Genomic DNA, 72,089 nt, shown 5'->3' with positions numbered 1-72,089 from the left:
AACTCTGAAGACCAACAAACTGCAAAGCTCAGAAATCTGCCAGATGGTCCAAGCAGAGCGAGTGCATTGCTCCTGCACTTTTAGTAATTAGCATTGAAATAGTGGGATTTGGAATGGATTTGAAGATGGCCTCTTGGGTTCCAAATCTTATAAAGAAAAAAATAGATGTATTATTAATAAATCATTGTTGTAAGCATTGTACTCCATAGTAACATGCATTTTCACCCTTGAGGACTTTTTGAGAGACCTCAATAGTTACCCAAATCTTAGGCACTAAACAATGACTGTATTGTGAAGATTTCCCTTTCTCTAAGAAGAGTGGTAGGTTCCTCCTCTTAGTGACTCAACTGCTGCTGTGTTATACTCCACAGCCCCCATACATTTGATGGGAATGGAATTTAATTACTTTGATTCAATTTATTTATTTTATTTTATTTTATTTTATTTTATTTTATTTTATTTTATTTTATTTTATTTTATTTTATTCAGTTACTCATACATATTTTTACAGGGCTATGTTTCTCACTCTTGCAACCAGAAAACCAGTTCTGAGGGTGGGAAACAAAGGTGAGAACTCGACTATAGACAGCTGCCAGAACTTCAGCTTGCTTTGAACAGGATCGAAGGAACAAGCAGCTGATGGTCTCTTCTAGTTGTGGACAGTACCAATGATGCTATTAATGAGATCTACAGAAAGGACAATGAAGCAAGGAAGGGGAATGAGCTAGAGATTAGTCTAATTCCGCCTTCTCTGTCACAATGTTCATCAGCTGAAGGGCAATAAAGCTTGAAATCAGATTTTACAAACAGACCTGATCAAAATCCCAGGACTTATGTTTGTAGCCTGTTAGAAATCCATCTTAGAACCTCACAATCTGCCTCTCTAGACATTTTTGGGAGCGTGCTTACATCTCCTGGGAGGTACTGTCGGTGACAGGAGGAACGAGGAGGAAGGAAACACAGGATAAGCAGCAGGTTTCTCTTTCCAGAAGTTTCAGTGTCTGCGTTCTTTACACATAAACGCACATGTAGGGGCTGTTTTGGTAAGTGTTTTGGTAAGAAATGGCATACAGACTTTTGGTGCGTACTGTACCAGTCTTTGAAGTCAAGGCGGGGTTTGTCCCATTATTTCGAAGGGCTATAAAGTACAGGTTAAAATTAGTTCAGGAGTGGAGATAAGCTGCATTTTTAAAAGTGCAGGGATTTCTACCAGTCTTTTATCAGATGAGTGTTGGAGATATGGTCTAGTTATTGATAGTTGTCACCTGCTTTTGAAACAGTGTTGGGAATTCATATAATATTGCCTCAGAATAAAGAGGAGACATTTATAGTGGCCCAAAGAACAGAAATGGCTGATGTAAAGAACTAGTTTTCGTTCTCTTTACTTCAAAGGGATATCTCAGAATGTATTTTTGGTTTCAAATTAAAGTATCCTGTAATGGAAAGCCACCTGAGATGGTAGCCTGAAGCTATCAGCAAAAGACTGACATTTAATTACTATCTTCAGCTCTGCCATGGTGTCATTTCAAGGACATACCTGCATGATCAAAAACTGCTGAAATGAAAAATTGCCAAATGCTATAATGATTCAATGAATCAACAGTCCAACTCTTGAATTACATGTTTCTAAATAACTGCACAATTATAGTGATTAATAATACAGATAATTCAGTGTGCAGGACAATCTTGCTTTTGAAACTTATGCTTCAATGTGCAAAACAAATTAGAATTCATGATGACTATGAAGTTCTGTACTAGTAACTAGAAAATCCAGCTTGATTTATCACTTCCTAGTTACACACAGTCTCAATGTAAACTTAATTGTTTAGAAAGGGGTTGAACAAGGCTCATCCCAAACTTCACCTATCATGGTCACACCAGTACACAGAAAGCGGAACTGGAGGCAAAACTATTATGGATTTCCTCAAAACCAGCTTCCTATTTTAATACAAAAACCAAAACAAACTAACCATGGCAGTTTTTCTAAGCTAACATCAGCTGAGGGGTATGTATGCGTACCCCTGTTCCCCAGGTCATTTTTGTTTTCTGGCTCTTAGGGACAGTTTAATTGATCATTGTGTCTGACTCATAACAGTCCATTCTTATCAGTATAATAATGTTTAGCAACATCCTTGAATCTCTCCCCTAGATCATATAATATGTAAGGGCTTGAAGGCATTATTGATACTTGAGCAACAGAAAGAGTCCTCAGTCTTTTCCTTTCAAAAAGAAACCTTTAAGGCAATTGGAAATCTTCATATTCCAGGTCTAAGGGCTCAAAATGTCAGTAAATAAGGATAGTGCATTTATTTTTTTGCTATTTGAGCACTATGCAGTTTTGCTTTCGGGTGAACTGCAAGTGTAAAATAACGTTGCACTGAAATAAAAGAATATTATACTTGACACAGAAAGAGTAACCACTCATCAGCAAATGATGCCTCATGCATTGGAGAGCATGTGGTGGGAAAATCAGAAGATGCAATGTGAATATAAGCAATAGCATGAACTGCAGCATATTCACGACTCAGATCTCAGAGGAACTCTGACCTGTGACACTCGCCTTGGGAGCCACCAAACCACTCAGTGAACAGTGCAGATGCTCAGCTTGCTCTGTGCAAAGCAGCTCGGGACTGAAAGTAGCAGAGTAGCATTTGTCCTCATGCCCATTTAAAGTCCTGGGCCATCCTACTTTATAAACATGTGCCCTATTTATCAGGTTGCTTGGGTGGTGGTGCTGTTACTAGTTCTCTTTCAAACTGTGTTTTGAAGGAGACGAGCAAGCCAGATTTGTTTTTTGAAACAAATATCTGTCCAAATAAGGGTTCAATCCTGAGCAGAAGAAACATGTAAATTTAAAAAAGTTATCTAATTGTGTACTATCGTTTCTTCTCTGATGGTCACATGGCTAAATCTGATCTTCAACCTGCAGGATGCATGGACTCTTCACCCTTCCTTTTGTTATTGTTGTTGTTGCTTGTCCCCATTGGTAAGAACAATACCATTGATTAAGGCAGAAGAGCTTCCTCCTTCTCTTCCATTTTCCCCATTCCTGTCTCCAATGAACTCTTGTAGGATTTGGGGTACTTTTTTTCAGTGTTGAATCTGTAAGATCTGCTTTCTTCAAAACCTTTAAGAGAAAAAGTGTAGTTAGCACATTCTACTTTGTGCTCCTTTGTGGTAATATGATAATTAAATACCATCTCAATACACTTCAGTCACTAAAAGTCAGTGGCTGCAAAGAGATAATTTTGCCTTTCTTGCTAGAAATTGCTGTGAGTATTTGTTTCTTTTAACATGATCATACTTGTTGCTTTATTGCCAGGTAATGTATCTCTACTGAGCTGTACAAATGGATGCATGTGCATATTTTAACTTCTTATTAATACCAGAAGAGCAGGTCACGGGGTTCGTACAGTCTGATGAGAGTCCCAGATCAAGCCTCTACTTGTCTCCCCTCAGGAGTTATACACTAGGAGTTGCGAGAAGCAGCAGAAAGTGCAAGGCCATTAATCACAGGGAGCAGGCAGACTGGCAGATATGCAGTGTCTTTATTCTCACACCTGTACCCTGCAGTCAATCAAAATTGTTTGGCTGAATCAAGTAGTGATATCAATGCATCTGTCTTCTCCATTTTGGCATGGCTTCAGTAGGCTCCATTTCAGAGCATAGATTTCTGTTGGGAGTTACTATGGAAAAACAAATATAAAGAACTATTGAAATTAAGGCCAAAGCAAGAGCCAAAAGTACTTTAGGTTTCCCCTTCCTGCAAGACTGGATTTCATCCACCTGACAGAAGGCTTCCATGCTTAGAGTTCTGTGGCTGTTTTGTCTTTTACTCCATAGTTCTCCCACTGTGATGATTGGGAACATGGAAGTAATCTTCAGAAAAACTGTACTCTTTAAAATCAGTTGCAAATACACTCAGGGTCTTGGCTAGAGGCAAGGATAAAAAATCTATTAGTTTCTTACTCTGAGCTTAGATACTGCCAGCACAGTAGAATCAAGCTCTTCCAACACAGAAAATGAAGTTACTTAGCGTGTGTGATTGAAGCAATGTCATGTTGGCTGAAATGACCTGAAAAATCTCAATAAAGGACCATATTCTTACATTATCACTATAGAGAGCAGAGCTTTAAGCAGGAGCAGTTCCACAGAGGACTTCAGGTATGAAGATACAGGAACTACTGAGCACCTGAAGGAAATCCAAACTTGATGTAAGAGAGCAACAGCATTTATAATTCATAATCTGTCTAGTAAAATGAAAAATATTTTACCATGCTTTTTGATTTTTCCCAAATAGTCTGTTTTATTTATCTATTCATCTTCTCAAATTGTTCATTAGACAAATTTCAGATGCGTATTTAAGCTTTGTTTGTATGCTCTCAGCCGCAGAAGGTTTTGTTGGGAAATGGAAGGTTTTGTTTAAATTTTGGAGTTTGCTACTTGAAATTTGTGACTGAGCACTTTCACTTGAATTCATCCCATCTAACGTCAGCCACTTCTCTAAGACCAAGGCCTCTTCAAAGTGTGGCTCAGCACACCTGAGGTTTTCAGCTTTCACCGGCTATGCAGAACTTGGCCAGGGAAGCGTCCAAGCATACAAGTTAGACTGGGGTAATAAATCTGGAACCTGGCGATACGTCATTCTCTGGGTGGTGTTACCATTATCAAAGATTTTCACTGAAGTACATTCTGTTTATCTGAAGAAACACTGTGTTATTGGTCCTATTAAATGTACGTGTTTTCTAGAGGCCGAAAGTCACTGCTAAGCAAATCTTCATACAAAACAAAACTTCATCTTAGTAGCTGACCTTGCTTTAAAGTCGCAAAAGATCATGGCATTGCACGGTACTGTAAATACATGAAAGACCTGCTAAAAAAAGACAAAATACTGATCATTGAGAAATTTAATTGTTCTGACATTCCTTCTGAAAACGCTAATGGGATTAGTAATGCAGAATATGTATTTTTCCATAGCTTATAAAACAAAGCAACTAGGTAAAATGGCATCATCAAGGGTGAGTATTAGGGGATCTTTTTATTACAATGAATGGAGAAGGGCTCATGTCTTTCTAACAGCAATGTCAAATACTATGTCTATTATTTCTTTTGCAGATCAGCCTTGAGTGGCCTGATCTAGTTGAGAGGCGTCCCTGCCCATGACAGGGAGGTTGGATTAGATGATCTCTAAGGTCCCTTCCAGCCTATGCCATTCTGTGATTCTGTGATCCCAGAATAATGTACCTCTAGGTGTTTTGTTCTGCCTGATTTTCAGTTAAGTGGTTCCTGCAAATTACAATATAGTTTCAAAATGATCTTAGTAAATCCCTTGGGAATAACTATTTTAGCACTGTGTAAAAAAGACACTCTCTAATGCTCTATATGTTTCATGTTTGGATAGAAGAATGCATCCTCATCAATTTAAGTAACGTGATCTGTATAAAATCAGATAAATCAGTGACTTAAGTGAAAAATTTTGGCCTAAATAATTGTAAAAGAAATTCATGTTTTTACAGAACCAGAATGGTTACATGTTAGTGTCATAAGTCTTCTTTGAATAACTTTTTGACACGTAGTTCACACAGCTATAGGGGTCTTAGGACAGAAGAGTACCTCCCAGGATAATTTTTCCATCTATGTGGCCTTGTAAAATTATTTCCACTGTGGAAATATCAATATTTTATTCTACCTCCTCTGTCAAAGAACCATCACTTTGACATCCACAGATGACTTTAAATTTTGACATGCTAGATAGTGACACTGACCTCAGTTTATTCTGCATGTAAGTAGATCTCACCTTGCGTAGATGGTCTAAAGAGCTACTTTATTTAGCGTTTTTTATACTTGCATTAGCTATCCTAAATGATTGCTCTTTATGTTGTCATTTTTAGATCATTAAATACTCTCTCTCTAACTGCTGTGCAGACTGACTTACCCTTAATTTTTTTCATAGATCAATCCCTCAAAGCTTGCTAACTCCTTTTTTTTATTCTTTTCCATGCTCCCAACACTGATAGCACATTTTTAGAAATGAGACACTCTGAGCTGTGCAGGAGCATGTCAAGTTTTGGTTCTGCAACTTTTCTTAGACTAGCTCAAACCAGCCTGTACATACTGGGCCAAGTTTGTGAGGCCTCATGTTAACCTTGGTGGCATTTCTTTGTTAGAATGTATGTGACAAGACAGTTTTTTATCACTGCATTGTATTCATTTTCACACTTCAGACAATATTGCATTTTCAGAGGAAATCTGCTGAATGTATCTTCAGTTGGAGTACTGAAGACAGCAAATGAGGAGAAAAGAGGTGTACCTTTGCAAGTGTTTAGTAGAGTCATGGCTTTAGTCCCCCTCTCTGACTGTCAGCAAGACAAAAGAACTGTTTGTTGGCAGCAGCCAGCAATTTTTGCAATAAATGTGTTCAGCTTTCCGTTCTGCTCATCTCTCCAGAATGTTCAATATGCTGTCTCCCAGGCAGCAGTAAGTGTAATAGGGAAAAGTATATGGAAAAAGAAGAGACAGAGGACCACAGAGTGGATGGAGCATTTGGCTGCCTAAAATCCATCTGTATTAAAGCGGGAGAAATACAGGATTTTTGGCGGTGATGGGGTGGTGAGAATAAGGCATACATAATGAGAATTCTTGAAAGGGGTAAAATAGGACAAGCAGAAAAGATGAGTAGAGTTTACAGTGTTACACAGTGTTTTCTCTTTGAAATGAAAAAGTGGCAATGTGATACAGGCAGCTGCAAAAATAGAGGAACATCTGAGCAGTGAGTGAGTGAGAGGTGGGAATAGAGCAAATAGCCTCTGCTCAGAGCAGAGCAGAGGACACTGCAGCGAGAGGAGATGCAGGCAGCAACACAAAATTTCAGGTATGGCCTCAGAGACAGAGGGAGCTGGAGACAATGCACTGCATTATAGGAGAGAAGAGTTTGAGAGGGAGCTTGTGTGATGAAGAACAGAGGGATCTAAGGAGTCCTTGAAAACAGTAACGTTCTTCGCCACTGGTAGATAAGTGTGTAGTCTTCTTTTTATTCTGTCTAACTACCTCCATGTGCATCCTCAGTCATGTGAGGGCATTCTGGCTCTGCTCTAGGAAAGTGTCTAAAAGGTAGTTTAGCTCAGAATAGAAACATTACTATATTTTACCATGCTTTTTGAATTTTCCCAAATAGTCTGTTTTATTTATCTATTCATCTTCTCAAATTGTTTGTTAGACAAACACTATTTGCTAATTCTTTACTGAATTATCTACCATCTGCATACTCATTCCTTTGATGAATTGGATTCCTAAATCATGGAACTGAATTGACAAACTTTTTGGTTTAGAAACAGTTTGGGTTGAACTGTGATTCGTTTATTTCTCACAAAAGCCAATTATAGGCTGATAATTGACCCAGCCCTTTCCAATAAATGTGAACTAATTCACAAAGGAAATCAGTCAGCTAACTTCCCAAAGGTACTTTTTCTTTGTAGGAAAATGAAACGAAAAGATTTATGAGGGTACTCAAAGGACAATGCTGTAATTGACATTTGTAAAAAGTGTAAGTTTCTTCACTTTGCACTTTTACGTCTGAGAACTTGAAGAAGATAATGACTGCAAGTGTTTCACCGCTTTTGCTTTGAATTACCTAGCAAATAATTTGTTTTGAGTTTTGTAGATTACAGAAATCTTGTGGAACCATGGAAGTGCAGGGGAGAAGACTAAGAAATGCAAATTTTTGTTTCAGCTATCAGCTCCATTGTTATGAGCATGGCCTCAGTTGAATTAACAGTAATCACAGATCATCTCAGTGCTGAAAACCTTTAGGATGCAACAGTTCCAGAGGGCTGGAGGTGGTGATGTTAGTCTCCCTGTTTACTGACAAACTAGTCTCCCACTGCTGGATTTGGAATCCAGCCTCAAGCATCATCAGGTCACAATGGAGGGTATCCTGAAAGGTGGCTGGATGCGGACTTTGACCACAGTGTCCTCTCCTGTATGATACGGCCCTCTTGCCAACATGAGACAAAGCTTTCACTCACTCTTCTCCCTTCCTCTGATCCATGAACTCACACTGAGCTCATGTCAGAGCATCTGCTGTGGCACTTTGATGGGGTGACAGAGCAGCATGCTACAAGGAACGTGGAAGACCAATGCTGGCCTCCTCATTCCTTGAGTGCAGAGGAAATTTTAATGTACTGCACATTCCCGTGTTGGCTCAGCTGCCATTCCTTGCTTGGCAATGATTAGGTTTGGGGTGTGGGAAAACCCACGTGCAATAATCACAACTAAACTCCACAGTGAACTAAGAAAATACAAATTTTCAAAATAGTAAATGTTGCTGATGAAAGACTGAGGGTGTGAAGACCCACCAGTTTTCCCCTGGACATAGCTGTGTTGAGTTAGCTTCAGTGAGTCCTGTCAGGAAGGCCCACACATCAGCTAGGCAACTAAAGGCAGTGTTCTTTGGAACTGTAAGTCTTTGTAGTTTTTTCACTTTGTTTATTTTATTTTGATTCCCGTGTTCCTCCTTCTACTCATGTGCTGATTGTGCAATAAACAAGACAGCATCAAAGCATCCAGGTTGCTTACTTAAAGCCAAGGTCTTCCCATCTTAATAGATACAGATCCACAAACACAACTTGACCACTACCGCGGAAAAGAAATATTGTACTTGAGGGAAATAGCTCATGTTCAGCTTACCGTAAACCTGTTTCAAAGGTTAAAATGTTCACTGTTCTGTGTCAGTTTCTAGTTGAAGCATTTTGAATGGTGGGAAGAAATATTTCATTTAGTTCGGTTCTAGTTCAAGAAAACGTCCAACTAAACTTCAACATGAAAATTTAGAGACAGTCTGAGAGAAAATAACCGACTGTTTTTTCCATTAGTGGGAGTTCAGTTCAGCACCCATCTTTTCCTCTGCTACACTTCTCTCCAGATCTCTCTTTTCTTTGACTGAATAGCTGAGTTTCAGCTAATTTCTCATTGTATTGCCTCACAGTTTTTTTATTTGGATCTTCTTTTATCTTCTCACTAGTTTATGGATCACTAGTTCCCTCTGTATTGTTCCTCTGTTCTCAGAGGTATTTGCAATTTCTGTCCATTTGTTTCAAGTGACTTTCATTAAGGTTTTTATTTGTTCTATTCCCTAAATCACTAAGGCTAACTTGCCATATTCCCAACATGTTTCCTCCTGCATTACATTCCTTCCTGTCAAGTCCCTTTGCGTAAAGAGTTTTCCGTTATATGCCAGTGATCTTACACAGAGTGGTTATGAATTAATTTTCAGACATGATTTAAACGATAACAAAGCTAAACAGTTTTCATAGACCCTTTCAGTTTTGCTACCAATTTTCTTAAAAAATGAAAGAATCAAGTTTGCCTGGAGACAGTTCTCCTTTTTAAGTCTTCCTGTTTCCACCAATGATTCATCTCTACGCGTATCCTTTGGCCAGTCACCAGAGAGCTTGAAAACAAAGACTATGGTGTGTTTTTTTAACTCTTGGTTTTATTTTGAGTCAAACCAATATTCTGTCTCTCTGTGTGTATGCGTGTTTGTTGGCCTGAATGCATGATACCACCTGTACCAACTCTGCCCAGAGGGCCAGCTCTCCTGGTGCTCCTGCAGCTGATAATGGCCAATAGCATTTGCCTTGGTTAGAGCACAAGGGCAAGGCCAACATGTAATGTGACTTTCCCATCACACTCTCTCAGCCTCTAGCGACCAACTTGTTAGGGACTTCCTGGGACAGAGCTCTCTTTGGATTGAAAAGTCTCAGTACGATTCTTCTCTCACAGCTTTGTCTGGTTGCTTTTTCAAGCCATGCATTCACAAAAACTCCTGCAGCAAGGAGTTTCAAAATATTAGATATGTATTACACGAATGATATTTCAGCCCAGTTATCTTGGATAGAAGTATACCCAGGTACTCACTTAAAGTAAACTGACAAGTCTTTTCCTTTAATTTTCTGACTGTTTTCTCTGTTTCTTGGCCTTTTTCCCCTTAAAATAACTGCTTTATAAGTACTCCAAGGAGGTAAAAGCCCTGAGGAGAATCAAGCTGAGGAAAGCAATTCAGACAGTTTATGAGGCTGAGACTGCCCAGAACTGAATAGGACTCTAAAAAAATGGAACCCAGACAATTATCCCAAGAGAGTCTATACTCTTGTTCTGTAATGTGGTCAGACAAATATACTAAGGAAGAGTAGATTAAGATATGAAATACGATTAAGCTGCAATGAAATATTTACATTAGTTTTTACTAGAATATGTTTGATTTTCTTCTCTTAAATGGACATTTAATGGACACAGCAGTGAGCCAATGACGAGTCATAAATTACCCATCCCAAGAGGCACACCACACTGGGTCAGATTGAGGGACAGCCTGCCAGTCACAGGACTACCTCCTGTCTCCTCCTGAGCTTGGTGGAAGCAGCAGCTAGTTAGAAAGTTAAAAATATATTGTTGTATTTCCAAGTGAACCAAAATAAGTCACAGAGACCAGCTGCTGCTTCCTTACTTCCCACCTGCTCTGGTACACATGCATATCCTGATCAAACTTCAAGTCTGGCCAAGTCACAAAGGAGTTCTCCTTTTTACTGCCTAATCCCCGTGTGCTTGAACTGCTGCTGTGTTCACCAGAGTTTGGCATCACAGTCAATATTCCCATTAAAGTTTAAATCTCAGAGGACTGAACAATCTCTCCTGATGTAACATTAGCTAGGACTTCTTAATTTATATTGAGTTTTTATCTTGTCTGCAAAGAATGATTAATAATTCACAGAAAACTATACCTGTTTGAAGAGGAAAATCTTTGCTCTTCAAAAAAATTCATGCAAATTATGAAATATTTTTCCATTGCCAATCCTGATACATTTGTGGGTGGGTGGAAGAAAGAAGTGAAGAATAATATTAGAAGTGTAAAAAATGTTTTAATAGTCTAGGAAATAAAAACAAATGAAACTTTATCTACACCATTTGAGTTTCTTCTAAAAATATTATGCCTTGATGTAATTTCTAGTTTCACTGATTACAAGGGCTTTGATCTACTCTAGTTACGGTCTTTTAGAAGAGAATTACAGGAGCCTTGGGGTGGTTTGAAGGTGATGAAAGAGACGCTGTAGAATCCTCCTTTCAAATATTAAGTATACATGGTCCTATCAGATTAGCTATAAAACAAATGTTCAACATTGCACATTTCCCAGCTTTAATTATGCACCTGAACATGCAGATTTTCTGAATGAGAGAATTGGTTTCCTTTTGAGCGAGTACAAAACTTTTTCTGGTAATGAACGGTGCCATGTAGTTGGTATCATAAGTCCTTTATTTGCTGGTTTAAGTGCTGTTTAAGTGCACAAAAATCAAATCATACACCAGGTTCTTTAGCTTGCATAACAAAACCAAATTTTTGATTGATATATCTATTCATTATGCTATCCAGACATACAGCTCTGTAATAATACTGGGTTAACTAGAGGATGGAACCAAACCTGCATAATGAGAGCCAATGATATTTTCCCAAGGACAAAATTGCTATTTTACTAAGGGACTGGAAAGCATCATGATTTTGGTAAAGTGTGTGTATGGGAGACAAAGGCTGGTAAAAACATTGTCTTTATCACCGTTATGATGTTGCCAAGGATTTAGAAATAGTAAACATTTATTTTGTATTTTTTCCAGCAAAAGATAAAGGCTAAAGTTTCATAAACCGGTGCCTGGGTTTCCAAGGACGTTATATGAAGAATATGATCATAAGTTAACTGTAAAGTGAGTGAATGGTAAAGATTAGAAGCTATTTAAATTGATGGGCCATTTTATCCAGAAAGGATACAGAGCAGCCAGAAGTACTCACAAACGTATGGGAAAAATAAGCAAATTTATTGCTTATGCAAACGTTTATTTATTTGGTTCATGGGAAACTGTCAAGGACAAGAAGATGGCTGAAGAATAACATACTACCATTATTTCAAAAAGCCTTGGGATATATCATAAAACTGCAAACAAGATATATGAGAAGCTACACTTATTTTTGGAAAAGCCTGACTTTGAAGCAACTGAACTATGGGTGTGAACTGCAGCAATACATTAACATTCACTTGGTGTCCAATCTGTAAATTAAGTGGAAACTGAATTACGTTCTCTGTGGCACAGTAGTTACAATAAAGAAAAGGAGTACGATAAGCAGACTTGTGTATTCTGTAAGGCACTAAGACCAGGAATTAGTCATCTTACAATGTAAATCAATTAAAGGGTCTGCAGTGTTCAGTTGGGTCCTGATGATTCTTTCTGATGTGAATATTACCTCTTTTCATTCCTGTTGCATACATATAGAGGGATATCAGCTCAAGAAAGGCTTTCAGGAATGAATAAGGGGGAAGAAGAAGATAAGGGGAGTCACAGTTAAATAATTTAATCGTCGAATTTCCAGTTTCTATGACCAACATGTCCATCAGTGTCACACTGTTTACAACTCACATTTGCCAGTTTCTTATGAACACACCTCTCCCACTTCAGTTAAATTACTTACTATATACCAAGGTAGAAACATCTCTTTAAGGCACTCTGAGAAGTGGGAGCAGAGAGCATGAAAACAAGGTATTGTTGGTTTTGCTAGGAGCACAGGAATGGTACTATGAAGTTACCTTCCAATTGGTTATAGTTAAGCTGACATGTTCATCCAGGACCTGCTTCAGACAAAACAACCTTGGGGCATTTGGAACAGAGGCCAGAGAAAAAAATCTTTTTTTTTTTCCCTTATGAATAATCAATATGTTGGCTTTACCTGTAATACTCCACTCACTTCATGTTTTGAAGTAAGGGCTTGAAACATTGTTTAGGAAGAACAACAGCTTTTTCATGAGGGGTGTACTATTTGCTTGCCCAACAAATCTGATGACATCCAACCTATGCTGGGGGAAGCACTCAGAGAAGGACTAAATATTGGACCAGCATTGTGGAAAAGGCAGTGGTTGATCATGTTCTTGCTGTTGGCAACATGGGGCAAGCCTGTGATGGGGATCCTGGATATGGATGAAGCGGGAACGGTTAGGCCATCAAACTGAAGTCAGGATGGGAAGTCTGAGGAGTGCTGGTTGACACTGAATCAAGATGAAGATCCCCAGGACTTGGGTCTGAAACATTCCTCATTTTATGTTTTTATGAAGCATTGATCCTGCATCACTTGGCACTATTCCGCAATGAACTGCACCTTTCTTTAAACCCCAGATGATAGAGCCGGCTTTCTAATAAGTTTTCCATCTGCTTTTCAGTATTTTTATCTAAACCATGTTTCCTTGGCTTGTTGAGGATATCATCCCCATACGTGAGCAATATGAAAAGAGTTTGAATTGCGTGATTATGTTTTCTCTTTTCCAATGATTCCAGTCTATCTTTGCATACCAAATCCTACTTTTGGAATGAATTAGGAATGTGTGATGAAATACGCACATTTTTTGAAGGATCCCTGCTTCATCTGCAGCAAAATCTGAAAGGTGTGTAGAGAGTAGAATAGGAATTGGGGGAAAAGAATGAATAATGGTCTCCTGGCTGAGGATGTTGAAATCCACCCAAGAGACTGGATTCTAAATACACGTGTCAAAAGCTCTCAGTATGATCCTGGGCAGGTCATTCACCCAAACTTCTCACAGGTGTTCTCTGATTGTGTTTGTTATCTACTGATAGGCATCAGTACAGCAGGGCTCATGCTCTTTGATCTGCAGAAGTGTCAAGTACTCACGACTCAGATTGCGAGAAGTTCTATTATTTAAAGGATTCGAAGATTTTGAATTAGACATTTGTTCTAAATCAGCATATATTCCTCAGATTAGACAATTTCTGGTGGGTCAATTTTTATTAAGCAAGCAATTTCAGATTATTTAAACAGAGTAGTTAATCTTTAGATTGTATTATGCAAGAATTCTATCACCTTTTTAAACATTTGAGACACCATAAAAAAACAAACCTCAAATCAGGCATTTGATGCTCTCAAAATTTAATCCTCCTCTCAAGATGAAATTTCAGTGAGTATGAAACAGAACCATGTTTGCAAAAAACACGGTTTAAAAAGAAGGATCTGTTGTTGAAGACAGGATTTCATTTGTATTTCTGTCACTGGTACTATTCACAGTGACAAGTCAGTGGTGTGGGGTCTTGAACACACATTGCTTTATAGTGTTGATGTTCTGAAAAGTTAGGTTCCTGGAGTCTCACACTGGCCGCTTTAAATTAATGGTTATTTTTCACGTTAATGCATCTGTGCCTTGGTTCTCCAGCCAAAAAGTGAGAAGAGTAAACCCTCAGGAGTTCTGTGGAAATATTCAGAGATAAGAGAAACAACTGTAATGGAAGAGCCTAGGAAGAAGCTAATATTTCTGTCTTTTAACAGGATTTGGATGCTGTGCAGTAAATAAAACCCAAGGCCATACTCTGAAAAATGAAAAGAGCCAAGTAGCTCAACAGTAATTAAGCATCAGTTATTCTGTGCTCTGATGCAGCTGAAATGCCACAGACAAAGCAGTATATGATCGTGCACTAAAAGAGTATCATAAACATTAACACCAAGAAACTGAGCTGAGATTTTACAAGGAACCAAATTCTGACTCTTTGCTCTGTAAGAATTTGCAAATTAGGAGGGATTGTAAATTATAAAGCTTAATATTGCTGCCAGAAGAGTAATTACAAGAATTATTTCAATTAGGTTCAGGTTGCTACAAACTCTCCTACAGATAAGTATAAATGATATTGGGAGAAAACAGTCTATATTTATTTATAGTTTGTTTGCTTTTCAAAGCAAATCATTCAAGCTAATTAATGAAACTAGTAAAAAATATGTGCTCTGCTAATGTTTACAGTGCCAGCAGATTTCAGGAGAAGTCTTTCCTGACTGCAAATCCTTATTTATTAATTCTAGGTCCAGCTGTAGACTCAGGAATGCAGTTACAGAATTTCTGATATGCTATAACAGTCCAAATATTTTTATATCATATTGGAAAGAAAGCACTGAATGCTAGCTATTACAAATCCCCATAAGGAATGTTTCATCAGGATTTTAAGTTGTAAACTGTGAGTGGAGCTACTAAAGAACTGTTGAGAACATGCAAGAACTGTTAAATGAAAAGAAAGATACTGTTGTGAAAAGCCTCTCTACCTTCTTAATGAACACAAAGAAATTGTTTTCAGAGAATCTCAAAGGGGACAGCACTCAGATTTTCAATGCCATCCAAACCTAAGAGAGAGAGAGGTTTTTCTTTTCCACTTTTCATCCCTCTTTCTGTAACAACAAAAAAAGTAATATTGAGACTTATGAAGGATTTAAGAATACTCTCACTGGAAAATAATTGTTTTTAGAAACACAATGAAGATTTTAGGAAGCTTTTAGGAGAAGATATATCCATGTTTCAAAAATATTTATTTTAGAACTATAAAAACTTTATTAATGTTATTTTTGTCATTGTTACTATCATTAGTAATACAATGTTAACATTCTCAATACTTATTAAATGAAAATCTGCCTGAATACAGAATATTTATACTCAATTAAGGATTAGCTGGCTATAAGGCATGATTTACGCAGCAGACCTTCAAAAATAAGATAGAGAACACTCTCCTCTTCAGAAGTTTTACGAACTGTTGGTATGTCTGTGGGGACTGTTTATGCTAAAGAATTGCTTTAAGAATTGTGAAAATTCAAACTGCATTTGGAATGACTTATTTATAAAAACAGGCATGTTTCAACTAGCTTGAAATAGAATTTGAAGTTCTGTTAAAAGCTAATTCAACTAAATAAATATCTAAGAAAAAGTAGTGAATACAGGAAAGACCTGAAATTGGAAGGATCTTTCCAGAGCTCCTGCCACAGGGCTCCTGTATCCCTCTGCACGCGCACGGATCGAAGACACTGCTGGCACTGCTGGTGTAGCTGCTATGCCAACAAAAGACAGCAGCAGCTAACACACAAATTCGAGGGAGCCCTGGAGAGAGGTTCTCTCTGTTGTGAAGCTGTGGAAGGAGAAAGGTAAATTATCTTTGGATGAAGTAAGCAAAGCAGAGCACACTTCTTACATTTCACCTTTGGTTCTTTGCTATCTCAGCACACTCCCCTGCCTTTTTCAAGTAAACAAACAAGGCAAAGAAGGAAGCTGCCTGGCAGCATCATGAAATGTTACCTGCTGTTTCACTGTTACTTCTGCAATATAAGGGTATCATCCTAATATAATCACCAAGGTATAAAGAGCCAGAGAAAAATTATGTAAACCCACTGATTGCATTTATCTGTTTCTTCTAATGATCTAAGGAAACACTAAAACGTCATTCTGTTTTAAATAGGAGCAGACTCTCCTGCTGAACAGCAAAATAACTTGGACTGTAACCTTTGGTAGAGGGTTACAGTAAATTCAGTTTGCTGACTCAAAGCACTTCCTCAGACAACTAATCAAATTAATTTAAATACTTCTTTTGACACAATCTATCTTATTTATGATTCTTTTGTTTGAGTTTTATGCATAATACCTGAGAGGGACTGACAGACATTAAATGAACTTCTCTTGACTAACTACAAACTATGTTATTACATTGTGAAACAGAAGCCAGGTCTTCATTTGAATAAAATGTACTTCAACATTGACTAAAATGGAGAAGACTCCTCCCTCTCAGAAGTCACATCACTCTCCAAACTGTGACTTTTAGTGTACCAGGGAAGCCATCAGCAGATGTTTTGTCTCTTTTCTGGTGACAAAGGACTGTAGTTGGTATATCTATATGATTTTGCGTCTTTTTCATTTACGGTCTCACTCCAACATGGCAAAGAGGTAACGTAACTAGAACAGTGAGTCACACTTCTGAGTGGCTTTTGAGGAAAGTAGTGCTTAAGATCCTGTCTGACACTTTCTGTTTCTCCAAACGGTACAGTGAGGTAATTTCTTGATACGGCACTAGGTTAAAACTACCCTTTCTGCTCTGCCAGGCTCTTTTAATGTGATGGGGCTAACAGAAGGACTCAGAGCAGACCAGCTTACTTTTTACTTGATGTGATTAATGTTATAACAAATTTAGCACTGTTAGGTTCTGTGGTGAAAATCCCATTGCATTCCAAGTGTTTCAGAGTTGTTTGTCCTGATGTCCAGTGCTAATTGTTTTTTGACACTCTGTAGGACATTTGAATTCAACCATCTACCATGTAGATTTGTCTGGGAGAGTACTCCAGAGTGCCATGTAGCCTATGCACAGATAGCCTCTTAATTAGCTTCCCTGAAGGTATATTCCCACGTATACCAGCTGGACACGATGTTGTCTATGTAAGCAGGAAGTGTCAAGCTGATTTAAGTGCTTTTTCTCAATATAGAGAGTACCTCAGAACTCACTTTTGCTGCACAGCTGGACCTTTGTTAATAAATATTAAAAAAAAAAAAAAAAAAAAAAAAGAAACTCTGTTTATTTGTAAGAAAAATGTCCAGATTTGTTATTTAAGCTAAAACTTTTCTGGTGCTTTAAAGGCAGGACTTTCCAGGTTGAGCTCGGATCACCTAAACATGCTAGGTGAGTAATACCACTGCCTTTATTCAATGCCACAGTGAAAGACTGACAATGTCAGTTAAAGGACAAGACTATAGTGTGCCAATGTATACGTGAGAGGTGTTACGCTCATGATGAACACAAGAGGCATTTACCGTTTAAGGAGCCAATGTAAGGGTACTAATTGGAAACTCCTCTGCCTAGGCCTAGAGCCTATGAAGAGCTGATAGATACCACAGGTGGCTGTTCAGGACACCTGTAACAGGTTCCTTCACTCGTTTGCCTTTTGGCCTCTCATATTATGTGCTATATGCAGGCATCCTAGCAAGACTAGCCTCCAAAAAGTGTCTTACATGAGCCAGTGTAAAGACCAGTTTCCCTTCTCTTCCTGTCCTTTGTCAATGCCAAGACAAAGAGACTGCTAATTCATGCTGATGAACAGTCAAAAACATGACTTTGAAACACCTGGAGATGAGAGGTTATACAGAGAACAGGAAGAGGATGAGAGCTCTGGGTTTAAATCTGTGTCTTCTGGCAGACGCATAATATCAAGGGAGATAGTAGAAGTAAGAAGTAAAGCTAAGAGTAGATGGAAGGGGCTTATGTTCTCATGCTACCAGACCTCCTACTGAAAAATAAAGTTGAGCCTTTCTGTGGTTAGACTAACAGCTGCTGGTTCCTCAAGGTGGTGTGGGTCAGCTGTGCACCACTGCTGATAGTCATACTTGGCTTGAGGGCAAATTGGGGCACAGATGGAAGGAAAATCTTTGCACAGAAAATACTCTACTTGTAACTAAGCCAACTTGGACTGCTTTATATTGGAGAAGTGACAGAGAAGTTAAATAGTAGCCAAGAATAAAGGCCAGAAACCTCAATGTTGTCCCGCTGACTGTCCAGCCTTTCAGTGATGTAACGGGACAAAACTTCTCTTAGGAATTAGCTCTTTTGCTGCCAGATCTCCTAGTTCCATCCTGTGTACAGCATGAAGCATATGCTGTGGAAACAGAAACAAGAAACGAGTCTGTTTTCTTCACTTTTAGATGCTATTTCCAGTTTTCTTCAGGGGAATGCAGCTGCAGATGTAGGTATACTCAGTAAGAGAACTGGAGAAATGGAGATTTCCCATGTTGTAAGCAATGGAGGGGTCTTGTTTCCCCCTGATCTCTGTAGATGATGAAGCAATAACAGTGTGAGGAACCCAGAAAGAGTCTCTGCTTTATTCTATTTAGCTAGAAGGTTATGGAAGCAAAAACAGACCACCACCACTATTCAGAGGAAATCGCAAAGGACAGAGACTCAAGATGTACAAACCATCAGGGAAATAATACAATGAAATAAGTGACAAAAAAAATTACTTTAAACTAGATCATGATTATTCAAGTTGTTTTAGAAAAAATGTTGGGGAAAAAGAGACCTTTGTTAATATTTGCTTTCCTCCTTTCAATCTCAGAAAGGCTGCTGGACATCCTTCAGCAGACTAGATAAATGTTAGGCAAACCGACTGAACAGTTTATTCTCATTTCATACTTGTGCATCTACTTAAAACAAACTCAGCAGAGCAAACATAAATTCTAATGAAAACAAAGTACAAGTATGGAAATTCTAATTCAGACTTTAATTGTGTTGCATCTTTAACAGCTGTAGTGCGGCTACCACAGAAAGTAATTTACTTCCATTCTCTGAGCTGAATTTCTTTTTCACTCTCAGTTTTACCTTAAAGAATATGACTGTGATTTTATTATTCTGAATGTAGACATTGTCACTTAAGTATTCCCAAATTCTTTTAATTCACCAATCACCGAACAGCTGTTTAAAGAGCAATCTGCTGTCATCATCCAAAGATCTCATGAGACAAGCAGGAAAATTTGGTCTATTTTCACAAACACCACACTGCTGGATGTGCTGCGGTGTGTTGCTCACAGTCTATTTTTGAAGCTATTCTGTTGGTTTTTTTTTTTCACTAAATAATTAAAACATTAATTATATCTGAGAATGAAAAAAGAAATCAGGAAGTTGACTCTCTAAGCTAATGGCAGACAAGAGCATTGAAACAAAAGCCCCATCTTTCTTTCACTTGGCTGGGTTATACACCTTCACAGAGGCACAGGATCGTTGAGATTGGAAAGGGCCCCTGAAGTCAAAGAGTAAGATAGAGTCCTTTGAAGCTATAGATTTATTTTAGGCTATACCTAAACTGCAGAAAATGGGAACGCTTCCCAGCTCCCATATCCTCTTGTCCATTCTACTTGCATCCTGATTCGATGTCAGGGTGAGATTTAGGCATGTGCTTTTTTCCTTCCCCCCTTCCCCTCCCATGCTTGTCATTCATGTGGGAAGAAACTCTCGGTACACAGGCTGACAGGACTCTGGGTCCCCATTTGTGAAGTGAGGATAGTACAACATCACCAAACTGTAATACATAATGAGTTTTCCAAGGATTTAAGCCTTATGAAGGTCTCAGATGAGCAATCACTTCTGCTCAATTCATTTCTTTCACTTCATAGTGAGTAATAAATAGAATAAACATAGTTCAATCTTTAAGCCTCCTCCGTTTCATAACACGGAGCTTTTTATCTTATCTTCTTATGTGGTCTGCTTTTCATCTCATTTCCAAACCTTGGTGCCACTGTACGTACACGCACCAGGAAATGAGGGGAGGGCTGTAAGAGGGGCATTAGTCTCCACTCCGCAGTTGAGGAGGATGTCCTGTGAGTCCGCAACCTGCAGCGTAGGCACAGCCCTGCCCAGCACAACAGGGGCTACCGTGCCCCTGCCTCCCTCAGCATCACTGCAGCAGAAACAGCACAAAGTTTCCTTCTTCCAAAGATAACGTCCTTTCCACAGGCTGCTGATAGTTTCATATATGATACCTTGTAAATCTACACATCACTGGCCGGAATGAAGTCCCAGACGGGAATTCGTTTTGTGGGAAAAGGTTGAAAGAGCTGTGCTCTTTCTCAAGGGAGAGGAAAACATTTCATGCTGAGCTAAAAGCTTGTGTTTGTTATTTTTAGTCAAACTAATAAATCCTTCATGTTGGCAATGATAAAAGCAAGGACATGAGAAAAGAAATACATGGACAAAACCATGTCGTGTTAAGAGGGAACAAATAGGCAGAATCATATCAGAAGAGCCTCTAAGGAAATAAAATACACACACTTTCCTGCGCTTTATTTGAATATTCTTTTTGTTTATTTGATTCGAGTACTGAGCAAAACTTGAAACGAGACAATATTTGCTTGTGGGAGTGGGCTAGCATTTCTCCCAGTTGTGCTAGGCAGTGCATTTTTGGTCTGCAGCTACAATATTCAGCCAGATATTCATCATTGTTTTCATTTAAACAAAGCTAAGGGAGAAAGATGCGGGAAGGAATATGACCACCACCAATAATTTTCGTAGTCTAGTCAAAGGGAGGTTGCCAAGAGATTTAGAAAACCTTGGAGTTGAAAGGAATTGTAAGGAAATGCTGCAGATGAACAGCCATCTGCTGGGAAGGCTGATGGGAAAACTTCTACCAATGCATAATGTGGATGAAGAAAAAGTGTTTTCTTGCTGAATGAGTATGAAATGGAAGAAAATGTGTCTAGATAACTTAATGAACTACACAATTAGCAAATGGAAAGAAGTTGCACAGCTGAATGACAAAAAGAAATAACCAATGGAATTAGAACGAGCCAAAAAAAAAAAAAGGAAAAAAAATAAAACAAAAAGGAAGAGGAGAAGCAGTGAATATATGACTACAAGAGGGAAAGGAGCTTTGCATTAAAGTCACTAAATACAATATTCTGAGGAAAACAAATGCTTAATATGTTTATCAGTATGCATGCCAGAAAAAAACATATCATAAATCATATCCAAGAAACAGCTAAGTTTTACAGTGAGTTTCTGAAACAAAGCATATGACTGATCAATTCAGTCTAAAACATCTTTTGGAGAGAGTAAACTACAGTGCCTAAGGACATCTCATGAACAGAGATGGTCTTCACGGGACTAACAGGTTGCTCAAGTCAATGTCTGAGCTTTAGGATAAAATACTTCACTTACAAGGAAACTTAACTTTTTTCTTAGTGAGTAATAAAAAAGAAATGTGAGACAAAACTTCATAATTATAATTTATGATGTAATAATAACAACACAATTATGCATTATTTATGTTAGCAAGATATTTTCTGCAGTTTTGCAGGGTACAACATATGAAAATTAAAGCTTCACAGATCAGAAGGATATGAAATTGGTTAAAGAAGGCACTTAAAGACCTAAAGACCAAACTGATATTTGCAGAGGTTCCTTAAAAGTCATTCTAGGCCCAGTACTATTGAAAGTTTTCCATGTAACAGTCTACATAGACCTCCAGGGATAATTATTAGGAAACTTTCCAAAGCTGAAGTGATTGCAAATGTTTGGAAAGTTAGAAGTGAATCAAACAATTAGGATGATACTCAACAAAAATAAACATTACTTCTCCAAACAGGAAGTATGACAATCAGAGATGAAATTATTTCATTCAGCAGATATTCCATGTTGCACCACTTGCTAGAATTGCTTACAAACATAACCATTTCTTCAGCTAAGAACTTGTGATTGCAAATGTAGGACATGTGGAGAACTAGTGCTTTTAAACCTATTCCATGCAAAATTCACCCACTAGTTTAATCATGTATACTAATTTTGCAAAAGCGCTGACTCTGCAGACTAGATTATGAAAGTGCTTTTTGTTACCAGGTGATAAAAAAGGAGTTAAAATTATAATAGAATGGAAAACTAATTGTAAAATCCAACATACATGCACTCTATTGAGAGAGTGTTAGAGCACTGGAATGTGGCATGCCAAGGAAGTGTATGTGAGGGGAAGAGGAGGGATTTCTGCATGGCTTTTTAAGAGGTGCACCATTTCATTTGTCTGGTTTGCTAAGAGCAGGCACATCATGCAGAGTTGAGAGTACTGCCTATGGTTTTCACTTGATCAGGAAAACACTGCAATTCATAATCAATTCTTGCACTCCACCTCTTTCCCCTGAGCACTCATTTCATTTAATCTTGTTGAAAGGTGAGTGGATTTCACCCTGTTTCACTCTAATGGAGAAAAAGATCTGACCCCAGGTTGAAGATACCATAAACTAGAGAGCAAACTGTTGTACAGGTAATTAATATTTGTCAAAGACAGACACCATAAAATATATATTACTTGGATGTCACTTGTTTTCTTCCTCCAGCATTACAGAGCCCATGTAGTTAAGCACTAGCAGAATGATGGATGCACGTGCCATTCTCAGCATTTACACTCAGGCAATGATTGATTAGGCATGAGAAAGGAAAGGAGCAGATAAGGTTCATACCCAGACAAAGCCATTCAATAGTCATTTAGTAAGGAAGCAAGGAGAAATTCATTCTGTCTTTAATTAAACTCACAAACCCAAAAGGTTGTCAATATACATTTGAGATAAAGAGCAAAGTCCATGCTTTAAAGAAAAAGTATGAAATTAGAGGAAAGGCATCTTTATGCTGAAGTTGAAGGGCGAATTGGTAAATAAATTGCTTCTTTAAGACAATCAGGTGCTAAAAAGAAGAAAGAAGGGAAAGTTTTTATGCCATTTTATTTTATATGGTGAAACTATAAGAATGATTTGATGCGTTCTATGATGATATTCTCCAAAATATTCTTTTTTTTTTCCCCTCTTGTTCCCTCTGAACACTTCATGAGCAACTGAAAAACTTGTAAATATACGACATCGGTTGTAATGCAGCTGTTTCCTTGAGGAAGAAGTAATTATTAAACTAGCAACTAGTTCATAATATATTAGTGACTAGAAAAAAAGAACACTATTTAAATTCTGTTTTCTATTTTTTAACTCTTTTAAAAGTTATAACTTAATTCTAATGCCTGGAATAGCAGCTGTGAGAAGGAAAAAATAAATCTCTATTAAAGACTTAAACCATCTGATCTCTTTAGGGAAGGCCTGAGACAACTCCCCAGCCAGTTCTTAGTTAACCTCAGAGACTTTTCTAACTAAGTCAGGAATGCTAAGCTTGACACTAAAGATATGTAAAGTGTATGTTAAAAGAATATAATCTTCATACCACCCAGAAATTATGTTTAGAATAATGATTAAATTAGTTTGGAAGGGACCTTTGGAGGCCATCTGATCCGACCTCCACTCAACAGCAGGGCTAGCTTTGAAGTTTAGTCTAAACTTAAATTCAGATTAAGTTGCTCAGAGCCTTGACCATGCAGGTTTTGAGCAGCTCTAAAGCTGGCAATTCCAACTCTGGGTTACTCATTCCGGAAAGCACAACACCTGTCATTAATTCACGGGAGAAGCGTTAATACAGATTTAAAGTCTCTTTTCCTCGACTCTTCTCTTTAGGAAGAATTCAGAAGTATTGCTTTTAACTCTGTCCTTCAGATACAACAAAGTTATAGACCACTAGGGCATAAGTCTTGTGCTGAACACAACCACCAAAAGTTTGCTTGGGGTAATTTGCTGTCATACAGGATTTAAGGGGGAATTGTCTCCATCTCAGTGGAGGACACAATAGAGCAATACCATGTGGCCTAGGTGCTTTAAGGGGGAACTGTGACCTGGAAATCTTTCCTCTAAACTTCTGTAGTTTGCCACCAAACCTAAACTAACTGAAACCCCTGGTCACCTACTGCAGCCCAGTTGCAGCCACTTTTCAATGTGCTCCAGACCATGCAGGGAAAGGCAATTGCCATGCTCGTAGCACTCCACACATTGTCCTCTAGAGACGTAGGGATGGGGTAGGATGCTCACTCTTTAGTCTAGAAGTAACTGCTTTTATAGAATTTATTAGAGATTTAGTTTAGGCAAAGAGCATTGACTGTCTCCTTATCTTCTGTGCCTATCTTGGAGTAGATACGGATTTTGTGTCTCAGTCATATTGTCAATTATTAACTCTCTTTCTATATATCTCATTTCATTGCTTTAAAATCTGTTTAATTCTATGTTGTCTCAATGGCTTCTACCTCCTTATGAACGTGCCTCTTAATTCAAATTACTGAGCCAAAATTTAGCTTACTTTATAATCTTCAAGTGACATTATAAGAAGGTGGTTATCTTTAATGGTGTCCAAAACCATGTGTGCATATGAGTCTGTAAGCTGCGGTTCAAACAACTTGTCTACTATCACCGGGAATTCATTAAATCAGAGCTTAGCAGCAGTGTTGCCTCTTAACTAATCCGAGGAGACCCAGTAAACCTTTGCTATGGCTGTTATAAAGCTCCCTGCTTTGTTCTTTACTGGCTGTCCCCTTCTAAGTAAGTACTGCTTGTGTTTGTAATTCCAAATGCTATTGATTTTTAATGATATCTAAAAAAGGTATAAAGCCTAGAACCATCTCGATTGCACGTGGGTCGGGGCAATCCCAAGCACAAGTACAGGCTGGGCAGAGAATGGCTTGAGAGCAGCCCTGAGGAAAAGGACTTGGGAGTGCTGGTGGATGAGAAGCTCAACATGAGCCGGCAACGTGCGCTGGCAGCCCAGAAAGTCAACTGTATCCTGGGCTGTATCAAAAGGAGCGCGGCCAGCAGGTCGAGGGAAGTGATTCTGCCTCTCTACTCAGCTCTCGTGAGACCCCACCTGGAATACTGCATTCAGCTCTTGAGTCACCAACATAAGAAGGACACGGAGCTACTGGAGCGAGTCCAGAGGAGGGCCACGAAGATGATCCGAGGGCTGGAGCACCTCTGCTATGAAGACAGGCTGAGAGAGTTGGGGCTGTTCAGCCTGGAGAAGAGAAGGCTCCGGGGTGATCTTACAGCAGCTTTCCAGTACCTAAAGGAAGCCTACAGGAAAGCTGGAGAGGGACTTTTTACAAGGGTGTGTAGTGACAGGACAAGGGGCAATGGATTTAAACTGAAAGAGGGCAGATTTAGATTAGATATAAGGAAGAAATTTTTTACATTGAGGGTGGTTAAGGCACTGGAACAGGTTGCCCAGAGAAGTTGTGGATGCCTCATCCCTGGGAGTGTTCAAGGCCAAGTTAGATGAGCCTTTGGGCAACCTGGTGTAGTGGAGGATTTCTCTGCCCATGGCAGGGGGATTGGAACTAGGTGATCTTTAAGGTCCCTTCCAACTCTAACTATTCTATGATTCTATCTTCAGCTCTTAGTTGGTTATACTGTTTGAGCCATATTGGTTTGAAGGGAAAGCAGCTAACAGCAGCGCTTATTTTTAGATCAAGAGAAGTGTTTATCTTGAACTTCTACTCCATTCCGTGGAAAGAAAATCTGTGTTCTGCTAGCTAGTATAATCATTTATTTGCCACAGCAGTTTTAGTGAAAACAGAGTCAAACTGTGTTCTGTGAGAAGATAGACACAATAGTTGATGTTCCAATCATCTCCAATAATTTACACTTAAGACTGCTCTTGTGGAACAGGGCAGGGGCTGACAGTTACACAAAGAGAGTATACTCTTAATTGACAAAGCCTACTATGCTCATCATGAATTTAATACTTTGTTATATGCAAACGCCCATGATACTTCAGAGAAATAGTGTGCTGAAATGGGATAAAATAATAATTAGAAATAAATGAGACTAAGACTTTTTTTAAACTGGAATGGCTGGAATATTTTGCTCAAATCTCATCAGGCTGTAACACAGACGAAAAATATTATTTGTTTTTTCTTCAATAGTAAACACAGCTGTTAATCTCAGATGATGCAAAGAAGTACTTCATAGTGGTAGTGATACCTCCTTGTAGGGAATCGTGGAGGCAAAGTGTGAACGAGTGACATGGCTGTGGTTTGCATTAATATTCAGAGTGGTACAGAACCACCAGCAAGTATAGAAAAGTTATTTACAACATGTCTGATTACAGTTGTGCTAAGTAGAAATCAAAAAGCCTCAAACAGACAATAGTCTCCAAATGCCAATGCAAATAATGCAAGAGTTTGAGGGAATAAGCTAGATTGCATTATTGGTGCCTGTTTTGCAAGAAATATCCTGCCTCACATTGGCCACTGGTGTTAATGTGAACAGACTGAAGGCAGCATCAACCTCTGAGCTGAAAGTGCAATCTGTTGCTGGGATAAGGCTTCAGCCACTGCTCATACAAGTGACCCCTTAGAGCTTTGGGCTCCATGAAATGTCAGGTGCTTCCAGTCTATTGCCACCTCACACCTTCAACCAGCAGCCCCCGCAGCCCTGGCTGGAGTCAAGGCTGAGCACAGTGACCAGCCTGGGGGTACACTCAGAAAGGAGCAGGAGGAGCGGCACCACATGAGCCCCAGCTCACTGCACAGCAATCACAAAACTTGTTAACAGAGGAGAAGCCAAGGCGATTCAGGAAGCATTGTACCGTTTCTGATGGATGTTATGTTCCCTGTAGGATGATGTGCACATGAAAAGAGAAGGCATAAGGGTTCACGCAGCTCTAGAGGAGCTGGGAATATTCCAGTGAGTTGGACAGAATCTCTAGACACATTTGGTTATGAACATTCATCTTCCTTTAAAAAGTGTTTTAAAGTGTATTAATTAATTCACACAAATATTTATATAAGAATAATAAACTAAATAAAATTATTTGTAAATCTCTTTTTCGTAGTTTCTTTGGCCATATCATATCCATGTTAATGTCCACAATTTTCACCTGCAATGCCAGTTATTTTGACTGTTTCTGTGTCAAATCATTTGTCTTCTTTCTATCACACAAAATACAAGAACATTTTTGAAATTGCTGTCCCATTTATTCCTTGATGGGTTATAATAGTCCTCATCAATATTGTGTTGGAGTCCATTTGGCCCACAGCATTGTCATTTTTTCAGCAAATGGGAGTCATTTGCTGTCTTATACAAAAAATAAAAAAGAGATTTATATTTTTTATTCTTGCAATTAACTCTGCTTGTTCTTTGTGCAGAAAGAAAGCAATAAAAGTCAGTATTTTTTTTTCTAAAAGAAATCAACAATAGTTCTCTGTAAAAAAGTGGGATGGGAAGGGAGAAGCTGAAGAACCACCTCCATGGTGGAGATCTTCAAGAAATTTGTCACAAACCATCTTCCATAAGGGTATGGTTAGTGCATATAGCTGGAATCAGTGTGAGAGTCTTCTCTGCAGTTTTCATTTTATGTGCTTGGAACATGACTCTGGGCATGACATAAGTTTACCTGGACCTCAGCTTTAATATTAATTGTTGTGTTACAGGCACACAAACTGGAAGGCAGAAAAGCATTTCCTATGTTTTTTTCTCAGTGCTCCCATTTTTTATCTTATTTGATTCCAAATGCAATCAACACATATTTTTTTAAATAAAAAGCTATAATGGCCAAAATAAGTATGAAAAGAATATTTTCTTTATACTACTTTTTTCTTTTGACAAATCTTATCAGCTGCTAAAACAGCATAGAATAATATTGCTAAAATATCACCAAATGCAGTTCTTGGGTTAACTGTAGGGGTCTTCTTCCAGCTTTTCTTATCCTTGGTCAAACATGGTGAGCAGAACAATCACCAAATACAGCAAAGATTGCAGGCCACTTTCCCTCCACTGTTTGGCAATGTAATAAAGTGTACAGCTGTGAACTTTAGCCTGGTAATCAACTGAAGTGCTATATGGCAGTGCTCTATAAAATCACAAGCAGCTTTGAAATAGTAAATATGGAACAATCATTCATTGTCTCTTCCAGTGGAGAAGAGGAAATTAAATTTTTGAAGATGTGGCAAGAACAGAAGAAAAGTAAGTAGTTCTTCATAGAAAATCTTGCTCTACTGTGGAACTTTTTGTCATAGGATGCCGTGGATGGTAACATACAAGTGAGTTTAGAAGGTAACTTGGAAGAAAACTCCACTCAGAGCAAGATACAAGACATCACCTCTGGCACTGAAAGTTCCTGATTTCCAAACTATGAGATTATTCTGAGGAAATGGCATTCCATGTTTATTCTTTTCTGCTATGTTTCCTTCCTGTATACTTGTCATGGTTTGATGTGGAGGGGGGGGTGGTTCTGGTGGCAGGAGAGGGGTTTTGCTCCCTGCGACCTCCCCAGTTTTGGAACCGGGTTAGGCTTAGTTCTGGCCACCTGATCAGACTGCCATCCCCCTCGGGGTTGAGCCAATAGGGCGCCTCTGCGAATTGCCCTATTTAAGTCAGGACAAAGGGACCGGAAAAGGTGCTTCGCCCAGGATCGAGCAGGGAAGGGAGGAGGGCACTGCCCCCGCTCCCTGGCTCCCGGCCGGGCAGCTGCCTGCGTCGGGCCGGCGCCGCCCACAGAGAATGGCGGCGGCGGAACCAGCTGGGGAACTCAGGGGTGCCCCACTCCCGGGGTGCCCACTGGGCTGAGTTCACCTGGAGAGGACTGAGATCTGAGAGAAACAGCCGCATCGACACCAGGTCAGTGAGGATGGAGCGGGAGGAGGTGTGCCGGAGCCGAGTTTCCCCTGCGGCTGATGGTGAGATAGCAGGCGGCCCCCCCTGCAACCAGGACGGCCTCAGTGGAGCAGCGACCCACTCGCAGCCCGTGGGGAGAAGATGCCTGAGCCTGAGGATGGTCGTGTTGGGGTGCACGACAAGGCGGAGAGGCATCTGGAGTCTGCGTGACGACCCACGCCGGAGCGAGTGGCTACAGCTCCCTAAGTACCCGAGACTGTGGTAAAGCCCACACCGGAGCAATCTGTGGGGAAGGATTGTTTCCAGTGGGCTGGACTCACGCTGGAGAAGTTTGTGGATTTTTCCTCGTGGGTAGGGGATCCATTGGAGCAGGGGAAAAGTGTGTAAGGACTCCTTCTCCTTTAAGAAAGAGGCAGCAGTAACAGCACGGAATGAACTGACCTGCACTCCCCCAGTCCCTGCCCCCTGTGCTGCTGGGGGGAGGAGGTAGAGCCGGGAGGAAAAGGAAAGGGGGGGGAAGGTGTCGGTTTTAAGATCTGGTTTTGTTTCTTTCTGTCCTCTCAAGTAATCGGTTTTTATTTCCCTTTGTCCTTCTAAGTAATCATTAATAAACTGTTTTGCTTTGAGAAAAGCTCTGCCTGTTTTGCCCAGGACCATGGTTGGTGGGTGCTCCCTCTGTTCTTGTCTCAACCCTCAGTCCCTTTGTTTTTTTTTCTCTCCTCTCTTCTTTACTGGAGAAGGAGAGACTGTGTGAGTTTTAGTTGCTGGATCAGCCTAAAACCACTACAATACTGTTGGGGATAACTGATGTCAAGATACTGGACTCTATGAATCCTTGGTTTCACCTAGAACACATGAATGTAGAAACTCAGTGAGGATAGCAGAGTTTAAGCAGTGTACCTCACTGTGTCCCTATGTTTTGTCACACATTATAGAGAAAGATGACTTTTTTTTTTTTGAAAGGAAATACCTGTTATTTAAATGTCTAATCCTTGAAATCACAGTATTCTTCCTTGAAGTTCTTACTTGTTTCCCAGATCCTTCCCTTGTTCTCCTGGACAAAAGGCTGCTGTTCACAGTGTGCCTCTGCATCAATTGGCAGACGGAGAGCACAGCGTCCAGAATGCTCAGCTTTACTGAAAGTTTCTGAACACCTTCTTTATTTAAAGATAGAAACAGAAAGGAGGATATCTTAAACCAAAGTCTCCAGCTCTGTGTTACTTCTCCTGTTTCCACTTCTGTATCACTCTAAAGTATTCCTTCAGGTTAAGAGCTCTGCCAAGGTGCAGAGTCATAACTTCTGCAGTGACAGAGCCCTGTCCATTTTGAGTCTGTTGATTTTGTAGGTACACTGAAATACTGTCTGGTACAAAACATGTCTGTCTTCTCCTCTCTTCTGCTTCTGGCAAAGTCCTCTGTGCGGCTCTATGGTGCCTGTGAAACTTTGCAAGCCTTTTTCTGCACTTTGTCTGACTTCAGGATTTTTCCACTACCTGCACTGTACTGCCTCTGCAGAAAGCCTTCATTAAACATCTCCCATCTCAGTCAGCCACCTTTACAAACTCCTGTGTACACAGCAGATATTAATTATGGCCCATCTTCCCTAGTGCAGTGAAAACATTCAAGATTTCACTGCCAGGACCCTGTATTCTGCCTCCTCACAGAAGCAAGTGGTATCATACTACGAACTTTCTAACATCAATTAGCTGTTCTCAGAGTTCTCAGTCATTGTGATGCTACTCAGTATTTCATTATCTCTGTTTTTCATTATATTCTAGCTCCAGATCAGACACAGATCTTTATCCTATCTCAAAAAGTAGTTTCTTTCCCCTTTTCCTTTCTCTGCCATTCCGCACGTTGATGTGTCACATAATCACCATCAAAATAAATCTCTGCCAAAAACAAAGACCTTTAAAATACATTTTTAAATTTTGTTGTAAAACCTGCAGCCAAACCACATGATAAAATAAATCTTTATGTAGTGGAATACTGAAAATGAGTTGTTAATTTTCTTTCTCTCTCTTCTTGAGTTTTCAGAGAGATTTTTAGTGACCAAGTAACAGTGTCTCAAAGAACATAAAATTCCACATTCTCCTTTTTTATGTGTCTTTTAACCTCATATACATATTAGATTTTTCTCACTTCCCCTCCGCAAAAAAAAACAGTTCTGCTAAAAGCAGAGCTTTATTTCTGCCTTTTATTTACAATAAAATTCAGTGTGCAGAACTGCAAGCATTCTCTGACTTGATTAGTTGTCATTGATTATTTTAAAGCTTGCTCACCAGTAAGAATGCAGTACCTCAAGCTGCACTTATCCAAATGAAGACAAAATTAATGCTTGATGTCCATAGAAACAGCTCTTCATCAGCTGATATGGATGGTCTTCTAGCTAAGGTTGTAAGTGAAATCTGCTCATGTTAGAATTTGGGACTCCACTTTTTTTTGGCAGGCAACTATGTTGTGCCCCTTTAAGAAGACACAAACCAGGTTAGGTCAGCTTCTCTGGAAAGAGGATGAAATTGTTGGAGAAAATGCTCAGAGAACACTGGAGAGCCTATCGAGGAAGGCAGCAGAATCACAGCACATCGTGAGACTTACAGTTCATACCAAGACAGAACATTTTAAGAGAAGCAGGGAGCTAACAACCAGGGCAGTGAAATGAAGTGAAAAAAAAGACCATTGTAGGGACCACACGGGACAAAATAAGATATTCTGCAACTCAAAGTCACTGAACGGATTGAAACTAAACCTGGAAACGAGGACATCACGAATCCAAGGAGAGCTGAAGCTTGTAAGAGCTAGAAATTCTCTAGCTTTTTTTTTTTTTTTAGTTTACTTCCACTTTTTGAGTAATGGATTTGATTCTACAATTACTCCGTGCTCTTTACCCTCAAATCCATATTTTGGTACCTCTGTGCCGTGTAGCCTGGTAAGCAGATAGTAAACCCTGTAAATGATATTTCTTCAAATATAAAGAGGATTGTACTTGTCATAAAGTCAATGATATGCCAAATATACATGAGTTGTATAAACACATAATCTGATATGGAAATCATTGGCTAGCAGCAGAAAGTTGCCTTAAAATTACTTTACTTGGGCAGAATCTGGTGAATCTTGGAGCCAGGTAAGATCTGATTCCGTGCACAATATGCTTTTATTCATAGGAATTTTGACCTAAAGACATCTCAGTGTCTTGAAAGGTTTGTTTTTGCGTTGTGACACCTGTGACTTTCATCTGTTTTCTACTTTCAAAGGTTCCTGCTTCACACCGGTAAAAGGAGCCTTTTTTCACAAAGCTTTTGAAACCAAACTTGTTATTAAAGTCAAGGAGAACTAGGTAAGCAGAAGTCTTGGCACATGTTTAATAGTTCTAAGATCAGAAAAAGCTTAGCCTTTGCAAATCTCATTTCAGAACGGCTCATTATTTTTCCTTCCTGCTTCTGCCAATAGCTAATGTCAATCAGTCAAACACACACCTAAATATGCAGCTAAGCCACAAAGAATATACCTGTCAAAAGAGAGACCAATTATTGTGATTCTCTCTATTTGTGTTTAAAATGCTAATGTCGATGTAGCAGTCTTTCTCCAAATTTATCTAAGATGAAGCTTTTACCATTTCTTGTCTTTTTGGACAGGTAATGTTATATTTTCCATTGAATGGAAACAGCATAAACCAGACTGTACTAAAATTTTCTAAAAGTCAGGTGTCAGATACTTGAAAGAGTTCTTGGAAACAGATTCAGGTTTTTTTCATGATTTAGGCCCAACTGGCAACTAAGCACCACATAGTACTGGCTCACTATTTCCCCCTCAGTGGGATGGAATAGAAAAAATATAACAAAAGGCTTGAGAGTCGAGACAAGAACAGGGAGCAATCGCTCACCAATTATGGTCACAGGCAAAAGGACTTGACTTGGTAAAGAAATCAATTTAATTTGTTACCAATCAATCAGAGTAGGATAATGAGAAATAAACTCAAATCTTAAAAACAACTTCCTTCTACCCCTCTCTTCTTCCAGGCTCAGCTTTGCTCCAATTTCTCTACCTCCTTCCCCCAGGGTGGCACAGGAGGACGAGGAATGGGGGTTGTGGTCAGTTTGTCACATGTGTTTTCTGCCGCTCCTTCCTCCTCAGGAAGAGGACTCCTCACGTTCTTCCCCTGCTCCAGGGTGAGGTCCCTTCCCACAGGAAACAGTCCTCCATGAACTTCTCATGGGCTGCAGTTCTTCACAAACTGCTCCAGCGTAGATCCCTGCCACAGGCTGCAGTCTTTCACCAACAGACTGTTCCAGCACGGGCTGACCATGGAGTCACTGCCTTCTTCGGACTCAGCCATCTGCTCCAGCATGGAGTCCTCCACTGGCTGTGGGTGAATATCTGCTCCACTGTTAATCTCCATAGGTGGCGGGGGATCTGCCTGCTGTCTCACCACAGGCTGCAGGGGAATCTCAGCTCTGACACACCTTCTCCCCCTCCTTCCTCACTGACTTTCGTGTTTGCATGGTTATTTTTCTCACATCCCACTCCTCTCTCCCCACTGCCATGCTGGGCATGACTGGCCTGACAAACCCTGGTAACCCCTGCCGCAGGCAGCTGCCTGTAGACGCGAGGCCCCTCACTCCTCTCTCTGTTGCAGGTTCTCCAATTGTGGGGTTTTTTTTTCCCTTCTTAAATACATTATCACTGCTGCCATCCCTGATTGGCTCGACCTTGGCCAGAGGTGGGTCTGTCCTGGAGCTGGGGAAGCTTCTAGCAGCTTCTCACAGGAGCCACCTCTGTAACCCCTCCCCTGCCACCAAAACCACACCACACAAACACAACACAGAAGGGCATTTCATGGGCCATAAAGATTATTGCTTCAGACTACAAGAAGGAAAGGGACGGTTACTAAAGGAAAGGATGGGAAAAGGTACATATTAAAACCATTAGAGTAGAAGTCATAGTAATGTTGAGTAAGGAATTTGTTTAATTTTCATAGATGTTGTGAGAGAGATTCTGAGAGCTTCATCTAATTTGTTTTGAGACGAATCCTTAGCAAAATGTCTAGATATTTTTGTACCCAGTCATTTCCTGAAAGATAGATTTTAATACTGAGTACACAGTTTCAAGAATGGCTTTCTATCATTTATCCATAACTATTGTACTTGCAGGCTGTCTTTGTGCCAAAACGTCGTCTATACAATCTGTAGAGGAACAAGAAAATAGCATTCAGAGTTAAATTGCAGAAAATTATTTTTCCATTAGCTGATAATGTTGAACTGTCAATTTTGAGGACTAAAGAATAAAACTAGAAGTGAAAACAAGTGCTTCGTGCAACAGCAAAGAGCAGGTAGAGGGAAAGTGCCAGTCTTCATTTGTTGAAAATCACCCATTTCCAACCATGCTGGATTTGCAAACATCAAGTATGTCAGTAGCTCGAGATTAAACACTTCTGTCCTCAACTGTCAGAAAGGAGAAAAAGAATGGTGGCAAGGGCTAATAAAAGATATGAAAACTTTTTGAAGCTGTGCAGAGGTTTTAAATGTTCAAAATAATCCTGCCAGAAGTGGATTAGAGTGCAGAGAGCTGGCCAACATTTAAATGCATTCTAAAATTCTGCTGAGCCTTCAGCACTGCTTGGACAGTCTGCATCACAGCAAGCATGCGTTTTTGCTACAGCTTCTCGTAAGACCTGCAATTAAGATTTTCTGCCTGTTGCTAATTCAAAGAGCCTCTTTGTTATTTAAAATGTCATCAGACTTTTAACTTTTGGTGATGAAGTGTCCCTCTTTTGGTGCCTGGCCGTGAACACTTATTTTTTCTTAGTTTGAATTAAAATATGTCAGTCATATAAATGACTAATAGCATAATATTTTGCCACTACCATGCATTACAATAATGTATTTTGTGGCATTGTACTTTGTCAATTAAATAAAGCATTCAAAATTAATCATCGGCAGGGACTGAAGTTTGCATACTTGTATTCAATCTGAGGGAAATCAATTTCAAATTGAAAACATTAAGAGTATGAAGAAACATTAATATGCTTTGATAATTTTATTTTGTGATATATCTCGGTGCTATGTTGGAGCTCTCTATAAACAATGAGTAGAATTTCACCGTGTGAATGTTACAGTCATACATTAAGTAATACAATGAAAAATCATTGCTGTGTTTCACTTCACATTACAGTTCCGTGATGATTAGCAATTCAGCCCTATAATTTCAGGTTTTGCCCATATTTCCTCTGTGTGTTACTGTCTTAACCAAATCTTGTGACTTCAGTGTCCTGCCATTAATAACTAACCACTGACAAATCTCAGTCTGAAAGTATCAAATCTAATGCAGCATTATTATGAATGAGAAAATAGGTTATCAGTACTTTCTACAGGACCTTTCTTTGGAATTTATCAAGACTATTCTTGTTTATCAGGCACATTCATAGGAAAAAAGTTCCTGTCTTCAGTTATATATTCTATATGCACCATGGAGTTGATCATCAAAAAGAAAAACTTCTGAAAACATATTCAATGTCAAAGGTAGCTCTCTAACCCAACCATTGCTATAGTTAAATTCCACTCATCATTCCTTTTTTCTTGACAGCATAGGAAAGCTGAGAAATTACATGACTTTCCCCTAAACTGTTAAACCACAATTTTCTGAGTATTACATTTTATAATATGCAATTCAATCTGTATTATATCATTGCCACAAAAGAAGACCTTTTAAGTACAGACCTCCAAGCAACCAAGTCCAATGGGCCAAAGGGGAACAAAAAATAAGTAGAAAGGGAACATAGCCTGGTATCTGGAATACTGGGATGAAAAAGGTGGATGTTTTGCTACATTAACTACGTTCCACCTGACTTCCAGCTGCCTGAGTTTTACCCTGTAAAAAAAAAGGAATAAAAAAATATTTTGAGGTGATAAATATTTCTGAAGTATTTCAAAGGAATCAGACAGAAAAAAAACCACAAATAATGTGAAGGTGGTATTGGAAATGAGAGGTAATTAGGGAGCTTTACTTTTCATGGGGAAGAGTGACAAACTTTAAGGAAGGCAGAAAGTTTTCTAATAAAAGTCTTGTTTTTTGAGGTGGTCTACAGGATTAATTAATATCTGATGGTTATATAATTACAGAATTGCAAAAGGACTGAGATTGGAAGAGACCTCTGGAGGTCATCTGGTCCAACCTCCTGCTCAAGATGGGCCACCCAGAGCTGGTTTCCCAGGACCACATCCAGACAACTTTTGAATGTCTCCGAGGGAGGCTCCAGAACTTCTCTGGGCAACCTGTGCTAGTGCTCAGTCACTCCCCCAGTAAAAAAGTGTTTCCTGATGTTCAGAGTGAATCTCCTATGTTACAGTTCGTGCCCATTACCTCTGGTTCTACCACTGGGCACCAGCCACCAAAGAGTCTGGTTCTCTCTTCTTTGCACCTTCCCTTCAGGTCTTTATATGCATTTGTAAGAACTGCTCTGATGTCAGATAACACTCACTGTATCACTTGTCCTATTTTTCATATACAGCAAATAGCAAAGAATGTAAACACCATTCTGTATTCATTTAAGATGGCAAAGCAAAAGGTTTTCAGGTAAAGATCCATGGAGCTGACAGCAGCAAAGGATTTGGAGTAGCTATTGTAAGAAGTTCAATGCAAATTCCAAAGTAAAATGTTGAAAGTTGAGTGGCAAAAGATAGATATTGGGAAAGAATGGTTGTTATAAGTGATTCATGGTAAATAATTAGTAGCAGTTAGATGACAATCAGAAAATGGCAGGAATAGAGGATAATCATTAAAACCAAAGTAGGGCCTAATTGCTGGTATCTAATAATGTCAATAAATTGCTTAGAAAAGACAAGCAGTGAAATGAAATAGAAATTGCTTAATTGCAATGGATATAACAACATGTTCTTTGGTGGCCAAGCAAAGCAGATGGAAAATGAGAATAATAATGGTAAACTGATAAAGCCTGTTTGTACTAAAACGGATCAGGTAAAAAGGCATAACAGGGAGAGGGATGACTATGTCAGCTGACTGAACAGGATTAGTAAAGTAGACAACTGAATCAATGTGGATAGAAAAGTCACTAAAGCTGTGATTTTAAAAAACGTTCTTCTGCTCTGCCTAAAATTCTTCCAGTGGAGATGCTGATCTACAATAAATTTAAGTCTATAAATGTTTAATATTCATTTGTTGTAGGTACCATAAGACTATAGATCAGATTGAAAATTACTGCTCTCTGAGGAAGGACTAGAAAATAAAAATTGCAGTCTTAAAATCCTTAGTTTTAGCTGTAAATGAAAATATGTGGAATGCTTGGGAACAATCATTACAGTGACAGCAGTGCTGACATAAAGAAAGAAAAAGCAGTTTCTGGTGCTAAAGAAAGGAATGTGCAATGAATTAAAGCAAGATGAGACAAAAACGCCAAGGAAGATTGCTGGAGGTTTAGGTCCAATCGGCACGTAAGCACCACGCAGCCGCTCGCTCACTCCTCCCCATCCCACTGGGCAGGGAGAAAATGTAACAAAAGGCTCCTGGGTAGAGCCAAGGACAGGGAGGGATCACTCACCAGCTATGTGCACGGCCTCGGCTTGGGGAAAAAATTGATTTAATTTGTTACCTATCAAATCAGAGTAGGATAATGAGAAACAAAACCAGATCTTTAAAACATACTTTCCTCCCACCTCTCCTTTCTTCCTGCACTTAACTTTACTCCCCGTTTCTCTACCTCCTCCTGCTGAGCAGCACAGGGGGACAGGGAACGAGGGCTGTAGTCAGTTCATCACACGTTGTTTCTGCTGATCCTTCTTCCCTCAGGAGGAGGACTCCTCACACCCTTCCCCTGCCCCAGTGTGGGATCCCTTCCTGTAGCAAACAGTCCTCCATGAACCTGTCTGATGTGAGTCCTTCCCACGGGCTGCAGTTCTTCATGAACTGCTCCAGCATGAGTACCTCCCACGAGGTGTAGTCATTCTCTAACAGATTGCTCCAGCGTGAGCTTTCCACAGAGTCATGGCCTTCTTCAAGCACAACCACCTGCTCCTCCATGGGCTGCAGGTGGACCTCTGCTCCACCATTAGTCTCCATGGGATGCAGGGGGACAGCCTGCTATCTCTCCACAGACTGCAGGGAAATCTCAGCTCAGAATCTCAGCTCAGCTCAGAGACTACAATATAAAATAATTCTTGAAAGAAACATGTTTTTCCACTCATTCTTAGCATATTCAAAGTCTCTGTAATGATCACTTAGCCTTCCTTCCCACAAGTTCTTTGTTTACTGTCAAAACAATCAAAATATAGACAATGGAATGGAAATAAAGTATTTTAAGACACTGATTTGAAAGCATACAGTAGATAGTAATTTCTGTCAAGCTAGAAAAAGCTTCAAGGATACTGCCTCAAGTGGGCCTAAAAAAGGCTAGCATGCCCAGAGGACAAGTTTGATATTTGGGATTCAGGGTTCAGCTTGAGAAAGGTGACATGCCACTCAAACCTCCTGGACTCCTCAAGTGGTTCCCAAACAAACAATCAGTGTAGGTTGAACCAACTCCAGGGCTGCTAGAAGCTGCAATTATTTGTAATAGCATTTTACTGTATCATCAGATCGTCTATATTGTAGGTAGGTGTTACAGACCTTACAACCTTATTCTTTTAGAATCCCACAGTAGCTTAACTCAAGTATCTTAGAGCAAACCAGTCCCAAGCAAAATAAGACATTCTATGGTTAAGTAACAAAGTTTCCACAAAATAAACCAATCAAACCTAATCAATATTTCATTCCACATCTTTTATTATTGTGATTTTGAAAGTCCCCTTACAGCACTTTAAAAAGGTGCACCGTCTAAAAAAAGACAAAACCAACAAACAGATTTAAATGACAATTTTGTACAAGTATCATCATGCTGCCAGGAATCTCTTATAACTACTTGCACTAATTTTCTGTGTGTGGCTCCCCTAAATGGAAGTAGGATTTCTGCTAGAATTAGAATTTATGCATGTAAATAATTATTGCTCCATACTTCTAATCTGTAACTGAGTCAGTTTCTCCTCAGAAGGAAGCCAACAGGGTGTTACTAAAAACTAAAAACTGTGGAATAATTTTGAAATATGAGCAAGACGATTCTGGGGGAAAAAAAAAAAAACATTGTGTGAAAAAGGACATGACTTTCTTCTACCAACTTGTTTAAAAGCATATTCTGTACATGCTTTTAAACAACTGGCAGACAAGTAAGGAAAGAGGAACTCTCAGATGTACTTTTGACTGCAGCTTCCAAAGCTTAGACTTTATTAAAAAATGTTTACACAAATACAAAAGAACTAGTTAAAGGACATTTCAGACGTTGCTAAAATTAACATAAGAGAGAGGTAGATTTGAAGCATACAGAAGTATTTATTTAAGAATTGTTCAGTTTTCTGTTTCTGGTTTATAAAAATGTGTGCTGAAATGAAACATTTTATAGTGAATCCATAGTCTCCTCTGAAAAAAATAAGATACATTCAGTCTAGTACACTCTAACAGTTAAACATTTTCCACCTGAAAGCCAGGATACACAGTATATGTAGGACAGTAGCACCAGCATGACAGGAAAACAAATTCATATGTTTGCAGTTGGCACCAAAAGGAGAAAGGGAACACAAATAGCTTCTTCTTTAATGAAAACAAGTTTTGAAAGTCCCAGATCTGCTAGGTTTTCTCAGATGTTCTTTTAAGCTTTTCCAATCTTAAGCATCCCAGTGCCACGATCCTCTTCCTCCTGGGGTTAGGCTGCCTGGGCCAATGTGGGCAATGTAGCTGCTTGGCTTTGAGAAGCCTCAGCAGAGGCTAATCCCTGCATCACAGACTCTTGCCCTTGGTCTCTGCCTGAGAGATGCTGCAGCTGTGGCTGTGTGTCACCATTTCCTTCACTCAGCCAGACCTGACACTGGCTTGGGGACTGGTCTTCCCAGTCTGACTATGGACCTGCCTTGTCACTGTGGGCTTGCCTGACCACAAAACTTTGGCTGAATCAGGTTATAATCACTGTGCCTGCTTGCTCACCTTGCTGTGGTGTTGTGGGACTCTCTCCATCACCAATGCCTCTGCCTGACCTGGCTCCCAGCTACCCTTTCTGTTTGAAGCATCCCGCGCTTGCCACTCCCTGACAGAAATCTGTTTTCTTCCCTGGCACTCTTCTGGTTTTCTTCTTGTGGCTTTGATTCTTTCTTCAAAGGCTCTTTCTGAAGGATATAATCACTATATGGAATGTTAGATGTGAGGTGTAACTTAGCAGGTAGGAGGCTCTGTGAAAACTGTAGGGCATTGCATAGCCTAAGGTACTGCATCCAGGAGCCTAAACAAAGCTACTCAATATTCTCATGAATTTACCAATCATCTCACTTGAAATATCCAAGAAAAAATGAAAGTTCAGAAGGGCATGAGCATTGTGAACTGATATATTGGGTTCGCATAGCCAGGTTTTGGTAGTGGGAGAGGCTATAGGGTGGCTCCTGTGAGAAGCTGCTAGAAGCTTCCCCTGTGTCTGATAGAGCCAAAGCCAGCTGGCTCCAAGACGAATCCGCCGTTAGCCAAGGCCAAGCCCGTCAGCGGCGTCGGTAGAGCCTCTGTGACAACATATTTAAGAAGCAGGAAAAGAAACTGTGCAACAGCAACAGCAACTGGAAAGAGGAGTGAGAACATGTGAGGAAAACAACTCTGTAGACACCAAGGTCAATGAAGAAGGAGGGGAAGGAGGTGCTCCAGGTGTTGGAGCAGAGACTGAATAATGGGTGTAGAAGGAAAGAATGTGTGAGATTTGTCTGAAGAGCCAGATACCATCATCCCAGAATTATAGAATTAGCACACAAAGTTATGGTCTCAGAATGAAGATTTCTAACAAAATTGGAGTCAGTACCATATCCCAGGACAGTTGAAAATGCAGTACTTATATTTAAGAAGTCAAAAAAAAAAATTACTAAGGCAATTATAGGATCATTAGTATAATCTTAACTGGATGACAAAAGATAATAACAAATTTTGAAGAAAAGTATGACTGAACTCATGAAGGTGAAGAGGAAATAGAGAAAATGCAATGGCCATTTTGCCAAAGATATAATATACCAGATAATATAATAACTTATCTTACAGTAACTGATTTTCCAGACTAAGAGAACCAGGCTTATGTAGAATGACATTACTGAAACAAAACAAATGGATAATTGGCCATTATTAAATTTAACCTGGAAACTGGATGCAATTTCCTTTTGCTAAGTTTCCTAACAATTAAAGTTCGGCACTGGAATTTTCATTTAGGACTTTAAAGTTGTTCCTTATTTTTTCCTGTAGTGGTCCTTAAATAGGTCTTACATAGCTATTTCAATTAGCAAACCTATTTGAGCAATCATAATGTGAACATCAAGTAGAATTTCAGAAGCTCATTTATCACTTTAAAAAAATAAAATGGACAAATTAAAGCTGTATCAGTAACTTAACGTCATAACCTAAATCTTCTGAGAACTTAGAAAGACCTTCAATAAATGAGAAACCTAATGACCAAGCATTTTATTAGCTGTAAATGTCATTTGGCAGAAAGAGATCTCAGTTTGTCAAGACATACAATAAATATTTATTTTTATGAAAAAGGTAAATTTGTTTCTATACATTCATGCAGTCTCCATAGTGAGTAATTAAGCTGTGCAGATGGAATTTTACAGCTAACTTAGATTATACAGGCTATGTGCTATCTCAGTGGTTTTTGAGGAATTGTGAGAGAGGGGGAAGAGGTAAAACTATTTTTATGGTTCCCTTTGGAAATTATTGCTTCTTTAGTTTCTAACCACCTTTAAAATTATAGAGATCCATCAGTCACAGTTATTGCTAGGGTGCTAGACACTCTCACACTTCCTTGGATTTAGAAATCCCAAAGAGGATAATAAAAAGCGATCAGCAAGGTGGTTAAACAAACAACCAAGCAGACAACACATATTGGGGGAAAACACCTCTCTAGGTACATGTAAACACCCTAAAAAGGGTTATTATCTGAATTAAGCTGTTAAGTCACTTTTTATTAATTGCTTTTTTCCTTCTTCTGCCAATACTACTGTGGCAAAGAAAAATGTTACCAAACTATCTCGGAAGTAATTAAAATATATCAGTAACTCTTCTTTACACTGCAGGTAAAAATCAGGCTTATCATTGCAGTGATGCTGAAAATAAGGAATATTAAAATATCAGTTTTGCAAGATTACAGAACTACAGCATTATTTATGTGGAAGAGACAATATGAATTTATAGAGCAGACAAATACACCTCTTGCTCACTCTGAATTGTAGACTACAGCACATTCAAGCACTTATTAAATGTCTGAGACCCAGTATACATGCCCACTAAAAAAACATACAGGCTGAGATGAAATCACTTGAGGGAGAAGAAATATCCCCACTGACATCAACAGGCTCTGGGTCATGTCCAGATGCAACATTTCTTATATGAGCAACATTACTATATAAACATATTTTTCTGTTCACTATCAATAAGTCTGTCAGACATCCCCCAGATGCACAGCATAATGCTAGCTACTGTGTCACAGAGCATAAAACATATCTGAGCATCACTGTTTCCCAGTTTGTATTGCTCCTTCTAGGGTGCTCCACTGTTAATATTTCATTGGAGGCCTGCAGATCTGCCTCTCTGATGGTGGTGGGTCGTTCCAGATTTGGTATAAAATACTTTGATTCTCAAGTGTCTTGTTATGATACTGCTAAAAGCACCACAATAGGACTTCTAAGCTATGCAGTCTGTTACTGTACATTAGATTTCTAATAGATGTTACTGATGGATGTCCTCCCAGATACTGTCCATAGACTGTTGTTGTAGCACCACAACCAGAAACAAGCCCTATAGATTTACAAAGAAGAGGTATTTGGGACTGTTATGAGTCACTACACGTCTACTGACATTATCGTTATACTAAAGAAAACAAACAGCTCGGGTCCTGTGTTATTATACTGTTAATAAGTTTAATATTATCTATATTTGACAAGCTAAGAAGAGTTCATCTCCAGCATACTCCTAGAGGCAATGAAATTAAAAACTGCTTATAAACATTCTGCAAATTTTAGCTTAGTGTTGCAAAATAAATCACTGAGACAGAAAAAACACTCTCCTACCTTGGAGAGGGAAAGATCTCAATAGAGAAAAGTCTTTTTTTTATTTTTTCTTTTTATTTTGCCTCTCATTACAGATGCTTTATTTATTTCTACCACACCTATCTGCACATGTAAATGATATTCTGACCATTTTATCCTGGTCTTTGTTCTAGGAGCATCTTTGCTGTCTTCCATTCAGTTTAGATGCCTAGTGTCCTCTGTGTTTTAACAGGGCTGAACCCATGCAGCAAGAAAATATCAACTGTCATAAAAGGGCAAAATGTAAGGAGTCCAATACCAATCTCTATCTAAAACTGAAAGCTCTCATGAAGAATTTTAGATCACAAGGCTTGGCTTATTGTTTATTCAGCCTATGATGCCATTCAGCAATTGTCAGATTCACAGCTAAATATACACAATAGCTTACGATACCGTTTCAATGCAGAAAGAATGAAAACTTCCTGGTTTTCCTTTCACATTCTAATCATATTTTTCATTGTTTTGTGGTGCCACAATTGTTGCTGATTGCAATGAGATTAACTAGCATTTTTTAGAAAGAGGCAGTGTCTCTCAAAAAGAACTTTCATCCTATTGCCTAGTTTGAGCTTCTAATGCTAGATGTTAAATAATTAGAATACAGGCTAGCAGTTTTCCCAAATGCATTTACATTATCAGTACTAAAACTGAGAAGGTTCTTGTCTTTGTTCCTGCCTCCAAGTAACTTACTTCCTCCCTAAACCCTTCCATGAGAATCAGATGGATTGTAGCCCTGAAAACAAGAATCTAGTTGGCTTTTGAAACAAAGAAGTTTCTGGTGAGAATTAGAGTAAGTGAAAATTAATAAAGAACAGAATTAGCAGACATGAGTGAATATGATCTCTTCCCAATGGGCAAGAGTCAACAGGATGTCTGTAAAGGAAAGTCTTCCTTCATAAACCCATTAGGGTTCTCTGAAGGGATTAAAAGTAAATGGATAAAAGCCAGTTGCTTTAAAGGTAAGCATTGCAATGCTGTGCAAGCCAGGAGGAAAGGCCCTTGTTGCATACAAGTCAGGAAATAGACAAGATGAAGGAACAGCCAGTTCTTGCAAGGGAGGGATGAAGGGCAACTACAGGATCTGTGCTGGGATCTGTACTTTTCCACATATTCATAAACGACCTGAAAAATAATATGAGATCAGAGGTAGCAAAATACATTAATAATACTAAGTTATTTGGAGTGGCAAAAAAGAGGGCCAATTTTAAAGAGAGCCTCAGAGAACACATGGCATGACAATAAATAACAATGAATGTCACTGCAGATGAACTTTCAAGTGTTACACAGAAAAAAAGTGTAATCTCATATATAAAGTGATGATGAGCTTTGAATGACTGTTATAAGTCAGGAAGAAAATCTTGGGGCTAAAATGTTTACTCAGACCGTAGAGTCTTTTCTGTGTTGTTTCCTACACCTTTTTGACTGGTGCCTATATGGTTTAATGGAATCATCGTTCAGCTACTGCTTGAAAACTGTGAACTTCTGATTCTCTCATCTCCGAAGGGGTATCAACAAAGTTTAGAGAAGCGCAATCAGAATGACCACAGATACGAAATGGAGAACAGCTCAGCAAAATAAAACTGCTCGATTTGGAAAAAAGATAACTGAAGGCAGATATAATAGATGTCTACAAAATCAACAACATCACGAAGAGAGTGGGTTCCAATCGAAGAACTAGGAGGCATCAAATAAAACCAATATGTGTAATTTCAAGTAAAGCCAGTATATATGAGCTTAATATTACCAAGTTTCATAGCAAATAGAAAAAGAAACTTCTTCCCACAACCAGAGATCGATCTGTGGATCTCATTGTCAAAATATGTTGTAGGTGTTGGAGTAAACACTTGGACTACAAGGAAGGCTTGATGAGCTACCTGGTGGTGTTGAAAACAAAGAAGTTTCAACTGGCACTGGAAATCCCTTATCTGAAAATGTCCGTAGGCTGGGAACATATTAGGGCTAAACATATGATGTATGATTGCCCTATTCCTGCTTTTCCTTTAGCAATGTTTTGTGGCAATTGAGACCCCACCTGGAATGCTATGTTCAGCTCTGGGGTCTCCAACACAAGAAGGACATAGAGCTGCTGGACCGAGTCCAGAGTTGGGCCATGAAGATAATCTGAGGGCTGGAGCAGCTCTCCTATGAAGACAGGCTGAGAGAGTTGGGGCTGTTCAGCCTGAAGAGAAGGCTCCGGGGTGACCTTATCGCAGCCTTCCAGTGCTTAAAGGGGGCCTACAGGAAAGCTGGAGAGGGACTTTTTGCAAGGGCATATAGTGATAAGACAAGAGGCAATGGCTATAAACTGTAAGAGGACAGATTTCAATTAGATATAAGGAAGAAAATCTTTACTGTGAGGGTGGTGAGGCAGTGGAACATGTTGCCCAGAGAAGTTGTGGATGCCCCATCCCTGGAAATGCTTAAGGCCAGGTTGGATGAGGCTTTGGGTAACCTGGTGTAGTGGAGGATTTCTCTGCCCATGGCAGGGGGTTGGAACTAGATGATCTTTTAGGTCCCTTCCAACCCAAACCATTCTATGAAGTGTTGAAGGCAAGACATAGGTCTTGGTCTGCCATTCTCACTGAAAACAAACAGTGGGTCAGTTACAATATGTCGTGGGTTAGGCTGCTCCGGCAACCAAACCCTACACAGTCGCTCACTCACCCTCCCCCACCCCCAGGAATGAGGGAGAGAATTAAAGGAGAAACAGGAAACCTGTAGGTTGAGATAAGAACAATTTAATACAGATAAGCAATACACAGTGTAGATGCTCACCACTCCCTCTTATCCGAAGCCCATCTCGTCCCGAAGCTGCAATCCCAGATGAACACGAGGCCCCGAGAGAGAGAGAGAGAGTACTCCGAGAGTGGGAGTACTGGAAGAGAGAGAGGGAAAAAAGCAACAGAGCAAAAGCGCAGCAAGCGCAAAAGAGCAAAAGCGGCGAAAGAGCCAAAGCGCAAAAGCCCTTCTGTCCGGCTGACCCTCACTTTTATACTGGGCATGACGCTGCATGATATGGAATACTAATTGGCCAGTTTGGCCCTCAATCTTAAATTCCACCACAAATCACAAGGGGAATCGTGGCCCCTTTGTCCTGGCTATGCTCCTCCCTTATCCCGCCGTGCCTCTGCACTCTGGCCAGAACACGGCACACTGAAAAGTCTTTGGAGTCTCACTTCCAACCACAAACATCAACTTGCTGTCAACATTCTTCTCAGAGTGAGTCTCTGAGTAAAACCAAAACACGGAGCTCTTCTAGCTGTTAAAAAGAAGAGCAAACTCTGTCCCAGCTAAAACCAGGACACAATAATAAGTGTTTCCATCAGTGACAGACAGTTTTCGGAGGTCCAGTCTATCTGGAAGACACCTCCATACGCTCAGCTGTTGTGATGGAGGGAATGATGGTAGTTTTTTCAAATTGATAACCACTTCTGCATACCAGACAAATTTAACAGACCTCTATTTTGTTCGCTGAGTGACCTACTATGATGCTGTTATTCATACTAGAATGCATTTACCCCCAGAATCTGGGAGGTTCATGAATCACCGATAAATAACACTAGGAAGTGATTGCCACACTGACCTTACATGCTCTTGAAGTGGCACTTGACTCAAAGCTTATCTGATTCAATGAGTATCTATTCTCTGAGTTTCGTCAGCCTTCTATCAGGCTACAAATCTTGGACTTTTGTGTATATGTGACCGGAATCCCTCAGCTAAATGCCAATGTAATTAACTAATGTAATTAATGTAGAGAGGAGCACTTCTTTGAAGACCAAGTACTGAATCTGGGCAACACTCTTCTCAGTAGATTAAAAAAACCCCCCTTTCTAAGATACCTTCTAGTTAGAAGTTGTTTCCTTCTCTACTGTTACTTTGAGCTTGTTTAGTACATTCAAACAAGTATTTTGAACCTAATAAGTATTATCCAAAAATGTAATGACATGATGATACTTGTTATATGTATATGCTCCAAGCCAGACATTTTACTACTGAATTTCAGATATTTTCCTTTAATAACTTTGCATTATTCCAGTAAATGCATAACTCTATTAATTCAGTTTCTTCCCTCTGAAAGGTACTCTGTAAAAGGCTGCTTTTTAAAAAGAAGCAAGTTGATATGAATACTGATGATTATAAAGTCTAAAAAAAAGGAGACATTTTGTTCCCAAAGTCCCTAAGGAAAGAAAGAATCGTATTCTGCAAAAATATTGCAATAAATATCCTTAGGATGAATTTCAATATTCTACTAGTCACTAATATTGAACAACATGAAAATATTTTCCATTTGGTGATATTAGGCTTGGTGAATAGTTGTAGTAGTAAACTGTCTGAATGTAAAAAGCCCCTCTTCTCCATGGATTGCTGACTAGGTCTTCTAATTGCCTGTGCCTGAGAACAGTACATCAGAAAGCAGCTTGATGTTTGACATATTATTTGGACTGAAGTATTGGGTATTTTCAGATCAAGATGCAATTACTTAGAAATTATGCAACAAACTGGTAGCCACCAGTAAAGAAGACAGAAAGAGAACTTTGATTTAGGACTATGACTAGAAAATGAGACCTTTTCTTAGGTCACTCTTTTTTAGGGTCTTCATTTGACAGAATACGTCAAGTAACAAATATCTGACATCCTAGACCTCCACCCTTCTAGATTAAAAATTAGTTTACAAAGTCTGTTTTAAAATAAACTTAAAAAAAAAAAGGTAGAACACAGAATACAAACACTTCTGACAAAACTTGAAAGATTATACTTCAAGAGTTAATGGTTTATATCCCAGTGTGACATAAAAACAACAATTGTAGTTCTGAGAGACACTGAACAAGCACAAATAAGATTACAATATGCTATCAAAATTGCCTGTGAAATATCTATTTTGCTCATCATTATGGCCTGAAAATCTAGCTATACAATTTAGAATATACAGAGGTTAAACATGACTACTCTACCTAAATAGAGTCAGTGGAAATAACAGAAAACATCTGGGACAGTCTCATTAATTACTCATTGAGTGGTTCTTTCCAACCTAATGTATAACGACACTGTCAAAGATGGTGATCCAAAATATGACTTGTTTTTGTTCTTCTTCTGGTGAAATAGATGTCAATTTGTTTCCTTTTTTTTTTTTTGCTTATTTCACACTCATGTTTCTGATTAGCTGTGAGTCTTCATGTATGTATGTCATCTGGTTTACATGCCCTGTGATATACATGAGGAACTCTAATTATAATTTGTCATGGTTAGTCATAATGTAGAACACATCAACTCAAAATAGCTTCCATTTGGCTGCGTGCATTTTCGAGCAGTTAAAACATTTACAAATGGTTACCAGAAGTGCTGATTCCATTCCTCCGGAACAGTAACTTCCGTTAGCTATTTAATGCATTGGCTTATGTTTTATGTTGTTCTGTATGTTGAAGGTCACATACTGTCACAACATTTTTTGATTTTGTTTTTGTGAGACCTAGACTATTTCTTCACCTTGTTCTAATTCTGGGTTGTATGTTCGTTTCTTTGCAGAACATGAACACAAAAAATGCCATGTAAGAGCTTGTGCAGGCCTGAGCAGTTGAGAGATAAGCCATATTAAAATATGGAATGCTTCTTCTGTATTTCAGTAGCACTTGAAAACATTAACTATCAACAATTTTCTGTAATTTACAAGTAGATGTCAAAATTTTAAAGCCCCCTTTTTGCCACAATTTTATTTTTCTCAGTCTTGCCTGCTGGGTTTTGGTTTGTTTTTTTTTTTTAGTAGTGAAATCTTACAAAACCAAACGAATACAGTTTGCCACCTGGGATGCAACGTTTCTGTCACTGAAATCTATTCCAAAAGTGTATCTGAATTCAGGTATCTACTGCTTAACATGTCATTTCCTTTTGGTAGACTTAAAATACCAATGTTTAATTTGGTTGGCTGTACTATAGACCATGATAGTGATGGAAGGGAATATATTTATCAGAAGAATGTCTCCAAGGCATGAGAGAGAAATTTTATGCTAAAGATAAGAATATACCACCTCTGGTATTTTTTTCTTGTAATTAGCAAATCAGCAGTGAACCTGATTTGTTATCAGACATTGGTTGTGGGAGGATTCAAGCAAGAAAGCTGCAGCACCTTACTCTAGGGTAAGCATTAAAGTCACTTTCAGAAGCAAGAAGAAAAAGAGAAAGACTGCATGGCCCTGATATCATAAACATCAGTCAGCTGCAAATCAGACCAGCCTGGAGTTTTATTTGTGAGGTTATCTGAGATAAACCAGTTTCACTGATCAGTAGCTGCTCGGAAAGAGTGAAGTCATCAATGGAATGTCATAATGCTGATGGCCTCTCCTCTTCAGAGGGTTTAGTAGGGATTCATTATAACCTGTCATTGTCAAAACAGTGATACAAGAGAGACAGTTAACAGTGTTTTTCCAGTTTTGCTAATATTTTACAAGGCAAAATGTAAATCAAATGGATGTCTTCAATATATTTAGAAAGCAGAGGTGGCTGTTCATCCTACAGTTCTCCTGAAATTTCTCCCCACTATGTATATGCATGTGCCTACGTTTGTGTGAAGGAAAGGGCAAGGGGAATCTCAAAATCTGGGCTAATCTTCCTTCGGTTTTCAAAATTTCTAAAGTTTATATGTGTCTAGATCATGGTTTTGTTTTGATTTATGACTCTGTGTAGATGGGAAGGTGCATCTGCTCTGAAATTCCAGCCATGATTGTGGCTTAAATTTAGGCTCTCTGAATTGAAAGATTTTTTGAATCAAGCCAATTTCTAACTGGTGAATTTCAACAGCTGTGGAAATGAAACATCTTTAAGACAATAAGAGACAGATGAAATAGAGGACTCAGGGCTGCCTTGTAGCTAGGGACAAAATGAGATGGAAATAGATGAGTATCAATAAATACTTGTTGAAGAGCACTGTCCAGAGAAAAAGAGAATTGCTCTCACTTTGATGAAGGGATAGGAGTAGCCTGAAGTCAAGTATAGAGATATACAGCTGAGATATGAAAAAGTAAAGATTCTATCACTTATATTAACGTTTTGAAACTCTACACAGGTTGATTAATTTCTCTGCATGACGATACATGTCATGGGAATGTAAGGGCAGCTTTCTGAGTAGAGGGTTGTTCAGATTGAGGAAAGAGAAAAGGATTGTGTCCTAGCTTATACATTTCCTTCTTCTTCTATGCTTATACCAAAATAAAAGATAAAAGCAAAACCTAAATCCTTTATTTCCTATCACAACTCAGCCTTTGTATTTATATGCAAGCAATAAGGAATTTGTTATTTTGTGATTCAAGGATTGCACTAGTTAACTTTTTCAGGTGTCAGAAAAGATGTTCTTTTCCTCTGATCTTAACATGTAAATTGAACTACGGATTTTTTCCAGAGTTTCCCCTGAACATCAGACATCCACCTATGTGATAAGAATACATCCTCTCAAAACCAAAATAAACAGAGTTGGTTATGGAGCAGTCATGTCACTTGATTGTTCAGCTACCAATGGGCTTGACTTCTTCAAGTATCCGGGATACAGAATTATGCTGGCAGAAACCCAGTAAGGCAAGTCTTGGGTACTCTTGTGGTGAAAGACTCCTGTGGGACAGAGTCTTTCATCACAAGATCAGCAGCAATTCCAGGTGTTCCAGCCTCCCAGTGCTCAGCTCTCTCTGCCAACACGACCATTTGTGAAGTTAGTATATGGTCAATATATGACTACCACCAGGGAGGTGATCTAGCTTAAAGTGTACACAGAAGAGAACAACAACAAATGTCTGAGCATTCTTCTTCCTTTAGCACAGACTCCTGAAGGATAAAGCAGAGTATTCCATATGATGAGCTGCTAAACTGAGGGACAGGACAGAGGTTCCCTTCTTTTAGCTAACAAAGATGGGTGCCCTGAGTCTTCTAGAGAATTGGAAACACGATCTTGTAACTAATCACTTGCATACACCAGTGGTGACTGGAAGCTATTGCTGGACAGAGGTTGTGCCACAGCTCTAGGAGAGGCAGTAGAGTCAGTGTTGGAGGATATTCTGTCAGCCATATGAGCCATCACTTAGAGTTAAAACTGGTCTGTAATTTAAATGATTTATGGGGAGTGGGGGTGTGACTGCCAGTCTTCTCAAAGATGCTTGAAGCTCATTAACAGAGAATTCTTGGGGATTTGATAACAACTGCTGTGTGGTGTAGATGTCTGGACATTTCAAAAGATTTTCATTGTGAGTTGCAGGTCCCTCAGGTCTTCAAAATAACTTTGATGAGGATTGAAATATACAAGAGTTCTGTTACTACTGTTGTTTATTCTTGGAATCAAGAAGTAAAAAAAAAAAAAGTAACGCTGTTCCTCATCTGAGATTTTATTAATTATAATATTAATTCCCATTAATAACTTGGATCTTTAGGAGTATCTTAAATCAAAGTATTACTTGTATAGGAAAAATGGTAGTGAAAATTATTGCATATAAGCACAGTATAAGAATTTATATTCGTTTAAATGACTCTGATCTGATAAATGGTTTTTGATCATCAAATAAGGATATTTGAAGAGTATGGGAGTTCAGTGCTTCATTCTTAACAAACGAAAAATGAAACTCACTATGGAAATTCTCTTATATAACTTCAGTCACTGAAATGTCATTTCACTGTTTTTAATGGTAGTTCTATTAGTCCTGTATGTGAAGAATAGCAACTTTTCTTTTTAAATATTGATCATATGAGATTTCGTTCCATCAGTTTTTCAAGTGAAAAACTGCTTAAATGAAAGCGAGGATGATGATAGTCTAAAAGCTGAGAATCCATAGGGAATGTCAACACTGTGGAACTGGGATTTGGGCAGAGTTCCTGGGGCAAGGCTGGAAATTGGAGCAATACCACTGCATTACTGTGGTGCTCCACATGAAACAAACAACCGGCAGAATTGATGACCAAATCTCCTTTTTTAGGCTTTGCTACTGCAAATGTTCCTAAGGGAATTAAGTGGAGTCTTGTGTGGAGAGGTGAGCAACGGCCTCTCATGGCAGCCTGTCTAGGAGCAGGGTAGTGTGGATAACCCCCCCCGTTGTCACAACTGTGCCTCAGAGGATGCTGTAGCTGAAATGGTATAGCAGAGAATTCATGAACACACTAAACAGGATTTGCAAAGATTCTTAGCATAAACAAGAATGGTTTGTGTGGGTGTGCTAAATGATCCTAATTCAATTTCTATTTTTTTTCCCTAGGAAAAGGATATCTTTTCTATTAGATGATCATTTTTGAAATATCAGACATAATAAGTACGTCTATTACATCTTCTATTAAAATCTACCACAGTCTAGATGGAGGCAACCAATTCTTATAATTCATTTAAAAGAAATCTCCAAACCGTGAATATTATATCAGGTAAACCTATTGAAGTCTTGGGAAACCCGTTTCTTCCCTCCTTGTCAGAATGCAGAAGTTGACTAGTCTGAATTCTAGAAATGAAAAAAAGATTATTCTCTACAACAATAGTCTAGTATCATCAGCCATCTCCAAGAAACCAGAGCTCCATCATGCGTTAACTGTTATATGGGAAGACAAATACCATCAGTCCAAACATCCCCGCCTTCCTTCTTGTTCTCCCAACTTTATAAGCTGAACATGATGTCATATGGTATGGAATATCCCTTTGGTCAGTTGGGATCAGCTGTCCCAGCTGTGTCCCCTCCCAACTTCTTGTTCACTCCCAGCATACTCATTGGTGGGGTTGGTGTGAGAAGCAGAAAAGGCCTTGACTCTGTGTAAGCACTGCTCAACAATAACTAAAACATCCCTGTATTATCAGCACTCTTTCCAGCAAGAAACCCAAACATGGCTCCATACTAGTTACTACAAAGAAAATTTAACTCTACCCCAGCCAAAACCAGCTCACTCACTCATTTCAGCTTTGGTGTGCTGGATGGAGAAGTGGGGTAAGAACCTGTGTTACTCCCACTGCTCTGTACTTCCATGAGCTTGCAGAAGACTAGAAAACTGACAAGGTCTGTTACCTAGTTTTGTTATCTAGAGCTAGATTGTAAAATGGAAATTTATAGTATCTAATTTCTTTTACTGCCTGAACTACTGTTTACAAAATATACTTTGTAGAATGCTTGTCCACACTTCCTAAACTAAAACGAAGATTGATTTTTATCAAACATGTCCAAAATGAAGGTGTCAATATAGCCATCTCCATGACATTGTGATACATCTTGCTGTATTTCTTGATGAGAACTGAAGCACATGAGAAAGTCATGGCCTAGCGCTGCCTAGAGCATGACATACAGTTCATATCCCAAGGAAAAATAAATTGGGATTATTGTGATTCAGTACGTATTCTGAACTTCAGTCTTCCAGGATCTGTTTTGGTCTCTCAGTGCCTGTGATGTCAAAATTTGCTGTTCGTTGGCTGGAAACATCAGGATAATTCACATACTTGAGTTCAAGTCTCTCCCTTTGGTCGCTATGTCATCATTCCCACGGAGCTAAGCTTACAGATGTTCTCCTGTAGCATTACCTTTTCAGAACACAACTCACAAATTATCTAGCTGAAAGGTAAGCTGTATTTTAGGTGAGTCAAATAATCTTCTCATTATAATGATAAGAATTCTACAGACTCACCGGAAGACCTATGAACTAGATTAGACTAGGAAGATTCACAGACTCCAGCAAATTCCCAGCCCTGAGAGAATAATATATTTTTTTTTCATCTACTGACTGAAGAATTAAGGAACTGGTAAATAATCGTCCTTGTTGATCAGTCTCAATGACAAACTTCAAAGAACAATGGATTTCAACTACTAGTTGTGCTCCTCAATGCACTCCTAGACTGTATTAAAATCCAGCAAGTGGTATAAACACCCTGTCTATAGTAGAAAAAGCAAAAGCTCCACTAAAATCTGCGTAAGAGTCACAATCAGACTTTACATTCAAATGCTATAATTTTTTTTTCAGTTAGGATTCACATCTTTAAAATTCATCAACTGTACCTCAGACAGACTTTATTTGCAAGCGTACAGTTAATCTGAACAAGCATTATAGCTCTGATGTCAACTCGCAAGACCACAGTAAAACTGGCCAAGCTGATCAGGAGCTGACCAACCATCAGGAATAGCTAGAAATGGAAACTACGTCACTGGAAAAGAAAAAGACTGAATGACAAGCATATTTTCCATTAAGAATGCCTTTTAACAGAACAGGTGGAATTCAAAATCTGAAAGAGTGAGCAGTCTTTAACTGGCAGGTCCATGTATCTTCCAAAGACTTCAGCCTTTATGAAATGTCACAGTATTGGAAAGACACTATTAAAATGAGCAGCACTTGTGCTCCCAAGATCATTTACATTCTTGGAAAAAACAGCAATTTAGATATTCAGAAAGAAACACGACAGAAAAAAGAGTAAGACTATGTTTTTGAGTAACACAATAACTGGGTGAAAAAGTTGGGTATAAAATAAGTATAAATGTCAACTCTCTATTTTAGTAGAGACTATCTTAGGGAATATTAGATTATTTTCCTTCTATCAGTGGCAACTTTACAGTTAAGGTAATTCCCTTTCTTCACTGCTGGCATCAAATCATACTGTTCAAATGTACTGCAGGGTTTTGTGGTCAAACCTGAAGAGACTTTCCAAAGCAAAAATTTTAGTTTGCATATTGCCAACATGAGTATATTCTATGAGTTGAAATAAAATACCTGTCACAGGCTTGCATTTCACATGAACAACCTTTTCCTCTTTATCCTTGACTCCTAAAGCTACTTCTACAGTCGTTTTTACTATCAGTGTGCTGATTTAGAGAAGTTTATTGTCGTGTTCCTGCAGTCACACAGGAAATATTGCATCCCCCCTGTCCCAAAGGTGTGATCCCTTTTTCGCAGGTAGTAGTGCAAGGGGAAGAACAATTTCTATGCATCTGATTGAAAACAGTGGTTCACAAGTTCTACTCCTCTTCCTCTAGAATAAAATCTAATATCAACCTGCAGCAGCATCATCTGCTTCTGGAACATTTGCAAGCCTCTCCAAGTTGGTACATTGCCTTTTCTAGCTTGGCTGGTAAGTTAATGTGTTAATTAACCTATTGTTTTGGTCAAAGTAAAGCCTTTGACATACTATAACAAACAATACCATCTCTTCTAGTCTTCAACCCAGACTTGAGCTTCACATCATGAATACTCAGTAGGACACATCTCTTCACATCTTTCTCTGGAGGTGTTGTTCTTACTGACTGATACTGACTAGACAGCTTTTTTCTCTCTGACTCGCAGTTAATTTTTATCACATTAAGGACTTCATTTACCTTGCAATTGCTCAGTTAAGCTTCCATTGACATTTTCTGATATTTCCAAATGGAAATCTGGTCTGATACCTCTAAATATGAGTGACCTGCAAGATTTGTTATAGATAGAAGAATTTTCAGAATGGAAAATTTTAGTATGGTCATCTGTATTGTATCTGAAATGAAAGGTTGACTGCATGGTAACTGAATGAGCTGGAAAGTGCATAGATATTTTTTCTGTTTTCTACCTCTTTATCCTTTTTGACCACTTTTGGAATGCATTAAGATTTTAAACATATGTTTTCATGCTTCTTAACCTATTCAATTCCCTGTGTGAGCAGCACCTTGGTACTTGTATTCAACTTTATGCTATGACACACACAATTTCTTCCAACACTTTTGGAAACACATTTGTGGTTCTAGAAATTCCTTAAGCAATGTCTATTTGTCTTGTAAATATGAATCCTTTGAATGAAATGTTAGCTACTTCTTTCAGTCTAGGACTGTGATCTAATTCTCATCAGTTCTTATTCTGAAAACTTACGTAATCTAGGTGGTGCTGGAACAGCTTAATAGTCAGATACTTAGGCCCTAAACTATGAAGACACATTGCTAATGTTGTTTCAGAAGGGCTAGAAGTTCATAGTTACTAAAAAACTCATTCACAAAAAAAGAAGGAAAGGACTTTAGATTGAGTGAATCTTTTTCGACTCGTGTATTCTGCTAACAGCAATAGCAGAGGATTGTTTTAGAGTAAAGTAGGACTTAAGACAACGTAGAATAAAAATGTTAAATCTATAACAGGCATTTGGCAGGTCTGGTTGGTTGTGCACTGGGAGTAGCCTAACATAAGTTTAAGACATTTTTGGCTTGCCACTTCTTTCTTTTTGACACAAGGCAGTAAGCAATGTACAGGCATAATGAGAATCAGGAAACAATGAACAAAAAAATCTGGCAATGGGCTAACAATGAGTGTAAAACTACTGTCTTTACAATTCACCTCCACCATAGTGGCTGAACTGTGTGAATTTCCAAAGCCATCTTAGTCGTACTGTTTTATCTAGTTTGAAACATTATCTCTTACTGCCTCCTGACATAGATGCTTTTCTGGAGAATGCCCTTCAGAAATAATTTATTTGAAACTTTGATAGCTTTAGTTGGTAGAAAATGACAGTTACATGAAAATATGCTGGATAAATTGCGGTTAGACAAATAGAGGAATCTGTGGCTGACCTGACACTGAAAACAAAAACCCCACAACAAAAGTTTTATTTTGTCAATTTTTGCATTTGAAGACAACTGTCTAAAGATTAAACCTATGTGAAAAGCTTCTCTTCAATGAGTCAAACTATCCTGAGATTTTCATACACCTAGCTATTTTGCTGATTCATCAGGCTTCTTCTGGTCTTAAACTGTGACATTCTCTTTTTAAATGTAGGATGATGAGTGTCCCTTTTTTTTTTTTTTAACTAACCCGTGGAATGGATTTATTTCCTGCAGTAGATTTTGGTGAGGATATTAAGTTGCTGAATTGTCATGGTAACAAGAAGTAAGTAGTAGCTAACCGAATAGTGAGACAGGCTTGTATTAAGCTTGCTATCAGTATACACAAATGCATTAGATTTTGAACATTTTTGGTTCCTTTCATGGAATAATGCTGTGAGGTAGTTTATGTTACACGGGAGATTTATGCTCTGTGCATTATAAGGGGCAATAAATTTCAGAGGAATATGTGGAGTTTTTTTATATGTGGAGAACGGTATAACTGTATGTGGAGAACAGTATAATTGTATGACTACTGCAGTAGATTTTTCTCTGTCTGACATTGAATTCAAGTGTGTAACTTCATGTGAAGGAGGCACTACCTTTCATGATCTGTACTTGGTGATAGAATCATTTGCAGACTTCCTTTTCCAATCGTGTCCAGCAGCTCATCTATCTGCTGGTTAAGGTCTTTGCTTTTTTTTCTCCACTACATAAGAGTCATAAAATATCTTGTTATATTTTTTTCTGGATTCAGAAAAATAAAATCCACTTTCAACAGCTGTTCAAGACTCCATGTACTTGTGAAAGTAATGACTGATAACATCCACCATTGTAAAAATGACTATGGTAAATTAATTGTGGCATACCTGCTAGTCTAAACCAGAACGTGCATGTAAGTTCTGCTAAACCATAGTGTTTGAAGTCATGTCTGTTTAGCAGGCCTTTTGGAACAAGAAATGCTTCAGTTGGTCCCAACAATACTGTTGTTGCTCATCCAAAACCCTCATCAGACACAGGAAATGAGCCTTGCATTGATTTGTAAAGCAAATGTTCAGACAAGGAAAATAGAAAGCTACTTAAGCGTCTCTTAAAAAAAGATAAACAAATAGTATTTGCTATTTGTCTAAGGTAGAGAGGAAACAAATTAAAAGATAAACTAAAGGCATAAACACTTCACATAGAAGTTGTGAACAAGGAAATCTGTGCAACACTTGTAAGAGAATGTACATGGCTGTGTGTTACTTTTCTGAGTTTTACCCTCCTGCATGGCTCTAGGAGGCACATCTTCTAGGCACATCTTGTCCCAAAATCTTTGCTCTAATGCCCTGCCAACTCTGAGATAAGGAGGCCCAGCTTTGTTCTTTCTAACTTGTTGGTAAACATAGTCTTGAATTTATCTGTTGGACTGCCAGTCCTGGAAGAATTCCCACAAGAATGTCCTTACTGCAGCATTTTATCTACTGAGAAAATGTTGGAGTAGGAGTGAGAGTATTAAAAAGCAGGATTTCTCTTTGCTGTCTTAAAGTGGCTAAGTAAACAGAGCAGTGTTTTTTCAGAAATGTGTTACACTGCTAAACAATACTGATTTCTGGTGCTGAGAGCAATTGATTATTCATTCATAAGTATTGCTCTTTCTCTTACAAGCAGATGTAGATGTCTATTGATGTAACAAAAAAAGTCTAACTGATCCTGTCATTTTGCCTTTACAAGTTGTGTTGTGAGTTCTTTTCTGTCATCCTCTACCAAATTTGGATTCTAAGAATCCAATAGTAAAATATTTTCTACAAGCTACATATAACTCTTGTTGCATAATTCCTGTGCGGGGGAAGCTTCCACTGAAATTTATTTTAATCATAAACATTTTCTATGAAAGCTCATGAGAACAGATACGATTAACCTAGAAGATATGACATAAAAATGTTACTCTTTTTGAAAGAGTAACCTGCTCTTAGACCTTTTATTTACACAGCAGAATGGGGACACAAATAGTTTAGAGACCTTACATAGCATTGCGATACAATAGAACACAAACTGAAAATCTGAGGACAAGTTTTATCTCTCATCTTCAGAGAAGTTGTTTACCAAAATTTTCATTTGCACATACTCTTTTCCAACCCCATGTTCTACTTCAGACAGTCTTTTTAGTGTAGCCATTTGACGAAAATTTTATTTTGTCTGAAGTCACAGTTCCTGCACATGTGCGAATGAACTCTGCAGCATTGACATGAAAAATCCAGAATTTTGCATTAGATCTGCTGCTATGATGTGCATTCAGTTTACAATTCTGCAGTGAGTGCTACGGATACATTGCATTGACTGCATGAGAATAGACCAATTGTATAGGACCTGCACGGTAGGAATGGATCTCTAACATGCTGTTATGCATACTCTTCAGGAAACAACTACACATTTTTCTGCTTAGAAAACCCAAAGCAGAAATAGAGCAGAATTACTTTGACTACGTGGCAAAATTAATATCTAATATCTTTCCTATTTATTTCCACATGATGTCTTCTGATTCGCTCCACCCGTCCTGACTTATCTTCTCACTCATCAGCTATAACTGCTCTTTAATATCATAAGCTGCTTTTGTATGGGAGGTTTTCATATATTACATGTTTCTATACTACCTAGAATAGTGCAGACCAATATACCTAAGACATTTATACGCAAGTAAAAGCCACTCTTTAAAATAGCAATGAAGCTTTTATAACTCCTTCCTTTCCAAAACTAACTTTCGAAACTGGGGATTAATATGTTATTTGCAGGTAATAGAAATCTTTATGTCAGCATGGGTACATTTCAGTACTTTATCAGTTGAAGTGCTCAGGAGCATTTAGCAATGAGCAATTTATGATTTGTCATTTGTTCAGTATTATTAGAAAACATCAAGATGTTTATCAATAAAAAGGCCAGTGAGCTAAATGTCTAAAGCTTCATAAATTAGTTAGCAAGAAAACAGCTCTGATATTTAGTGGATCCAATTCCCACATCATTAATTGCTAACTGTCTTGACAATAAAAATATTAGTTTGAAAAACAAGAAGTGAATTACAATAACTGTTCAAGTGTCTGTTCAGATAAGCATGAAAAAACGTAAGTAACTTACCAGGAAAATTAAAGTAAAAATGCATTCAAAATCCATTGGCGTAAGTATTAATCTACAACTGGTTTTCTTCATGCCAAAGAATATTATATTCTATAGAAAATGCCTACGACAAGGAAAAATGTATCTCTGCTAAGAGCAGAGTAAAACACATTGTGATGATCACCCTTGTAGTTTTGAATATTTCAGCTAATTTTCTGCAGTCATGGTAATAAATATTTAATTGTGTGGAAGGAAAGAGAAAAAATAGAAGTTAATTAAATTTGCATCATCCAAGAGCTTTTTGTTGTTATTTTTAATTTCTTCTGTCTAAAGAAGCTCATGAAACCTTAGAGCACAGTTGAGTCTGATGCTTTTGTGAAATGTCATTTCCACTCCCTATTTAAATGTGAACATCTATATTAATGCCACATTTGGAGTGAGGATTTACACAGTAACAACTTCAGAACATCTAGTGTTATGTTCACATAATAACGCTTTTCTTATACACTAGGCTAAACTGCTAATAAATAGTTGTTTTGAATTCCAGAAAGGAGGTGCTTTTCCTAATTCAACTAAAAGATTCTTGATTCTTCTCTGTTCAACAAAGATAGTGAAGCAAGTGCTTGGGGAGATGATAAACCATCATTGGAGTCATCATTTCAATTTGCTGCTGGAAGTAAAACCCTTTTCCTAGTGTGACAAAATTTCCAGTCCTATGCAGTGTGAAAGCCTTCATGATGAATTCAGAGTGAACAATTTCTCTCTACTTCTCTCTTTGACTCAAACTTCAATTTGTTTTCTTACAGAAAAAGAATAAATTTCACCTAGGCCTGTGTTCCAAATGTCATTGCACATGTGGTGGCTTAAGGCTCCTGTAGTTTAAGATAATTCATAAGAGAATACAAATACTGGACAAAACTTGTCTAAAGAGTCAATGAAATCCAGTACAAATTTCACAACCATTCATCTTGGCTCTCATATTCTCTTTAGAAGCAGAGCCGTGTCTTTAGTACAGTGAACACCAGTCAATGCCTTATTTTAATGTCTTTGGCATTTTGACTCAGATTTTCAGATTGTCAGACTTGCAGACTCATGAATACGCTGTAGCTGCAGCATGTGGAGTTCCAGGAGAAAAGTTTCTAGAATTGTGGTGTTCTTTTTCTTTTCTTCCCACTTCAGATCTTGAGTATACATAATCACTAGCTCCAAAAAAGCATTTTGACATCATTTTGCTGCTCAGCTGCCAGGTTACGTTCAGTACAGAGACCAGTGTTTCTTATCTCAGCATCTTTCTTGGGCACAGCTTGCGGTCAGAAATCAAAAAATGCAAAGTAGCAGGCATTGTTTGTCTTTAGAAAGACATTCATTATTCCTTTTTGCTCTCCATTTAACAGTGTGTTTTCATTTCACAGTGTTATTCTAACTCTGCCCTATGGGCAGATTTCAATAGACATCTCTGAGCTTAAATATGAAAATAGGTGTAAAAGAAGAGAATTTATTTCTTCTTCTGGAGTCATGCAGTCCAATATCCCACTAGAAGGCATATAATCACCAACACAATCAGGTTATCCATGGTTTTGTCTGGCTAAGACTTATAAACCTCCAAGGACAGAGATGCTGCTCCCTCTCTGGACCATCACCAGTTCCAAAGTTGTATCACACTCCTTGTGAAATGGTGGGTGGAGACTAGACTATCTCACACACAGCAGCAAGTTTCAGGGCCAGACGACCGGGACAGACTTTAAAGAGCAGTCAGCAGATTATGTGCTTGCCTGGTGCCAGTTGTGTCTGTTTTTTTTTGTGGTTTGTTTTTGTTTTTTTTTTTTTTTAAAGGGATTGTCCAAAATCTTCTTTTCTAAGGCTAAATTTAGAATGACTGCATTGTCATCTACAATGGAGGAAAAATGAAATTTACCATGCTATGTATAAGAAAGACATGCAACTGCAGAAGTATAGAAACAAAAAATGTTTTGAAATCAATTTTGACTTTCTTTTTCTCTAGTAAATTCTCTTTTCATCTTGTTTCAGTGAAGCAGTTCAGGCATTTGGATCAGCAGTGGTACAAACACTGCTGTACTACAGACATGGCAAGCAACAGTTTCAGTACATATTTGCTCATTTTCAGTCAAGAATACTGACTTTTTTATTGTTGCTTTCTGTCTTACTGTTGTTGAAAGTGAACAGAACACTACTCAGATTGTTTACAGAATAAGAGAAGAGAATAATTTATTTCAATGTACTTTTGGCATTATCCTTTTTACAGTCCCATGTTTGTAAAAGTTAGTGGAAGAGAAGAGAGACAATATGAGAAAAAGTGAGATCCACATCTACCTGAGAGAGGCAATCTTAGGTGTCCTATTAAAAGTGGGATATTCAGTACAGAAAATGGGTAACAAGCAGAATGTTTTTTCTGTTAATGGTCAATGTAGCAGTCGAATGGTGACTAGGGAATTAAAACAAACACCAGCTAACTTTGGAAGGACCAATGTCAGACTATGTCAAGGGCCATCTTGTGTATTACTTACTCATGCAATGAATATCTTTAATTCTATCCTTCTCTATACAGAAATCACTTTCAGTGGTACTGCCTGGATGACAGCAAGTTAGTGAGCACATCTGAATTAAAAGCTTATTTGCAAGGGTCAAGCTGCAAACAGTGTAGGCATCACCGTTAGCATTGATCATGACTAGATAACACACTTCTAAAGCAAGTTTAATGTGTCTATGGTAGCCGCTAAGTGTTAAACTGTATTCCAAGCACATGCTAATAAAAATGCATGAACTTGTATGCTTTAAAATATTACCGATTTCCCTAGGCCTAGGGAAGGCTAATATGCATAAAAGTTTCACATTTGAGTCTTACCCAGGATTTTTGCTGCCAACTATAACAACACTACTTTGAGGTTTTTAACTTCATAGATTTAAATTTGCCCTTAAAGGAAAATATGCATTCAGCGCTCTCTCTATGACTAAAATATCTCATAGGAGATCTTTACAATTAAGATAACATCTGAGGTTTTCTTATATCTCTTTCTGAACATACCTTAACAAAATTAACCCCTAATATACTTTTGAAGCCTGTGGCTCATTTCATTCTATCACCATTACTCATCTATCGGATGTCAAATTGGCAGCCTTTCTAAGCTGTTCTCATTTAACTGAACAGAAGACAAGCCTCAGCCTGCATGGGGTCTCTCAACTCAGGAGAAGTAGGCATATAGCCACAGAATGGGCATGCATATCACCAGAACTGGGAACAAAACTTAGGCTTGCAAGTTGGCAGCATAGAACAGCAAGAAGAATGTTTTTCAACAGACATTTCTCATTATGAATAGAGGGAAAGAATCAGAGCTAACCTGGCAGCATGCTGAGGGCTCAAATTATCCAGCACATTTGATAGGCAAGAATTTCACTGAAAAATAAGTATATGGGAAGAGGGTAACTAGTCTCAGTAATCAAGTTTTCTTCTGGAGTTCATCAAGTATTATTTTGATTTACAAAAAAAAAAATCATAAAATGTGTTAATCAGCATAAGGAAAAATGGGACACTACAGTTTTATGCACAAATTATGATTTTTCTGGGCTAGTAGATAAGTATTCTCTTTAAAAGATTAAGTTTAGTGATAACTTTTAAAATACCCCAGTACTAATAAATAATACTATTTCTTTATAATTCACATCTCTTTCCCTCCAAATCATGGCACTTTCTTCTACTTGGATGAAACCCAAATACATAAAACACTTTTCTCTGAAACATCCATGCTGTGTGAGCTCTACCTTTCTTATCCCTTCTCCCTAATCAGATTAGGCCAATGCAGGTATGCTCTTCCTGAAATCTAGTTTCTATCTTTTCAAACTTCCCTGCAGATCTCCAGAGAAGTACATCTTGAAATTAGTAGCAACTGTCAGACACTCCAGTCCATAGGTACACTGTGAGTTTTCATGTTATTTCCTTTTTTTGTACATATATCATAAAAGATCAAGGTGATTTCTCAATTTCCTGCAAGGACAGAAATAGCAAATCCTTAATATGAAGAACTCCTGCTACTCGAACTCTCACAGCAGAGTACAATGATCTACTGTTACTTAAGACTTCTCTTCATCGTATCTTTTTTTATTACATAGCCACAAAGCAAATCCATTTTTGAGGGTTAAAAGTATTTTTGAGGGTGAAAAAAGAATTCACATGTTTTCAGGGAAGAAATGTTTTGTAAAAGGCAGTTTAAGAAAACTACCAAAAGTCTTCCAGCTGACATAAAAAGCTGGATAACAATGTTCAATAATCAATCCTCTATTATCATGGCACTCAACCAGAAAGAATATAAATTACTTCTATTTACATTTAGAGTTTCATTTGGTTTTTGGATCATGGAGAGCATATTTGTTTGTACTCAGTAAACAGCAGGATTTTTAATAGGACCTCTGTATTTATTCAGATATTTTTCCTTTAGAAAACAAAAAATACAAATGCAAGAGGGTCTGAACATTTATGTCTTTAGTCTGGTTTTGCTTCAGCAGCAGCTTTATTTGAATTCTTTGGATGTTTGCACCCCACAGGGTGTATAGTCATATGGTTTTTCATAGAAGAGAGTAACAAAAAAAAAGACGTATTGTATGAGTAAGATGTACTGGGAGTGGTGCAAGGGACACTTTTGTCCCACATAGGAAGCAACAGAAGCCACAGCCCTCCAGAGGAAGCTCTGCCCCTGACAGCTGTCATATTACTCCACTTTTTTGTGCCTGGACATCACTGTTTTAGAAATGGTTATACCCCATGTGCTCAGAGCTGTTCCTGCGATTGGCTGGCAGGACCAGGTTACCCAGAAGTGCATCACAGCAGGAAGTCTCTGTCTACTGCATACGCAAAGGCTGACCTCTTTGACAACATCGTGTTTTCACACTGCTCTACAATTGGCTGATTGCCATTTCTTGAACCCATCGTATGTGCACGCTCATAGGCCACCATCAGATTGGTTGCCTATCTCCTTTGGACCACGAGGTGCTCATATATGAAAATACACCTTCATCTTCATCTATCTTTATATGAATATGAACGCACAAACAGGAGATATAGTTTAACAGTGATGGCTTTCATTCACAGCTGCTCAGAAGAACACACTAAACCTAAGCTGGATTTCTTTAAAGTATCCTTGAACCAAGGTCTGTCTTTGATGTCAACTGACATCTCTATTATAATCAGTATAGTTGAGATCAGCCAATGAGTTAGTCCTTGAGAAATATATATCAGGACATATGTAAAAGGTCAATGAAAGACTATTATGACTCAGAGAACTCATAGACAGAGTTTCCCACTGCTCAATATATTTTTTTCTGTGTCTGCTGTCAATGGCAATCGGCTTTTCCTCTCAAATCTTTTTCCAGTTTTTGTTCAGATAAAAAAAGAAAAATGTAAGGTGACTAATAGGAGGTGAGCAAGTGGGAAAGTACACCATAACCAGAATACAATAAAATAGAAAAACACAATATGAAGATTGAATCAAATTAGAATTTAGAACCAAAACAATTGCACAGAAGGAAACTATATTCTATTTCTGGGCCAAGAGAGTAGAAAGTTTACTGTAATATATTGCTAAAATAGAGAGAGACAATACAAGATGTTTGGGAGACTTTTGAGAAGAAAACTTACAAATCTCAAAATATAGCTGTCAATTGTTGCCTGGAGTTACCGAAGTGCCTGTAATGTATTAGAAAATTAAAGTCCAGAAATCTTCCAGGAAAATTGTAATAAAAAATGTTTGTATTGATATGAAGGGAGAGTAAATGTGAAGGCATGGGTACAAAATACCAGTAGAAGGGTTGTGGAAATAGTATTCATTGCTGACAGCTACAGTAGCTGGTCATCAAGATCCTAGCACATATCTACTTGTGATTTCTCAGGACAACCAGATCTGAAACAGTGACTAAATTCTGATCAGTCAAAGAGATCCGACAGGATAGGGATTAATCACAGCTTCTGAAGGGTATGGTGAGACATATTAAAATTCAGCAAACTCCTAGGAAGAACTCAAGGAGTGTGTGGAGGGGTGCAAAAACTGATGGCTTTTGTCCTCCATGTCATTGCAAGCAATCCTTAATAAATCACTTATTAATCAGTTAATAAAATTGTGGTAGCAATGGACCAGACCACATTCTTTCCTTTTAAGTTGTTGCTAGAAGTACCTGACACTCATATCTGGACTTCTTTTTCCAAAGAAAGCCTGCCTTTTCTCTAAGTAGGATTTTATGGAGTGTTACACACAGAAAGTAATAGAATTTGTTTGTCCCATTTCTGGTTTTGCTATTTTTTTACTAAAGTTTGATTCTTTAAAATATCTTAGAGTTTTTAAATCACCAGTTGAGTCAAATCTCAACATTGCGTAAGTAGCTGCCATTCATTTTAGAAATAATAAAAACCTGAAAAGGTCTTTCTAACCTAAACAAGAAAACTTCTTATTAAGTAGGTTGATTTTCCTTAGAAAAGACACTGGAAGAGTCGCCTGTCCAGAAAAAAAAGGGTATTGTCATTTCAAACCCCTTCATAATGTGCAAATCTCTGTTTTATTCAGGCCTTTGAGAATCTTCTATTCTCATTTTCAAAAGATACCCAACAGCTGTATATATTTACTAAGTCTGTTTGGATTTGTCTTTGTCAGCATTTAATTTAAGACAAATCATTAACTTGACTTTCTTTCAAGAGTCTATGGAAATTGTTTTAGGATCCCTTTTAGGATAGAATGTCCTAAAGTAATTACGTCTTGGAGGTATTTCCATTTAATTCTTTTCCATGGCTAATATAATTCATATTTGATTAAACAATATTAGGTGTTTTGGTTTTCTTCCAATAAGTGGGAAATAGACATCTAGGTATGTGAAGTCAAAATTATACTGAAGTATCCAATGTAAAGTCCTACAGGAGTAGTGTTTATCATACATGTTTATTGGGGAGGGAACCCCATCTTAGTGCTCATGGAGTATGAGAAGGGCAAATTCTGGTTACTAATCACAATATCAGTTCCTTGTGTATCTCTGGTCAGAAAGGGCTAAGCTAACACTTGTATGCACATACAGAAGAATAATCCTTCAAAGTAAACAGAATTGTGTTTCATTTGGCTCTATTCTGACTAGGATAGATTTCCACTTATGGTGTCAATAATTCACACATTAGAAGATGGGCCATAAGTCAGGAGTGGTTAGTTTTCTTGAAACACTCATGAAAATTATTTTGTGCTTGAGAGCTGTGTATCAAGAAGGACTGGCAAGAAAGGTAAGGATACTCTTGATATCTGATACCAGAGCTCACTGCTGAGCTGGGTAGGTGGTCAGCCTCTGAAATCCGGTGATATCTGCACCAGTGCCTTCCACTAACGTGTTTCCTCTCACACCTTCTTTACCCTGAAGACCTAATGCTAACCAATGTGTTGCAGTTTAATCACCTCTGGCAGAGAGGAGTAAACACATGATCAAGTAAACTCAGTTGTGTAACAAAAGTTAATAATTTCCTCTCTTTGTCAAAGTGTTTTGGGAGTTCTTATCAGTAACATAATTGAACCCAGTCTTGTCCTTTTCTCCCTATTTCTCATTCTCCCTGTGATAGAGCTGAATATGCTAAGATTCACTTCTTTATTTTACTTTTCTATTTTCACTGAAATTTTTGCACTTGAAAAACCTATCCCTCTGTCTTGCAGCTTTGTTGTGCTACTAAGTGTTGCTTTATTTTTTCATTAAAAGCACTTTGTTCCTTTCTGAAAGTCTCAACATATTGGCTGCTGACACCTCATTTCAAACATGGTGTTCAAGGTAGGAACTTGAGAGTGCATCCTCGGTGTAAACCTAAGCTTTATCGAGAGATGTTGCAAGCACAGCTGACGTTTCAGCCATGGACCAATGCAGTGATTTATTGATTGATGCTTCTTTCCAGTTCTTCCCTCCTGTGCTGTGGGCACACTACCCTCCAGCCAGATTTGTCCTGAAGTAGTGTTATTTTGTTTCCTGCTTCTCATCTTCACCACTGGCCAAGTGTTCACCATAAACCAAAAATAGTATTGTAACACTATTATAGCTTAATAAATAATAATTTAACAGACTCCCTCCCTTCCCAGGGGAGCACTTGGTGACAACTGAGACACTAAGAAATAAGCATTTAAAAATCGATAATAATGGAGAGGAAACCAGTCAGATTTAATAAAGTACAATCTTTTGGAATTGCATTGTCCCACCCTTCCCCCATCACACAATAGGGTCAGAGCCCTCAGTTGATAGCATAGCAATTTTACTGTCTTCAAAAGAATGAGATGTAAATCATTCCACTATATAAAAGATTTTATCTAGGATTTGTATAAGAAACAAGAGCAAATTGCTGGTAAGCTAACACTCATCCAAATGATAATATATACTGTGGCACCGTTAAGTAGTAATATTCTAAATCCTCTATGTAACTTTTGCAACACAGACTGGTCACAACGGTATTCAAAGCAAATAAAGCCTAATAGGCAGGTCTTGCAGACATTTTAAGACACGGAGTAAGTCTGTCATTGTGGTGGGTTGACGCCGGGTGGCCACCAAAGCTGCTCTATCACTCACCCTCCTCAGCTGGACAGGGAAAAAAAAATAACAAAAGGCTCATGGGTCGAGGTAAGGACAGAGACATCACTCACCAATTACCATCACGGAGAGAACAGACTAGACTTGGGGAAATTAGTTTAATTTATTACTAATCGAATCAGAGTAGAGTAATGAGAAATATAATCAAATCTTAAAACACCTTCCTCCCACCCTCCCTTCTTCCTGGGTTCAACTTTACTCCCAATTTCCTCTATGTCCTCCCCTCAGTGGTACAGGGTGATGGCAAATGGGGGTTACAGTCAGTTTGTCACACGTTGTTTGTGCCACTCATTCCTCCTCAGGGGGAGGACTCCTCACACTTTGCCCCTGCTCCAGCATGGGGTCCTCCCATGGGAGACAGTCTTCCTTGAACTTCTCCAGTGTGAGTCCTTCCCACAGGCTGCAGTTCATCACAAACTGCTCCAGTGTGCGTCCCTCCCATGGAGTGCAGTTCTTCAGGAACAGACTGCTCCAATATGGATAGGTTCCCTATGGGGTCACAAGTCCTGCCAGCAAACCTGCTCCAGCGTAGGCTCCTCTCTCCACTAGTTCACAGGTCGTGCAAGGAGCCTGCTCCAGCATGGGATTCTCACAGGCTCACAGCCTTCTTCAGGCTTTCACCTGCTCCAGAGTGGGGTCTTCCACAGGCTGTGGGTGGATCTCTGCTCCACCGTTAACTTCCATGGGCTGCAGGGGGACAGCCTGCCTCACCATGGTCTTCACCATGGGCTGCAGAGGAGTTTCTGTTCCAGCACCTGGAGCACCTTCTCCCCCTCCTTCTGCACTGACCTTGGTGTCTGCAGAGTTGTTCCCCTCACATATTCTCACTCCTTTCTCCAGCTGCAGTTGCTGTTTCACAGTTTCTTGTCCTTCTTCTTAAATATGTTATCACAGAAGTGCTACCACTGTCACTGATGAGCTCTCAGCCTTGGCCAGTGATGGGTCTGTCTTGGAGCCGGCTGGCATTGACTCTATCTGACATGAGGGAAGTTTCTAGTAGCTTCTCACAGAAGCCACTCCTGTAGCCCCCGCTGCTATCGAAACCTTGCCATACAAACCCAATACAATTATTTAAAACAAATTTATTTTTCTGGTGGGACCTTAATCTCTTAGTTCATACATACTGTCAGCAGAGGTTCACAGGCTGGCTTAACTTTCCTACTCAACGCTGCCCAAACAAGGGGATGCCTTGCTCCAGTCTATACCCTGCCTCCCATTTTGCAGCTACCCTTGCATCACCTTGGAGCTCATCTAGTTCCCAGGAAGGCGTTTCAGCTTTTTAAACCGGTAGAAAACAAACCCAGGAGCCAATGCTCAGCTGTCTTGTGAAACTTCAACCTGAGATTATTTCAGGACATGACAAGTATAACAGCGTACACAGAAGACTGCCAAGTATCAGGTTGTGACAGAAATCGAATTCTGATTGTAGGAGATTTTCTTATAAGATAATTAAAATTAATATTGCCCTGTCAAAACTACAAAAAGATGCATATTTGTCAAGCCTCCCCTGCATCATAAAAAGAATCACAACAAGATAATATTTGCATAAAAGTAAACAAATGCTCCAAAAATCTTTTGAAAGACAAAACATTTCAAAACTTGACAGGATAATTGTTTTGTGTGTGGAAACATACTCCAGTATTACAGTAGACACTATGTGCCTCTTGTTAACTCCATTGGGATTGAACAGCACCTAGAAAAACGAAAAGGCATCTTCTCAAAAACTAACAAAGCAAAGATATATCTCCTTTCATACATTCTATATTTGGCTGGATAAGTCAGCAAAGATTGTGTGTCCAAGCAGACAGACAAAGACAATAGATGCAAATAAGCAATTAAGGCTATATCTGCAACACCATCAGTAGTGTAGCTATATTTAAGCCATCTTTGTTTTTTAATTTGAACATAGATCAGCACACCGTGTATCTTCTGAATATGATTTCAGGTTCCAGGCATGCTGTATTTGCAATCACACGGTAGAAGCTTGTTGTACTTTCAGGCCACAGTCAAGCTAGGGCATTTTTAAGCACTAACAGCAGTGTTATGCTTATTTACTGTTACGCATGTGCTCGACTCCAGACAATGAAGAATGTCTTTTCTGAGAAAAAGTCTTTCTACTTATTTCTAACAGGAGTTTTTTGTAGCTATTTCCATTGTGGAATAGCTACATGTTCACGTAGGCTGTCCTTGCTAAATCTTTTATATTAAGGTTTATAATCTTAATCTTTCAGTATTAAATGCTAACAATCCTTGTTAGTAAGAATGTGAGGTTAAACAGTGTGTATGTGTGTATCAAACACAAAAACTGTGTGTTTACCAACACCTGATCATGTTTAAGAGGAGGACTACCATCAGCAGGATTAAACAGTAATCGGGCAACTTTAAAGAGACTTGAAACAAAAAATAATCTTAAAAGAAGCACAAAAGAAGCATGAAAATTCGTAACAGGAGGCAGACATCTTGGAGCAGAAACAGCAGTCATCAAAACCTGGTCTGACACTGTGTTCCAACAATGAGGCAGTTAAAACTTTTCTAAGAGTTTCATGAGGAGTTTAGTAGGCGGTTTGCACATACCTAAGGAACATAACAAGATGAGCATCCTTGAAGCTGCCAGAAGTGATTAGAAGGGAGACTCTTTATCAAGCACTGTCTGCCCTTGAAGGGAACATCCCAGAGAACTATTAACTTTGGTGTCATGTTTTTCTGAATCGTGAACGTGCACAGCAGTGACTTGGGGAAAAGGTAATTCTGGCAGGGGGAGATCGCGACCACCAACTCAGGGACCACCTCCCCTAAACATACCCCAGACCCAAAAGAAAAGGGTGGAGGAAGAGAACTGAGCATGTGAACTAATTTCCATGTAAAGCGAGAGAAAATTAACCAATTGTTTATGAGAATAACAATGAATATGTAAACATGTTGTGAATATGCATGTTCATAGTGTATAACTATGTTTCTGTCCAGGGGCCTGGTGTGCATGCTAGGAGGAGATATCCCCGGGGAACCCAGCGCCGCAATAAAGTCATACCTGCTTTCTAACGCTGCAAACTGTGTTAGAGAGTTTCTGTCCGGATTTTCAGTGACAACACTGCCAGAAGTTGCCCCATCAGCATCACACCTTTGCCTTATCCAGCAAGAGCTGCCTCCCCACTGGATGCCGTGAGCTGCCTGCTCTGCAGCTTGAGGAGCGACAGTGTGGACCATGGCAAGGAGCGACCCACATCTCAGATTTGTCTGTGTGCACAAACTCGCAGGGTGCTTTCTCACCAGTTTATGAATTAATAGGTTATAGAGAGCACCATAAAGTTATAGCACCCATGTCTCCTTACAGAATACAAGCCAGTAGAGCAAACTATGCTTTCAAAAGAGTGATGATTCTTGTGGCCCACACATCCTGTGAGGAAGGAATGGTTGTGATGGTAGCTCTGTGAATGTGTGGCTCTGTGTGTGTTTGTGATTAGAACTTTTGGGGACTGGTTATTAAAAAATATTTAGAAATTTGTAGATGCTTACTAGAATTTTGAAAGTGTCTAGTATTGTGATTCATATGTTGTATTACTGATATTGACCTGGAAAATGTAGATGATTGCTGGTTAGTTTTAGGTTGCTAATAAATCCATAACCTGCTTTTATACTGATTTGATTTAAATTAAGTGAACCTAGAAAATTTTCGCAATGACATACTATCCCATCAATTTTCCCCTTAACTAGCTTCAAGGACTTTCTGGCTGAATTTACGTACAGTGCAGCCTTCCCTTATATTCTTACATATGTTAAGTTGTCTTTTCGTGTTGTGCTCTTGGAGACCACACTGTTTGTATAGATATTGGCCAAAACACTGTAATTTCAGCACACAGACTAGTAATATAGGAAAGGAT

Source organism: Tauraco erythrolophus, chromosome 3 (assembly GCF_009769465.1).
Source record: "Tauraco erythrolophus isolate bTauEry1 chromosome 3, bTauEry1.pri, whole genome shotgun sequence".
Classification (NCBI taxonomy): domain Eukaryota; kingdom Metazoa; phylum Chordata; class Aves; order Musophagiformes; family Musophagidae; genus Tauraco; species Tauraco erythrolophus.
The sequence above is the reverse complement of the archived record's forward strand: the minus strand, read 5'-3'. Positions refer to the sequence as shown.